Source organism: Pristiophorus japonicus, unplaced genomic scaffold, assembly GCF_044704955.1.
Source record: "Pristiophorus japonicus isolate sPriJap1 unplaced genomic scaffold, sPriJap1.hap1 HAP1_SCAFFOLD_372, whole genome shotgun sequence".
Lineage (NCBI taxonomy): Eukaryota > Metazoa > Chordata > Chondrichthyes > Pristiophoridae > Pristiophorus > Pristiophorus japonicus.
The window spans coordinates 167,265-239,353 of NW_027253566.1; positions in this window are offsets into that span (position 1 = coordinate 167,265).

Genomic DNA, 72,089 nt, shown 5'->3' on the forward strand with positions numbered 1-72,089 from the left:
ACTGTCACACTCTAATATACACCACATCCCTCACTGTAACAGTGATATTCCAAACACCCCTCACTGTAACATTGATATACTCCACACCCCCCACTGTAACACTGATATACCCCACACTCCTCAATGTCACACTCTGATACACACCACACCCCTCACTGTAACACTGATATTCCAAACACCCCTCACTGTAACACTGATATAACCCACATCCATCACTGTGACACTGATATACTCCATACCCATCATTGTAACGCTGATACAACCCACACCTCTCACTGTAACACTGATATACCCCACACCCCTCAGTGTAACACTGATATACTCCATAACCCTCACTGTAACACTGATATACCCCACACCTCTCACTGTAACACTGAAATACCCCACACCTCTCATTGTAACACTGATATACATCATACCCCTCACTGTAACGCTGATATACCCCACACCCCTCACTGTAACACTGATATAACCCAAACCCCTCACTGTAACAGTGATATACCCCACACCTCTCACTGTAACACTGAAATACCCCACACCTCTCACTGTAACACTGAGATAACCCACACCCCTCATTGTAACACTGATATATGTCATACCCCTCACTGTAACGCTGATATACCCCACACCCCTCACTGTAACACTGATATAACCCAAACCCCTCACTGTAACAGTGATATACCCTACACCCCTCACTGTAACACTGATATACCGCAAACCCCTCACTGTGACACTGATACACTCCATACCCATCATTGTAACACTGATACAACCCACACCTCTCACTGTAACACTGATATACCCCACACCCCTCAGTGTAACACTGATATACTCCATACCCCTCACTGTAACACTGATATACCCCACACCTCTCACTGTAACACTGAAATACCCCACACCTCTCACTGTAACACTGAGATAACCCACACCCCTCATTGTAACACTGATATACGTCATATCCGTCACTGTAACGCTGATATACCCCACACCACTCACTGTAACACTGATATAACCCAAACCCCTCACTGTAACATTGATATATCCCACACCCCTTACTGTAAGACTGATATGCTCCATACCCCTCACTGTAACACTGATATACCCCATATCCTTCACTGTAACACTGATATACCACACACCCTTTAATGTTACACTGATATACCCCACACCTCTCACTGTAAAACTGATATAATCCGCACCCTCACTGTAACACTGATATACCTCACAGGCCTCACTATAACACTGATATATCCCACACCCCTCACTGTAACACTGGTATACTCCACACCCCTCACTGTAACACTGATTTACCCCACACCCCTCACTGTAAAACTGATATACCCCACACCCGTCACTGTAACACTGATATACCCCACACCCCTCACTGTAACACTGATATACCCCACAACCCTCATTGTAATACTGATATACCACACACCCCTCAGTGTAACACTGATATACCGCACACCCCTCACTGTTACACTGATATACCGCACAACCTCACTGTAACACTGATATACCCCACACCCCTCATTGTAACACTGATATACGTCATACCCCTCACTGTAACGCTGATATACCCCACACCCCTCACTGTAACACTGATATAACCCAAACCCCTCACTGTAACAGTGATATACCCTACACCCCTCACTGTAACACTGATATACCGCAAACCCCTCACAGTTACACTGATATACCGCACACCCTCACTGTAACACTGATGTACCACACACCCCTAACTGTAACATTGATATATCCCACACCCCTTAATGTAAGACTGATATACTCCACACCCGTCACTGTAACACTGATATACCCCTCACCATTCACTCGAACAGTCATATACCCCACACCCCTCAATGTAACACTGATATACCCCACACCCCTCACTGTAACACTGATATACCCCACAACCCTCATTGTAATACTGATATACCACACACCCCTCAGTGTAACACTGATATACCGCACACCCCTCACTGTTACACTGATATACCGCACAACCTCACTGTAACACTGATATACCCCACACCCCTCATTGTAACACTGATATACGTCATACCCCTCACTGTAACGCTGATATACCCCACACCCCTCACTGTAACACTGATATAACCCAAACCCCTCACTGTAACAGTGATATACCCTACACCCCTCACTGTAACACTGATATACCGTAAACCCGTCACAGTTACACTGATATACCGCACACCCTCACTGTAACACTGATGTACCACACACCCCTAACTGTAACATTGATATATCCCACACCCCTTAATGTAAGACTGATATACTAAACACCCGTCACTGTAACACTGATATACCCCTCACCATTCACTCGAACAGTCATATACCCCACACCCCTCAATGTAACACTGATATTCCCCACACCCCACACTGTAAGACTGATATACCCCACATCCCTCACTGTTACACTGATCTATCCCACACCTCTCACTGTAACACTGATATACCCCACATCACTCACTGTATCACTGATATAACCCACACCCCTCACTGTAACACTGATATACTCCGCACCCCTCACTGTGAAACTGATATAATCCACGCCACTTATTGTAATACTGATATACCTTACACCCCCTCACGGTAACACTGATATACTCCACATTCCTCACTGCAACACTGGTATACCCCACATCCCTCACTGTAGCACTGATGTACCCCACACCCATCACTGTAACACTGATAGACCTCACACCCCTCACTGCAACACTGATATATGCCACACCCCGAACTGTGACATTTATATATCACACACCCCTTACTGTAATAATGATATACTCCGCACCCCTCACTGTAACACTGATATATCCCACACCCCTCACTGTAACACTGATATACCCCACAGCCCTCATTGTAACACTGATATATCCCACAACTCTAACTGCAACACTGATATACCCCACACCCCTCACTGTAACACTGATATAACCCACACCCGTCAGTGTAACACTGATATACTCCACACACCTCACTGTAACACTGATATACCCCACACCTGTCAGTGTAACACTGATATACTCCACACCCCTCACTGTAACACTGATATACCCCACACCCTTCACTGCAGCACTGATATACCCCACAGTCCTCACTGCCACACTCTGATATACACCACACCCCTCACTGTAACACTGAGATACCCTACACCTCTCACTGTAATACTGATATAGCCCACATCTCTCACTGTATCACTGATATACCCCACACCCCTTGCTGTCACACTGATACACCTCACATCCCTCACTGTAACAATTATATACCCCACACCCATCACACTGACACTGATATACTCCACATTCCTGACTGTAACACTGTTATACCCCACATCCCTGACTGTAACACTGGTATACCCCACACCACTCACAGTAACACTGATATACTCCACACCCCTCACTCTGACATTGATCTACCCCACACCTCTCACTGTAACACAGATATACACCCACACCTCACTGTAACACTGATATACCCCACACCCCTCATTGTAACACTGATATGCCTCATACCCGTCACTGTAACGCTGATATACCCCACACCCCTCACTTAACACTGATATAACCCAAACACCTCACTGTAACTGTGATATACCACACACCCTCACTGTAACACTGATGCACCACACGCCCCTAACTGTAACATTGATATATCCCACACCCCTTAATGTAAGACTGATATACTCCACACCCCTCATTGCAACACTGATATACCCCGCACCCCTTAATGTAACAATGATATACCCCACATCCATCACTGTAACATTGATATACCCCACACCCATCATTGTAACACTGAAATACCCCACATCTCTCACTGTAACACTGAGATAACCCACACTTCACTGTAACATTGATATATCCCACACCCCTTACTGTAAGACTGATATACTCCATACCCCTCACTGTAACACTGATATACCCCACACCCTTCACTGTAACACTGATATACCCCACACCCTTGAATGTAACACTGATATAACCCACACCTCTCACTGTAACACTGATATACTCTGCACCCTCACTGTAACACTGATATACCTCACACCACTCACTGTAACACTGGTATACTCCACACCCCTCACTGTAACACTGATTTACTGCACACCCCTCACTGTAAAACTGATATACCCCACACCCGTCACTGTAACACTGATATACCCCACACCCCTCACTGTAACACTGATATACCCCACACCCCTCACTGTAACACTGATATAACCCAAACCCCTCACTGTAACAGTGATATACCCCTCACCCCTCACTGTAACACTGATATACCGCAAACACGTCACTGTTACACTGATATACCGTGCAACCTCCTTGTAACACTGTTGTACCACACACCCCTAACTGTAACATTGATATATCCCACACCCCTTAATGTAAGACTGATATACTCCACACCCGTCACTGTAACACTGATATACCCCTCACCCTTCACTCTAACAGTGATATACCCCACACCCCTCAATGTAACACTAATATTCCCCACACCCCACACTGTAAGACTGATATACCCCACACCACTCACTGTAACACTGATATACGTCACACCCTTCACTGTAACACTGATATAATCCACGCCACTTATTGTAATACTGATATACCTTACACCCCCTCACTGTAACACTGATATACTCCACATTCCTCACTGCAAAACTGGTATACCCCACATCCCTCACTGTAGCACTGATGTACCCCACACCCCTCGCTTTAACACTGATATACTCCGCACCCCTCACTCTAACACTGATTTACCGCACACCCCTCACTGTAATACTGATATACCCACAGCCGTCACTGTAACACTGATATACCCCACACCCCTCACTGTAACACCGATATTCCAAACACCCCTCACTGTAACACTGATAGACCTCACACCCCTGACTGCAACACTGACATACGCCACACCCCTAACTGTGACATTTATATATCACACACCCCTTACTGTAACACTGATATATCCCACAACTCTAACTGTAACACTGATATACCCCACACCCCTCACTGTAGCACTGATGTACCACACACCCCTCACTGTAACACTGTTATACCCCACACACCTCAATGTAACACTGATATACCCCACACCCCTCCCTGTAACACTGATATATCCCACACTCCTCAGTGTAACACTGATATACTCCACATCCCTCACTGTATCACTGATATACCCCACACCCCTCACTGTAACAATGATATACCCCACACCCCTCACATTGACACTGATCTACCCCACACCTCTCACTGTAACACTGAAATACCCCACACCCCTTACTGTAACACTGAGATAATCCACACCCCTCAGTGCAACACTGATATAGTCCATACCCCTCACTGTAACAGTGATATACCCCACACCTACTAACACTGATATATGCCACACCCCTAACTGTAACATTGATATATCCCACACCCCTTTCCTGTAAGACTGATATACTCCACACCCCTCACTGTAACAGTGATATTCCAAACACCCCCCACTGTAACACTGATATACCCCACACTCCTCAATGTCACACTCTGATATACACCACACCCCTCACCTTAACACTGATATTCCAAACACCCCTCACTGTAACACTGATATAACCCACACCCCTCACTGTGACACTGATATACTCCATACCCATCATTGTAACACTGATACAACCCACACCTCTCACAGTAACACTGATATACTCCACACCCCTCACTCTGACATTGATCTACCCCACACCTCTCACTGTAACACTGAAATACCCCACACCCCTCACTGTCACACTGAGATAAGTCATACTCGTCGCTGTAACACTGATATACCCAACACCCCTCACTGTAACACTGATATACCCCACACCACTCACAGTAACAGTGATATACACCACACCCCTCACTGTAACACTGATATATGCCGCACCCCTCACTGTAACACTGATATACCCCACACCCCTCACTGTGACACTGATATACCTTCAACCCTCACTGCAATACTGATATACTCCACACGCATCACTGATACACCCCACACCCCTCACTGTAACACTGATATACTCCACACTCCTCACTGCAAAACTGGTATACCCCACATCCCTCACTGTAACACTGATATACCCCACACCCCTCACTGTAACACTGATACACTCCACACATCTCACTCTGACACCGATTTACCCCACACCCCTCACTTTAACACTGATATTCCCCACAAACCTCATTGCAACACTGATGTACCCTAAACCTCTCTCTGTAACACTGATATACTCCGCACCCCTCACTCTAACACTGATCGATCCCACACCCCTCACTGTAACACTGATATACCCCACATCCCTCACTGTAACACACTGATATACCCCACGCCCCTCACTGTAACACTGATATACCCCACACCCCTCACTGTAACACTGATATACCCCACACCATTTCATGAAACACTGACACACCGCACACTCCTCACAGTAACACTGATATACACCACAGCCCTGAATGTAACAATAATATACCAGACACACGTCACTGTCACACTGATATACCCATGCACCTCACTGAAACAATGATATTCCCCACACCCCTCAGTGTAACACTGATATACTCCACACCCCTCACTGTAACACTGATATACCCCACACCCTTCACTGCAGCACTGATATACCCCACATCTCTCACGGTATCACTGATATACCCCACGCCCCTCACTGTAACACTGATATACCTCACATCCTTCACCTTAATAATGATATAGCCCGCACCCCTCAGTGTAATACTGATATACCAAACACCCCTCACTGTAACACTGATATACCCCACACCACTCACAGTAACACTAAAATACTCCACACCCATCCCTGTAACACGGATATACTCCACACTCCTCGCTGTAACACTGATATACCCCACACCACTCACTGTAACACTGATATACCCCACACCACTCACTGTAACACTGATATACCTCACACCCTTCACTGTAACACTGATATAATCCACGCCACTTGTTGTAATACTGATATACCTTACATCCCCTCACTGTAACACTGATATACTCCACACTCCTCACTGCAAAGCTGGTATACCCCACATCCCTCACTGCAGCACTGATGTACCCCACACCCCTCACTGTAACACTAATATACTCCGCACCTCTCACTGTAACACACTGATATACCCCACGCCCCTCACTGTAACACTGATATACCCCACACCCCTCACTGTAACACTGAAATACCGCACACCCCTCATAGTAACATTGATATACCCCACACCCCTGAGTGTAACAATAATATACCCCACACCCGTTACTGTAACACTGATATACCCTTACGCCTCACTGTAACACTGATATACCCCACACCCCTCAGTGTAACACTGATATACTCCACACCCTTCACTGTAACACTCATATACCCCACACCCTTCACTGCAGCACTGATATACCCCGCACTCCTCACTGCCACACTCTGATATACACCACACCCCGCACTGTAACACTGATATACCCTACACCTCTCACTGTAACACTGATATACCCCACATCTCTCACTGTATCACTGATATACGCCACACCCCTCACTGTAACACTGATATACCTCACATCCCTCACTGTAACAATGATATACCCCACACCTCTCACACTGACACTGATATACTCTACATTCCTGACTGAAACACTGTTATACCCCACATCCCTGAGTGTAACACTGATATACCCCACACCACTCACAGTAACACTGATATACTCCACACCCCTCACTCTAACACTGATCTACCACACACCTCTCACTGTAACACTGAAATACCCCACACCCCTCACTGTCACACTGAGATAAGTCATACTCGTCGCTGTAACACTGATATACCCAACACCCCTCACTGTAACACTGATATACCCCACACCACTCACAGTAACAGTGATATACACCACACCCCTCACTGTAACACTGATATATGCCTCACCCCTCACTGTAACACTGATATACCCCACACCCCTCACTGTGACACTGATATACCTTCAACCCTCACTGCAATACTGATATACTCCACACGCATCACTGATACACCCCACACCCCTCACTGTAACACTGATATACTCCACACTCCTCACTGCAAAACTGGTATACCCCACATCCCTCACTGTAACACTGATATACCCCACACCCCTCACTGTAACACTGATACACTCCACACATCTCACTCTGACACCGATTTACCCCACACCCCTCACTTTAACACTGATATTCCCCACAAACCTCATTGCAACACTGATGTACCCTAAACCTCTCTCTGTAACACTGATATACACCACACACCTCACTGTAACACTGATATAACCCACACCCCTCACTGTAACACTGTTATACTCCACACCCCTCACTGTAACACTGATATAACCCACACCCCTCCATGTAACATTTATGTACCACAGACTCCTCACTGTCACATTCTGACATACCCCACACCCCTCACTGTAACACTGAAATACCGCACACCCCTCACAGTAACACTGATATACCCCACACCCTGAATGTAACAATAATATACCCCACACCCGTTACTGTAACACTGATATACCCTTACACCTCACTGTAACAATGATAAAACCCACACCCCTCAGTGTAACACTGATATACTCCACACCCCTCACTGTAACACTCAAATACCCGACACCCTTCACTGCAGCACTGATATATCCCGCACTCCTCACTGCCACACTCTGATATATACCACATCCCTCACTGTAACACTGATATACCCTACACCACTCACTGTAACACTGATATAACCCACACCCCTCACTGTAACACTGATATACCCCACACTCCTCAATGTCACACTCTGATATACACCATACCCCTCACTGTAACACTGAAATACCTCACACCCCTCACTGTAACACTGCTATACCCCACAGCCCTCATTGTAACACTGATATACCCAACACCTAACTGCAACACTGATATACCCGACACCCCTCACTGTAAGACTGATATAACCCACACCCCTCACTGTAACACTGATATACACCACACTCCTCAATATCACACTCTGATATACACCACACCCCTCACTGTAACACTGAAATACCTCACACCCCTCACTGTAACACTGATATACCTCACACCCTTCACTGTAACACTGATATACTCCACACTCCTCATGCAAAACTGGATTACCCCACATCCCTCACTGTAGCACTGATGTACCCCACACCCCCCACTGTAACACTGATATACTCCGCACCCCTCACTGTAACACTGATATACCTCACACCCCTCACTCTAACACTGATATATCCCACAACCCTCACTGTAACACTGGTATACTCCACACCCCTCAATGCAACACTGATTTACCGCACACCCCTCACTGGACAACTGATATACCCCACACCCCTCACTGTAACACTGGTACACTCCACACCCCTCACTCTGACACCGATCCACCCCACACCTCTCACTGTAACACTGATATACCCCACACCCCTCACTTTAACACTGATATACACCACACGCCTCACTGTAACACTGATATACCCCACACTCCTCAATGTCACACTCTGATATACACCACACCCCTCACTTCAACACTGATATTCCAAACACCCCTCACTGTAACACTGATATACCTCACACCCCTCACTGTAACACTGATATACCCCACAGCCCTCATTGTAACACTGATATAGCCCACACCCCTCACTATAATGCTGATATAACCCACACCCCTCACTGTGACACTGATATACTCCATACCCCTCACTATAATGCTGATATACCCCACACCCCTCACTGTTAGACTGATATACCCCACACCCCTCATTGTAACACTGATATAATCCACGCCACTTATTGTAATACTGATATACCTTACACCCCCTCACTGCAACACTGATAAACTCCGCACCCCTCACTGTAACACTGATATACCTCACACCCCTCACTGTAACACTGATGTACCTCCAACCCTCACTGCAATACTAATATACTCCACACGCATCACTGATACACCCCACACCCCTCACTGTAACACTGATATACTCCATACTCCTCACTGCAAAACTGGTATACCCCACATCCCTCACTGTAACACTGATATACCCCACACCCCTCATTGTAACACTGATATACCGCACACCCCTCACTGTAACACTGATACACTCCACACCCCTCACTCTGACACCGATCTACCGCACACCTCTCACTGTAACACTGATATACCCCACACCCCTCACTTTAACACTGATATAACCCACAACCCTCATTGTAACACTGATGCACCCTAAACCTCTCTCTGTAACACTGATATACCCCACAACCCTCATTGTAACACTGATGTACCCTAAACCTCTCTCTGTAACACTGATATACCACACACCCCTCACTGTAACACTGATATAACCCACACCCCTCACTGTAACACTGTTATACCCCACACCCCTCACTGTAACACTGATATAACCCACACCCCTCCATGTAACACTTATGTACCACAGACTCCTCACTGTCACATCCTGATATACCCCACAACCCTCACTGCAATACTGAGATACCCCAGACCCCACACTGTAACATTAATATACTCCACACCCCTCACTGTAACACTGAAATACTCCACAGTTCTCACTGTAACACTGATATACCCAACACGGTTCAGTGTAACACTGATATACCCCACACCCCTCACTGTAACACTGATATAACCCACACTCCTCAATGTCACACTCTGATATACACCACACCCCTCACTGTAACACTGATATACCCTACACCTCTCACTGTAACACTGACATACCCCACATCTCTCACTGTATCACTGATTTCACCCACACCCCTCAGTGTAACACTGATATACCTCACATCCCTCACTGTAACACTGATATACCAAACCCCTCACTGTAAAACTGATATACCCCACACGCCTCACTGTAACACTGTTATAACCCACACCCCTCACTGTAACACTGATATACCCCACACTCCTCAATGTCACACTCTGATATACACCACACCCCTCACTCTAACACTGAAATACAACACACCCCTCACTGTAACACTGATATACCCTACACCTCTCGCTGTAACACTGATATACCCCACATCTCTCACCGTATCACTGATATAACCCACACCCCTCACTGTAACACTGATATACCTCACATCCCTCACTGTAATACTGATATACCTGACATCCCTCACTGTAACACTGATATACCTCACATCCCTCACTGTAACACTGATATACCTCACACTCCTCAATGTCACACTCTGATATACACCACACCCCTCACTGCAACACTGATATTCCAAACACCCCTCACTGTAACACTGATATACCCCACAGCCCTCATTGTAACACTGATATACCCCACACCCCTCACTGTAGCACTGATATACCCCACAACTCTCACTGTAACATTGATATAGCCCACACCCCTCACTATAATGCTGATATAACCCACACCCCTCACTGTGACAATGATATACTTGATACCCCTCACTGTAACACTGATATACCCCACAACCCTCACTGTTAGACTGATATAACCCACACCTCTCAGTGTAACACTGATATACCCCACAACCCTCACTGTTAGACTGATATACCCAACACCCCTCATTGTAACACTGATATTCCCCACACCTCTCACTGTAACACTGACATACCCCACATCTCTCACTGTATCACTGATATATCACACTCTGATATACACCACAACCCTCACTGTAACACTGAAATACCTCACACCCCTCACTGTAACACTGATATACCCCACAGCCCTCATTGTAACACTGATATAACCCACACCCCTCATTGTAACACTGATACACCCCACACCTCTCACTATAACATGATGTACCCCACACCACTCCCTCTAACACTGATATACCTCACACCCTTCACTGTAACACTGATATACTCCACACTCCTCACTGCAAAACTGGATTACCTCACATCCCTCACTGTAGCACTGATGTACCCCACACCCCCGACTGTAACACTGATATACTCCGCACCCCTCACTGTAACACTGATATATCCCACACCCCTCACCGTAACACTGATATACCCCACAGCCCTCATTGTAACACTGATATATCCCACAACTCTAACTGTAACACTGATATACCCCACACCCCTCACTGTAACACTGATATAACCCACACCCCTCAGTGTAACACTGATATACTCCATACCGGTAACTGTATCACTGATATACCCCACACCTCTCACTGTAGCACTGATGTACCACACACACCTCACTGTAACACTGTTATACCCCACACACCTCAATGTAACACTGATATACCCCACACCCTCCCTGTAACACTGATATACCTCACACCCCTCCCTGTAACACTGATATACCCCACACCCCTCACTGTAACACTGATATATCCCACACCCCTCAGTGTAACACTGATATACTCCACATCCCTCACTGTATCACTGATATACCCCACACCCCTCACTGTAACAATGATATACCCCACACCCCTCACACTGACACTGATCTACCTCACACCTCTCACTGTAACACTGAAATACCCCACACCCCTTACTGTAACACTGAGATAATCCACACCCCTCAGTGTAACACTGATATAGTCCATACCCCTCACTGTAACAGTGATATACCCCACACCTACTGTAACACTGATATACGCCACACCCCTAACTGCAACATTGATATATCCCACACCCCTTTCCTGTAAGACTGATATACTCCACACCCCTCACTGTAACAGTGATATTCCAAACACCCCTCACTGTAACACTGATATACTCCACACCCTCCACTGTAACACTGATATACCCCACACTCCTCAATGTCACACTCTGATATACACCACACCCCTCACCTTAACACTGATATTCCAAACACCCCTCACTGTAACATTGATATAACCCACACCCCTCACTGTGACACTGATATACTCCATACCCATTATTGTAACACTGATACAACCCACACCTCTCACTGTAACACTGATATACCCCACACCCCTCACTGTAACACTGATATAACCCACACCCCTCAGTGTAACACTGATATACTCCATACCTCTCACTGTAACACTGATATACCCCACACCTCTCACTGTAACACTGAAATACCCCACACCTCTCACTGTAACACTGAGATAACCCACACTTCACTGTAACATTGATATATCCCACACCCCTTACTGTAAGACTGATATACTCCATACCCCTCACTGTAACACTAATATACCCCACACCCTTCACTGTAACACTGATATACCACACACCCTTTAATGTAACACTGATATACCCCACACCTCTCACTGTAACACTGATATACTCCGCACCCTCACTGTAACACTGATATACCTCACACCCGTCACTATAACACTGATATATCCCACACCCCTCACTGTAACACTAGTATACTCCACACCCCTCACTGTAACACTGATTTACCGCACACCCCTCACTGTAAAACTGATATACCCCACACCCGTCACTGTAACACTGATATACCCCACACCCTTCACTGTAACACTGATATACCCCACACCCCTCATTGTAATACTGATATACCACACACCCCTCAGTGTAATACTGATATACCGCACACCCCTCACTGTTACACTGATATACCGCACAACCTCACTGTAACACTGATATACCCCACACCCCTCTTTGTAACACTGATATACGTCATACCCCTCACTGTAACGCTGATATACCCCACATCCTTCACTGTAACACTGATATAACCCAAACCCCTCACTGTAACAGTGATATACCCCACACCCCTCACTGTAACACTGATATACCGCAAACCCCTCACTGTTACACTGATATACCGCACACCCTCACTGTAACACTGATGTACCACACACCCCGAACTGTAACATTGATATATCCCACACCCCTTAATGTAAGACTGATATACTCCACACCTGTCACTGTAACACTGATATACCCCTCACCCTTCACTCTAACAGTGATATATCCCACACCCCTCAATGTAACACTGATATTCCCCACACCCCTCACTCTAACACTGATCGATCCCGCACCCCTCACTGTAACACTGATATACCCCACATCCCTCACTGTAACGCACTGATATACCCCATGCCCCTCACTGTAACACTGATATACACCACACCCCTCACTCTAACACTGATCGATCCCGCACCCCTCACTATAACACTGATATACCCCACATCCCTCACTGTAACGCACTGATATACCCCACGCCCCTCACTGTAACACTGATATACCCCACACCCCTCACTCTAACACTGATATACCCCACACCCTTTAATGAAACACTGACTTACCGCACACCCCTCACAGTAACACTGATATACCCCACACCCTTCACAGTAACACTGATATACTCCACACCCCTCACTGTAACACTGATATATCCCACACCCTTCACAGTAACACTGATATACCCCACACCCCTGAGTGTAACAATAATATACCCCATACCCGTTACTGTAACACTGATATACCCTTACGCCTCACTGTAACACTGATATACCCCACACCCCTCAGTGTAACACTGATATACTCCACACCCTTCACTGTAACACTCATATACCCCACACCCTTCACTGCAGCACTGATATACCCCGCACTCCTCACTGCCACACTCTGATATACACCACACCCCTCACTGTAACACTGATATACCCTACACGTCTCACTGTAACACTGATATACCCCACATCTCTCACTGTATCACTGATATACGCCACACTCCTCAATGTCACACTCTGATATACACCACACCCCTCACCTTAACACTGATATTCCAAACACCCCTCACTGTAACATTGATATAACCCACACCCCTCACTGTGACACTGATATACTCCATACCCATTATTGTAACACTGATACAACCCACACCTCTCACTGTAACACTGATATACCCCACACCCCTCACTGTAACACTGATATAACCCACACCCCTCAGTGTAACACTGATATACTCCATACCTCTCACTGTAACACTGATATACCCCACACCTCTCACTGTAACACTGAAATACCCCACACCTCTCACTGTAACACTGAGATAACCCACACTTCACTGTAACATTGATATATCCCACACCCCTTACTGTAAGACTGATATACTCCATACCCCTCACTGTAACACTAATATACCCCACACCCTTCACTGTAACACTGATATACCACACACCCTTTAATGTAACACTGATATACCCCACACCTCTCACTGTAACACTGATATACTCCGCACCCTCACTGTAACACTGATATACCTCACACCCGTCACTATAACACTGATATATCCCACACCCCTCACTGTAACACTAGTATACTCCACACCCCTCACTGTAACACTGATTTACCGCACACCCCTCACTGTAAAACTGATATACCCCACACCCGTCACTGTAACACTGATATACCCCACACCCTTCACTGTAACACTGATATACCCCACACCCCTCATTGTAATACTGATATACCACACACCCCTCAGTGTAATACTGATATACCGCACACCCCTCACTGTTACACTGATATACCGCACAACCTCACTGTAACACTGATATACCCCACACCCCTCTTTGTAACACTGATATACGTCATACCCCTCACTGTAACGCTGATATACCCCACATCCTTCACTGTAACACTGATATAACCCAAACCCCTCACTGTAACAGTGATATACCCCACACCCCTCACTGTAACACTGATATACCGCAAACCCCTCACTGTTACACTGATATACCGCACACCCTCACTGTAACACTGATGTACCACACACCCCGAACTGTAACATTGATATATCCCACACCCCTTAATGTAAGACTGATATACTCCACACCTGTCACTGTAACACTGATATACCCCTCACCCTTCACTCTAACAGTGATATATCCCACACCCCTCAATGTAACACTGATATTCCCCACACCCCTCACTCTAACACTGATCGATCCCGCACCCCTCACTGTAACACTGATATACCCCACATCCCTCACTGTAACGCACTGATATACCCCATGCCCCTCACTGTAACACTGATATACACCACACCCCTCACTCTAACACTGATCGATCCCGCACCCCTCACTATAACACTGATATACCCCACATCCCTCACTGTAACGCACTGATATACCCCACGCCCCTCACTGTAACACTGATATACCCCACACCCCTCACTCTAACACTGATATACCCCACACCCTTTAATGAAACACTGACTTACCGCACACCCCTCACAGTAACACTGATATACCCCACACCCGTCAGTGTAACACTGATATACTCCACACCCCTCACTGTAACACTGATATATCCCACACCCTTCACAGTAACACTGATATACCCCACACCCCTGAGTGTAACAATAATATACCCCATACCCGTTACTGTAACACTGATATACCCTTACGCCTCACTGTAACACTGATATACCCCACACCCCTCAGTGTAACACTGATATACTCCACACCCTTCACTGTAACACTCATATACCCCACACCCTTCACTGCAGCACTGATATACCCCGCACTCCTCACTGCCACACTCTGATATACACCACACCCCTCACTGTAACACTGATATACCCTACACGTCTCACTGTAACACTGATATACCCCACATCTCTCACTGTATCACTGATATACGCCACACCCCTCACTGTAACACTGATACACTCGACACTCCTCACTGCAAAACTGGTATACCCCACATCCCTCACTGTAACACTGATATACCCCACACCCCTCACTGTAACACTGATATACCCCACACCCCTCACTGTAACACTGATACACTCCACACACCTCACTCTGACACCGATTTACCCCACACTCCTCACTTTAACACTGATATTCCCCACAAACCTCATTGTAACACTGATGTACCCTAAACCTCTCTCTGTAACACTGATACACCCCACACACCTCACTGTAACACTGATATAACCCACACCCCTCACTGTAACACTGTTATACTCCACACCCCTCACTGTAACACTGATATAACCCACACCCCTCCATGTAACATTTATGTACCACAGACTCCTCACTGTCACATTCTGATATACCCCACACCCCTCACTGTAACACTGAAATACCGCACACCCCTCACAGTCACACTGATATACCCCACACCCCTGAATGTAACAATAATATACCCCACACCCGTTACTGTAACACTGATATACCCTTACACCTCACTGTAACACTGATAAAACCCACACCCCTCAGTGTAACACTGATATACTCCACACCCCTCACTGTAACACCCAAATACCCGACACCCTTCACTGCAGCACTGATATATCCCGCACTCCTCACTGCCACACTCTGATATACACCACACCCCTCACTGTAACACTGATATACCCCACACCACTCACTGTAACACTGATATAACCCACACCCCTCACTGTAACACTGATATACCCCACACTCCTCAATGTCACACTCTGATATACACCATACCCCTCACTGTAACACTGAAATACCTCACACCCCTCACTGTAACACTGATATACCCCACAGCCCTCATTGTAACACTGATATACCCAACACCCGTCACTGTAACACTGATATACCCCACACGCCTCACTGTTAGACTGATAAACCACACACCCCTCATTGTAACACTGAAATACAACACACGCCTCACTGTAACACTGATATACCCCACACCCCTCACTGTAACACTGATATAACCCACACCACTCACAGTAACACTGATATACTCCACACCCGTCCTTGTAACACTGATATATCCCACACCTCTCACTGTAACAGTGATATACACCACACCCCTCACTGTAACACTGATATATGCCGCACCCCTCACTGTAACTCTGATATACCCCACACCCCTCACTGTGACACTGATATACCTTCAACCCTCACTGCAATACTGATATACTCCACACGCATCACTGATACACCCCACACCCCTCACTGTAACACTGATATACTCCACACTCCTCACTGCAAAACTGGTATACCCCACATCCCTCACTGTAACACTGATACACCCCACACCCCTCACTGTAACACTGATATACTCGACACTCCTCACTGCAAAACTGGTATACCTCACATCCCTCACTGTAACACTGATATACCCCACACCCCTCACTGTAACACTGATATACCCCACACCCCTCACTGTAACACTGATACACTCCACACACCTCACTCTGACACCGATTTACCCCACACCCCTCACTTTAACACTGATATTCCCCACAAACCTCATTGTAACACTGATGTACCCTAAACCTCTCTCTGTAACACTGATATACCCGACACACCTCACTGTAACACTGATATAACCCACACCCCTCACTGTAACACTGTTATACTCCACATCCCTCACTGTAACACTGATATAACCCACATCCCTCAATGTAACATTTATGTACCACAGACCCCTCACTGTCACATTCTGATATACCCCACACCCCTCACTGTAACACTGAAATACCGCACACCCCTCACAGTAACACTGATATACCCCACACCCCTGAATGTAACAATAATATACCGCACACCCGTTACTGTAACACTGATATATCCTTACACCTCACTGTATCACTGATATAACCCACACCCCTCAGTGTAACACTGATATACTCCACACCCCTGAATGTAACAATAATATACCCCACACCCGTTACTGTAACACTGATATACCCTTACACCTCACTGCCACACTCTGATATACACCACACCCCTCACTGTAACACTGATATACCCTACACCTTTCACTGTAACACTGATATAACCCACACCCCTCGGTGTAAAACTGATATACTCCATACCCCTCATTATAACACTGATATACCCCATAACCCTCAGTGTAATACTGATATACCCCACACACCTCACTGTAACACTGATATACCCCACACCCCTCACTGTAACACTGATATACCTCACATCCCTCACTGTAACACTGATATACCAAACCCCTCACTGTAACACTGATATACCCCACACCACTCACTGTAACACTGATATAACCCACACCCCTCACTGTAACACTGATATACATCACACTCCTCAATGTCACACTCTGATATACACCATACCCCTCACTGTAACACTGAAATACCTCACACCCCTCACTGTATCACTGATATACCCCACAGCCCTCATTGTAACACTGATGTACCCAACACCCGTCACTGTAACACTGATATACCCCACACACCTCACTGTTAGACTGATAAACCACACACCCCTCATTGTAACACTGAAATACAACACACCCCTCACTGTAACACTGATATACCCCATACCCCTCACTGTAACACTGATATAACCCACACCCCTCACTGTAACACTGATATACCCCACACTCCTCAATGTCACACTCTGATATACACCACACCCCTCACTGGAACACTTATATACCCCACATTCCTCACTGTAACACTGATATACCTCACATCGCTCACTGTAACACTGATATTCCAAACACCCCTCACTGTAACACTGATATACCTCACATCCCTCACTGTAACACTGATATACCCCACACCCCTCACTGTAACACTGATATACCCCACAGCCCTCATTGTAACACTGATATACCCCACACCCCTCACTGTAACACTGATATACCCCACAACTCTCACTGTAACACTGATATAGCCCACACCGCTCACATTTACACTGATATAACAAACACCCCTCCATGTAACACTGATGTACCCTAGACTCCTCACTGAAACACTGATATAGTCCAAACCCCTTACTGTAACACGGATATACTCCACACCCCTCACTGTAACATTGATATGCCACACACCCCTCACTGTAACACAGATATACTGCACACACCTCATTGTAACACTGATATACCCCACACCTCTCACTGTAACACTGATACATCCCACACCATCACTGTAACACGAATATACCCCACACCCCTCAGTGTAACACTGCTGTACTCCACACCGCTCACATTTACACTGATATAACAAACACCCCTCCATGTAACACTGATGTACCCTAGACTCCTCACTGAAACACTGATATAGTCCAAACCCCTCACTGTAACACTGATATACCGCACACCCCGCACCGTAACACTGGTATATCCCACACCCCTCACTCTGACACTGACATACTCCACATTCCTAACTGTAACATTGATATACCTCACACCCCTCACTGTAACACTGATCTCCCCACACCCCTCACTGTAACACTGATATACCCCACACCCCTCAATGTAACACTGATATTCCCCACACCCCACACTGTAAGAATGATATACCCCACATCCCTCACTGTTACACTGATCTATCCCACACCCCTTACTGTAACACTGATATACTCCACACCTCTCACTGTAACACTGATATACCCCACACCTCTCACTGTAACACTGATATACCCCACACCACTCACTGTAACACTGATATAATCCACGCCACTTATTGTAATACTCATATCCCTTACACCCCTTCACTGTAACACTGATACACTCCACACTCCTCACTGCAAAACTGGTATACCCCACATCCCTCACTATAGCACTGATGTACCCCACACCCCTCACTGTAACACTGATATACTCCGCAGCCCTCACTCTAACACTGATCGATCCTACACCCCTCACTGTAACACTGATATACCCCACATCCCTCACTGTAACACACTGATATACCCCACGCCCCTCACTGTAACACTGATATACCCCACACCCCTCACTGTAACACTGATATACCCCACACCCTTTCATTAAACACTGACACACCGCACACTCCTCACAGTAACACTGATATACACCACAGCCCTGAATGTAACAATAATATACCAGACACACGTCACTGTCACACTGATATACCCATACACCTCACTGAAACAATGATATTCCCCACACCCCTCAGTGTAACACTGATATATTCCACACCCCTCACTGTAACACTGATATACCCCACAACCTTCACTGCAGCACTGATATGCCCCGCACTCCTCACTGCCACACTCTGATATACACCTGCCCCTCACTGTAACACTGATATACCCGACACCTCTCACTGTAACACTGATATACCTCACATCCTTCACTATAATACTGATATAGCCCACACCCCTCACTCTAACAGTGATATACCCCACACACCTCAATGTAACACTGATATTCCCCACACCCCACAATGTAAGACTGATATACCCCACATCCCTCACTGTAACACTGATATACCCCACACCCCTCACTGTAACACTGACACACTCCACACCCCTCACTCTGACACCGATCTACCCCACACCTCTCACTGTAACACTGATATACCCCACACCCCTCACTTTAACACTGATATACCCCACAACTCTCATTGTAACACTGATGTACCCTAAACCTCTCCATGTAACACTGATATATCCCACACCCGTCACTGTAACACTGATATACCCCACACGCCTCACTGTTAGACTGATATACCCCACATCTCTCACCGTATCACTGATATAACCCACACGCCTCACTGTAACACTGATATACCTCACATCCCTCACTGTATAACTGATATACCCCACATTCCTCACTGTAACACTGATATACCTCACATCCCTCACTGTAACACTGATATACCCCACACCCCTCACTGTAACACTGATATAATCCACACCCCTCACTGTAACACTGATATACCCCACACTCCTCAATGTCACACTCTGATATACACCACATCCCTCACTGTAATACTGATATACCCCACATCCCTCACTGTAATACTGATATACCCCACATCCCTCACTGTAACACTGATATACCTCACATCCTTCACTGTAACACTGATATAACCCACACCCCTCATTGTAACACTGATATACCCCACACTCCTCAATGTCACACTCTGATATACACCACACCCCTCACTGCAACACTGATATTCCAAACACCCCTCACTGTAACACTGATATACCTCACACCCCTCACTGTAACACTGATATACCCCACAGCCCTCATTGTAACACTGATATACCCCACACCCCTCACTGTAACACTGATATACCCCACAACTCTCACTGTAACACTGATATAGCCCACACCCCTCACTATAATGCTGATATAACCCACACCCCTCACTGTGACACTGATATACTCCATATTCCTCATTGTAACACTGATACAACCCACACCTCTCACTGTAACACTGATATACCCCACACCCCTCACTGTTAGACTTATATACCCCACACCCCTCATTGTAACACTGAAATTATCCACGCCACTTATTGTAATACTGATATACCTTACACCCACTCACTGCAACACTGATAAACTCCGCACCCCTCACTGTAACACTGATATACCTCACACCCCTAACTGTAACATTGATATATCCCACACCCCTTACTGTAAGACTGATATACCCCACACCCCTCAATGTAACACTCTGATATACACCACATCCCTCACTGTAACGCAGATATACCCCACATCCCTCACTGTAACACTGATACAATGCACACCCCTCATTGTAACACTTATATACCCCGCACCACTCATTGTAACACTGATATACCCCACACCTTTCACTGTAACGCAGATATACCCCACACCCCTTACTGTAACACTGATATACCCCGCACCACTCATTGTAACACTGATATACCCCACACCTTTCACCGTAACGCAGATATACCCCACATCCCTCACTGTAACACTGATACAATGCACACCCCTCATTGTAACACTTATATACCCCGCACCACTCATTGTAACACTGATATACCCCACACCTTTCAATGTAACGCAGATATACCCCACACCCCTCATTGTAACACTTATATACCCCGCACCACTCATTGTAACACTGATATACTCCACATCCCTCAATGAAACACCGATGTACCCCACACTCCTCAATGTCACACTGATATACACCACACACCCCACTGTAATACTGATACACTCTCCACCCCTCACTGTAACACTGATATACCCCACACCTTTCACTGTAACGCAGATATGCCCCACATCCCTCACTGTAACACTGATACAATGCACACTCCTCATTGTAACACTGATATACCCCGCACCACTCATTGTAACACTGATATACTCCACATCCCTCAATGTAACACCGATGTACCCCACACTCCTCAATGTCACACTGATATACACCACACCCCTCACTGTAATACTGATATACCCCACACCCCCCGCTGTAACATTGATATACCCCACACTCCTCACTGTCACACCGATATACTCCACACCCCTCACTGTAGCAGTGTTACATTCCACACCCCTCACTGCAACAATGATATACCCCACACCCCTCCATTGTAACACTGATATACCCCACACCGTTCAGTGTAATACTGATATACCCCACACTCCTCACTGTAACACTGAAATACTCCATATCCCTCACTGTAACACTAATATACCGCACACCGTTCAGTGTAACACTGATAAACCCCACACTCCTCACTGTAACCATGATATACTCCGCACCCGTCACTGTAAGACTGATCTACCCCACACCATTCAGTGTAACACTGATATACCCCACATTCCTCACTGTAACACTGATATACCCCACACCCCTCAGTGTAAGACTGATATAACCCACACCCCTCACTGCAACACCTATATACCCCACACCCCTCACTGTAACACTAATATTTCCCTCACACGTCTCATTGTAAAACTGATATACTCCACACCCCTCACTGTAACAATGATATAGCCCATCACCCTCACTGTAATGCTAATATACCCCAAACCCCTCAGTGTAACAGTAATGTACCCGACACCCCTCACTGTAAAACTGATATAACCCACACCACTCACTGTAAGACTTATACACCCCACACTGTGGCCCCAAGTTTCGTCCCGCGGCGAAAACGGCGCACCTCCGAGCTGGGCGCCTGTTTTTCGCGCCGAAAACTGCGCCTAAAAAAAAGTCCGATATTCTCGAGCTCCTTGGAGCTCGATGTCTGCTTGCCGCTGCGCGCTCTTCGCAGCAGGGGGCGGAGCCTAACTCTCGCGCCGATTTTCTAAGTAGCAGGGGGCGGGTACAATTTAAATTAGCCTTCGTGGTGCCGGCAACCCTACGCGTGCGCGTTGGAGCGTGCGCGCACGCGCAGTCTCACACAAACATTGGCACTCGGCCATTTTTAAAAATACTGCAGAAAAAGTGAAGATTTGTTTCTTGGACCCCTGCAAAGGCTTGTAATTTAATTTTTTTTGATATTTCTGTGTGTGAGGGAGTGCTTTTAGCAGCACTGCTGAATAAATCACCTGCTGAAATCAGTGAGTTCAGCTTTTCACTGCTAAACTTGCAGAACCGGTGCTGCATTGGTGCATGCAAATTAAGGACTGTGTGTTTGGAAAAATAAGAGTGCCAATTCAACTTTGCAATAATACGTGATGTTGACAATGCAGCACCCATTCTGCAAATTTAAATATAAAACTGTCGATGTGGCTGCCTCTCCCTGTCCAAATGGCCTCAGTCCCCCTCGCAGCTCGAAGGCTGCTGCTGTATCTTCGGCTGCCGGCCAGCCACTGACGCCGCTGATATCCTATGGCCGAATGGCCTCACGTCCGTCCGCTGCTGATTCTTTGGCTGCCGGCCAGCCACTGACGCCGCCCCTAAAGCGTGGCCGGATGGCCTCAAGAACCTTAATGAGCTGCGTGTGTCCTGCGTTGATTCTTCGACTGCCGGCCAGCCACTGACGCCGCTGATATCTCATGGCCGAATGGCCTCGGGTCCGTCCGGTGCTGCTTCTTTGCGGCCAGCCACGAAGAGAATGAAGGCCTGCCTCAAGCACTGCAGCTCAGCTCGAAGCTTGCTGCCGCTGCCGTCGAGACACTGACGCCACACCGCTGCCTATCTCCAACATGAAAGGTCTGCCTGAAGCACTTTCACACAGGTAGGAACATGGTTTATTTAATCTTTTCTTTGCTTATAAATTTTTATTCAGGTTAGATTTATTTGTATAATATTTGTATAAGTATAACTAAGGATTGATTGTAGAATTTAATGACTTCCCTTCCCCCCCCTCCCCTCCCACCTCGTTCCCTACGCCTAATTTGTAACCTACGCCTGATTTTCTAAAGTGTAGACAAGGTTTTTTCGAGCATACAAAAATCTTCACTTACTCCATTCTAAGTTAGTTTGGAGTAAGTTTTCACTCACGAAACTTTGAAAGCAGGCGTAAGTGGCCGGACGCGCCCCCTTTTGAAAAAAAAATTCTGTTCCAAAGTGAAACTGTTCTAACTGACTAGAACTGGAGCAAACTAAATGTCGAGAGTTCCGATTTCTGATATACTCCGTTCTACACCAGTTGCTCCTAAAAATCAGGAGCAAATCATGTGGAAACTTGGGGCCTGTAACACTGATATACCCCACACCTCTCACTGTAATGCAGATATACCCCACATCCCTCATTGTAACACTGATATAACGAACACCCCTCACTGTAACACTAAAATACCTGACACCCCTCACTGTAACACAGATACACCCCACACCCCTCACTGTAACAATGTTATACTCCACACCCCTTACTGTAATACTGATATACATCATACCCCTCACTGTAACACTGATATAACCCACACCGTTCAGTGTAACACTGATATACCCCACATTCCTCACTGTAACACTGATATACCCCACACCCCTCACTGTAACACTGATATACACCACACCCCTCACTGTAAGACTGATATACACCACACCTCTCACTGTAACACTGATATACCTCACACCCCTCACTGTAGCACTGAAAAACCCCACACCCCTCACTGTAACACTGATATACCGCACACCCCTCACTGTCACCCTCTGATGTACACCACACCCCTCACTGTAACACTGATACACCCCACAGCTTTCATGGTAACACTGATATACCGCAGTCTCCTCACTTTCACCCTCTGATAGACACCACACCCCTCACTGTAAACTGATATAACCCACACCCCTCACTGTAACACTGATATACCCCACACCCCTCACTGTATCACTGATATACTGCACACCCCTCAGTGTAACACTGATATACACCACACCCCTCAGTGTAGGACAAATTACCCACACCCCTCTCACCGTAACATTGATATACCCCACACCCCTCACTGTATGACTGATATACCCCACACCGTTCAGTGTAACACTGATATACCCTACACTCCTCACTGTAACAATAATATACCTCATCCCCTCACTGCAACACTGATATACCCCACACCCCTCACTGTAAACGTGATATACCCCAAACCCCTCACTGTAACACTGATACACTCTCCACCCCTCACTGTAACACTGATATACCCCACACCTTTCACTGTAACGCACATATACCCACATCCCTCACTGTATCACTGATACAATGCACACCCCTCATTGTAACACTGATATACCCCGCACCACTCATTGTAACACTGATATACTCCACATCCCTTAATGTAACACTGATGTACCCCACACTCCTCAATGTCACACTGATATACACCACACCCCTCACTGTAATACTGATATACCCCACACTCCCCGCTGTAACATTGATATAACCCACACTCCTCACTGTCACACTGATATACTCCACACCCCTCACTGTAGCAGTGTTATATTCCACACCCCTCACTGCAACAATGATATAACCCACACCCCTCCATGTAACACTGATATACCCCACACCGTTCAGTGTAATACTGATATACCCCACACTCCTCATTGTAACACTGAAATACAGAATATCCCTCACTGTAACACTAATATACCCCACACTGTAACACTAATATACCCCACACCGTTCAGTGTAACACTGATAAACCCCACACTCCTCACTGTAACCATGATATACCCCACACCCGTCACTGTAAGACTGATCTACCCCACACCATTCAGTGTAACACTGATATACCCCACATTCCTCACTGTAACACTGATATACCCCACACCCCTCAGTGTAAGACTGATATAACCCACACCCCTCACTGCAACACCTATATACCCCACACCCCTCACTGTAACACTGATATTTCCCTCACACCCCTCATTGTAAAACTGATATACTCCACACCCCTCACTGTAATAAGGATATAACCCATCACCCTCACTGTAATTCTGATATACACCAACCCCTCACTGTAATGCTAATATACCCCAAACCCCTCAGTGTAACAGTAATGTACCCGACACCCCTCACTGTAAAACTGATATAACCCACACCACTCACTGTAAGACTTATACACCCCACACCCCACACTGTGACCCCAAGTTTCGTCCCGCGGCGAAAACGGCGCACCTCCGAGCTGGGCGCCTGTTTTTCGCGCCGAAAACGGCGCCTAAAAAAAAGTCCGATATTCTCGAGCTCCTTGGAGCTCGATGTCTGCTTGCCGCTGCGCGCTCTTCGCAGCAGGGGGCGGAGCCTAACACTCGCGCCGATTTTCTAAGTAGCAGGGGGCAGGTACAATTTAAATTAGCCTTCGTGGTGCCGGCAACCCTACGCGTGCGTGTTGGAGCGTGCGCGCACGCGCAGTCTCACACAAACATTGGCACTCGCCCATTTTTAAAAATACTGCAGAAAAAGTGAAGATTTGTTTCTTGGACCCCTGCAAAGGCTTGTAATTTAATTTTTTTTGATATTTCTGTGTGTGAGGGAGTGCTTTTAGCAGCACTGCTGAATAAATCACCTGCTGAAATCAGTGAGTTCAGCTTTTCACTGCTAAACTTGCAGAACCGGTGCTGCATTGGTGCATGCAAATTAAGGACTGTGTGTTTGGAAAAATAAGAGTGCCAATTCAACTTTGCAATAATACGTGATGTTGACAATGCAGCACCCATTCTGCAAATTTAAATATAAAACTGTCGATGTGGCTGCCTCTCCCTGTCCAAATGGCCTCAGTCCCCCTCGCAGCTCGAAGGCTGCTGCTGTATCTTCGGCTGCCGGCCAGCCACTGACGCCGCTGATATCCTATGGCCGAATGACCTCACGTCTGTCCGCTGCTGATTCTTTGGCTGCCGGCCAGCCACTGACGCCGCCCCTAAAGCGTGGCCGGATGGCCTCAAGAACCTTAATGAGCTGCGTGTGTCCTGCGTTGATTCTTCGGCTGCCGGCCAGCCACTGACGCCGCTGATATCTCATGGCCAAATGGCCTCGGGTCCGTCCGGTGCTGCTTCTTTGCGGCCAGCCACGAAGAGAATGAAGGCCTGCCTCAAGCACTGCAGCTCAGCTCGAAGCTTGCTGCCGCTGCCGTCGAGACACTGACGCCACACCGCTGCCTATCTCCAACATGAAAGGCCTGCCTGAAGCACTTTCACACAGGTAGGAACATGGTTTATTTAATCTTTTCTTTGCTTATAAATTTTTATTCAGGTTAGATTTATTTGTAATAATATTTGTATAAGTATAACTAAGGATTGATTGTAGAATTTAATAACTTCCCTTCCCCCCCCTCCCCTCCCACCTCGTTCCCTACGCCTAATTTGTAACCTACGCCTGATTTTCTAAAGTGTAGACAAGGTTTTTTCGAGCGTACAAAAATCTTCACTTACTCCATTCTAAATTAGTTTGGAGTAAGTTTTCACTCACGAAACTTTGAAAGCAGGCGTAAGTGGCCGGACGCGCCCCCTTTTGAAAAAAAAATTCTGTTCCAAAGTGAAACTGTTCTAACTGACTAGAACTGAAGCAAACTAAATGTCGAGAGTTCCGATTTCTGATATACTCCGTTCTACACCAGTTGCTCCTAAAAATCAGGAGCAAATCATGTGGAAACTTGGGGCCTGTAACACTGATATACCCCACACCTCTCACTGTAATGCAGATATACCCCACATCCCTCATTGTAACACTGATATAACGAACACCCCTCACTGTAACACTAAAATACCTGACACCCCTCACTGTAACACAGATACACCCCACACCCCTCACTGTAACATCCTTATACTCCATACCCCTGACTGTAACACTGATATACCCCACACCCCTCATTGTAGCACTGATATACTGCATAACCCTCACTGTAACAATGATTTACTCCACGCCCTTCACTGTGACACTGATATACCCCACACTCCTCACTATAACATTGATATACCCCACACCCTTTGTAACACTGATATATCTCACACCCCTCACTGTAACACTGATATACCCCACACTCCTCACTGTAACATTGATATATCCCACACCCTTCACTGTAACACTGATAAAACCCAGACGCCTCACTGTAACACTGATATAACCCACACCCCTCACTGCAACACTGTTATACCCCACACCCCTCACTGTAACACTGATACACCCCACACCTCTCACTGTAACACTGATATGCCCAACACCCCTCACTGTCACACTCTGATATACACCACACCCCTCACTCTAACACTGATATACCTCACTCCCCTCACTGTAACGCTGATATACCCCACACCCCTCACTGTAACATTGATATACCCCACATCCTTAAGTGTAACACTCATGTGCCCCACACTCCTCACTGTCACACTCAGATATACACCTCATGAAACACTGATATACCCCACACCTCTCACCATAACACTGATATACCAAACATCCCTCACTGTAACACTGATAAAAACCACACCCCCAAATGTAACACTGATATAACCCACACCTCCCACTGTAACACTGATATACCCCACACTCCTCACTGTAACATTGATATTCCCCACACCCTCAAGTGTAACACTCATGTGCCCCACATTCCTCACTGTCACACTGAAATACCCCACATCCCTAAATGTAACACTGATATACTTCACATCCCTCACTGTCATACTGATATACCCCAGTCTCGTCACTTTCACCCTCTGATATACACCCCACACACCTCACTATAACCCTGATATACCCAATATCCCTCACTGTAACACTGATATACACCACACCCTCACTGCAACACTGATATACCCCACACCCCTCCCTGTAACACTGATATACCCCACACCCCTCACTGTCACACTCTGATATACACCACACCCCTCACTGTAACAAGGATATAACCCATCACCCTCACTGTAATTCTGATATACCCCAACCCCTCACTGTAATGCTAATATACCCCAAACCCCTCAGTGTAACAGTAATGTACCCGACACCCCTCACTGTAAAACTGATATAACCCACACCACTCACTGTAAGACTTATACACCCCACACCCCACACTGTGACCCCAAGTTTCGTCCCGCGGCGAAAACGGCGCACCTCTGAACTGGGCGCCTGTTTTTCGCGCCGAAAACGGCGCCTAAAAAAAAGTCCGATATTCTCGAGCTCCTTGGAGCTCGATGTCTGCTTGCCGCTGCGCGCTCTTCGCAGCAGGGGGCGGAGCCTAACACTCGCGCCGATTTTCTAAGTAGCAGGGGGCAGGTACAATTTAAATTAGCCTTCGTGGTGCCGGCAACCTTACGCGTGCGTGTTGGAGCGTGCGCGCACGCGCAGTCTCACACAAACATTGGCACTCGGCCATTTTTAAAAATACTGCAGAAAAAGTGAAGATTTGTTTCTTGGACCCCTGCAAAGGCTTGTAATTTAATTTTTTTTGATATTTCTATGTGTGAGGGAGTGCTTTTAGCAGCACTGCTGAATAAATCACCTGCTGAAATCAGTGAGTTCAGCTTTTCACTGCTAAACTTGCAGAACCGGTGCTGCATTGGTGCATGCAAATTAAGGACTGTGTGTTTGGAAAAATAAGAGTGCCAATTCAACTTTGCAATAATACGTGATGTTGACAATGCAGCACCCATTCTGCAAATTTAAATATAAAACTGTCGATGTGGCTGCCTCTCCCTGTCCAAATGGCCTCAGTCCCCCTCGCAGCTCGAAGGCTGCTGCTGTATCTTCGGCTGCCGGCCAGCCACTGACGCCGCTGATATCCTATGGCCGAATGACCTCACGTCTGTCCGCTGCTGATTCTTTGGCTGCCGGCCAGCCACTGACGCCGCCCCTAAAGCGTGGCCGGATGGCCTCAAGAACCTTAATGAGCTGCGTGTGTCCTGCGTTGATTCTTCGGCTGCCGGCCAGCCACTGACGCCGCTGATATCTCATGGCCAAATGGCCTCGGGTCCGTCCGGTGCTGCTTCTTTGCGGCCAGCCACGAAGAGAATGAAGGCCTGCCTCAAGCACTGCAGCTCAGCTCGAAGCTTGCTGCCGCTGCCGTCGAGACACTGACGCCACACCGCTGCCTATCTCCAACATGAAAGGCCTGCCTGAAGCACTTTCACACAGGTAGGAACATGGTTTATTTAATCTTTTCTTTGCTTATAAATTTTTATTCAGGTTAGATTTATTTGTAATAATATTTGTATAAGTATAACTAAGGATTGATTGTAGAATTTAATAACTTCCCTTCCCCCCACTCCCCTCCCACCTCGTTCCCTACGCCTAATTTGTAACCTACGCCTGATTTTCTAAAGTGTAGACAAGGTTTTTTCGAGCGTACAAAAATCTTCACTTACTCCATTCTAAATTAGTTTGGAGTAAGTTTTCACTCACGAAACTTTGAAATCAGGCGTAAGTGGCCGGACGCGCCCCCTTTTGAAAAAAAAATTCTGTTCCAAAGTGAAACTGTTCTAACTGACTAGAACTGAAGCAAACTAAATGTCGAGAGTTCCGATTTCTGATATACTCCGTTCTACACCAGTTGCTCCTAAAAATCAGGAGCAAATCATGTGGAAACTTGGGGCCTGTAACACTGATATACCCCACACCTCTCACTGTAATGCAGATATACCCCACATCCCTCATTGTAACACTGATATAACGAACACCCCTCACTGTAACACTAAAATACCTGACACCCCTCACTGTAACACAGATACACCCCACACCCCTCACTGTAACATCCTTATACTCCATACCCCTGACTGTAACACTGATATACCCCACACCCCTCATTGTAGCACTGATATACTGCATAACCCTCACTGTAACAATGATTTACTCCACGCCCTTCACTGTGACACTGATATACCCCACACTCCTCACTATAACATTGATATACCCCACACCCTTTGTAACACTGATATATCTCACACCCCTCACTGTAACACTGATATACCCCACACTCCTCACTGTAACATTGATATATCCCACACCCTTCACTGTAACACTGATAAAACCCAGACGCCTCACTGTAACACTGATATAACCCACACCCCTCACTGCAACACTGTTATACCCCACACCCCTCACTGTAACACTGATACACCCCACACCTCTCACTGTAACACTGATATGCCCAACACCCCTCACTGTCACACTCTGATATACACCACACCCCTCACTCTAACACTGATATACCTCACTCCCCTCACTGTAACACTGATATACCCCACACCCCTCACTGTAACATTGATATACCCCACATCCTTAAGTGTAACACTCATGTGCCCCACACTCCTCACTGTCACACTCAGATATACACCTCATGAAACACTGATATACCCCACACCTCTCACCATAACACTGATATACCAAACATCCCTCACTGTAACACTGATAAAAACCACACCCCCAAATGTAACACTGATATAACCCACACCTCCCACTGTAACACTGATATACCCCACACTCCTCACTGTAACATTGATATTCCCCACACCCTCAAGTGTAACACTCATGTGCCCCACATTCCTCACTGTCGCACTGAAATACCCCACATCCCTAAATGTAACACTGATATACTTCACATCCCTCACTGTCATACTGATATACCCCAGTCTCGTCACTTTCACCCTCTGATATACACCCCACACACCTCACTATAACCCTGATATACCCAATACCCCTCACTGTAACACTGATATACACCACACCCTCACTGCAACACTGATATACCCCACACCCCTCCCTGTAACACTGATATACCCCACACCCCTCACCGTCACACTCTGATATACACCACACCCCTCACTCTAACACTGATATACCTCACTCCCCTCACTGTAACACTGATCTACCCCACACCCCTCACTCTAACACTTATATAACCCACACCCCTCATTGTAACACTGTTATACCCAACACCCCTCACTGTAACACTGCTATACCGCACACCCCTCACTGTTACCCTGATATACCCCACACCCCTCACTGTAAACGTGATATACACCAAACCCCTCACTGTAACACTGATACACTCTCCACCCCTCACTGTAACACTGATATACCCGACACCTTTCACTGTAACGCAGATATACCCCACATCCCTCACTATAACACTGATAGAATGCACACCCCTCATTGTAACACTGATATACCCCGCACCACTCATTGTAACACTGATATACTCCACATCCCTCAATGTAACACCGATGTACCCCACACTCCTCAATGTCACACTGATATACACCACACCCCTCACTGTAATACTGATACACTCTCCACCCCTCACTGTAACACTGATATACCCCACACCTTTCACTGTAACGCAGATATACCCCACATCCCTCACTGTAACACTGATACAATGCACACCCCTCATTGTAACACTGATATACCCCGCACCACTCATTGTAACACTGAAATACTCCACATCCCTCAATGTAACAGCGATGTACCCCACACTCCTCACTGTCACACTGATATACTCCACACCCCTCACTGTAGCAGTGTTATATTCCACACCCCTCACTGCAACAATGATATAATCCACACCCCTCCATGTAACACTGATATACCCCACACCGTTCAGTGTAATACTGATATACCCCACACTCCTCACTGTAACACTGAAATACTCCATATCCCTCACTGTAACACTAATATACCCCACACCGTTCAGTGTAACACTGATAAACCCCACACTCCTCACTGTAACCATGATACACCCCACACCCGTCACTGTAAGACTGATCTACCCCACACCATTCAGTGTAACACTGATATACCCCACATTCCTCACTGTAACACTGATATACCCCACACCCCTCAGTGTAAGACTGATATAACCCACACACCTCACTGCAACACCTGTATACCCCACACCCCTCACTGCAACACTGATATACCCCACACTCCTCACTGTAAACGTGATATACCCCAATCCCCTCACTGTCACACTGATACACTCTCCACCCCTCACTGCAACACTGATATACCCCACACCCCTCACTGTAAACGTGATATACCCCAAACCCCTCACTGTAACACTGATACACTCTCCACCCCTCACTGTAACACTGATATACCCCGCACCACTCATTGTAACACTGATATACCCCACACCTTTCACTGTAACGCAGATATACCCCACATCCCTCACTGTAACACTGATACAATGCACACCCCTCATTGTAACACTTATATACCCCGCACCACTCATTGTAACACTGATATACTCCACATCCCTCAATGTAACACCGATGTACCCCACACTCCTCAATGTCACACTGATATACACCACACCCCCCACTGTAATACTGATACACTCTCCACCCCTCACTGTAACACTGATATACCCCACACCTTTCACTGTAACGCAGATATACCCCACATCCCTCACTGTAACACTGATACAATGCACACTCCTCATTGTAACACTGATATACCCCGCACCACTCATTGTAACACTGATATACTCCACATCCCTCAATGTAACACCGATGTACCCCACACTCCTCAATGTCACACTGATATACACCACGCCCCTCACTGTAATACTGATATACCCGACACCCCCCGCTGTAACATTGATATACCCCACACTCCTCACTGTCACACCGATATACTCCACACCCCTCACTGTAGCAGTGTTATATTCCACACCCCTCACTGCAACAATGATATAACCCACACCCCTCCATGTAACACTGATATACCCCACACCGTTCAGTGTAATACTGATATACCCCACACTCCTCACTGTAACACTGAAATACTCCATATCCCTCACTGTAACACTAATATACCCCACACCGTTCAGTGTAACACTGATAAACCCCACACTCCTCACTGTAACCATGATATACCCCACACCCGTCACTGTAAGACTGATCTACCCCACACCATTCAGTGTAACACTGATATACCCCACATTCCTCACTGTAACACTGATATACCCCACACCCCTCAGTGTAAGACTGATATAACCCACACCCCTCACTGCAACACCTATATACCCCACACCCCTCACTGTAACACTGATATTTCCCTCACACCCCTCATTGTAAAACTGATATACTCCACACCCCTCACTGTAACAATGATATAGCCCATCACCCTCACTGTAACTCTGATATACCCCAACCCCTCACTGTAATGCTAATATACCCCAAACCCCTCAGTGTAACAGTAATGTACCCGACACCCCTCACTGTAAAACTGATATAACCCACACCACTCACTGTAAGACTTATACACCCCACACCCCACACTGTGGCCCCAAGTTTCGTCCCGCGGCGAAAACGGCGCACCTCCGAGCTGGGCGCCTGTTTTTCGCGCCGAAAACTGCGCCTAAAAAAAAGTCCGATATTCTCGAGCTCCTTGGAGCTCGATGTCTGCTTGCCGCGGCGCGCTATTCGCAGCAGGGGGCGGAGCCTAACACTCGCGCCGATTTTCTAAGTAGCAGGGGGCGGGTACAATTTAAATTAGCCTTCGTGGTGCCGGCAACGCTACGCGTGCGCGTTGGAGCGTGCGCGCACGCGCAGTCTCACACAAACATTGGCACTCGGCCATTTTTAAAAATACTGCAGAAAAAGTGAAGATTTGTTTCTTGGACCCCTGCAAAGGCTTGTAATTTAATTTTTTTTGATATTTCTGTGTGTGAGGGAGTGCTTTTAGCAGCACTGCTGAATAAATCACCTGCTGAAATCAGTGAGTTCAGCTTTTCACTGCTAAACTTGCAGAACTGGTGCTGCATTGGTGCATGCAAATTAAGGACTGTGTGTTTGGAAAAATAAGAGTGCCAATTCAACTTTGCAATAATACGTGATGTTGACAATGCAGCACCCATTCTGCAAATTTAAATATAAAACTGTCGATGTGGCTGCCTCTCCCTGTCCAAATGGCCTCAGTCCCCCTCGCAGCTCGAAGGCTGCTGCTGTATCTTCGGCTGCCGGCCAGCCACTGACGCCGCTGATATCCTATGGCCGAATGGCCTCACGTCCGTCCGCTGCTGATTCTTTGGCTGCCGGCCAGCCACTGACGCCGCCCCTAAAGCGTGGCCGGATGGCCTCAAGAACCTTAATGAGCTGTGTGTGTCCTGCGTTGATTCTTCGGCTGCCGGCCAGCCACTGACGCCGCTGATATCTCATGGCCGAATGGCCTCGGGTCCGTCCGGTGCTGCTTCTTTGTGGCCAGCCACGAAGAGAATGAAGGCCTGCCTCAAGCACTGCAGCTCAGCTCGAAGCTTGCTGCCGCTGCCGTCGAGACACTGACGCCACACCGCTGCCTATCTCCAACATGAAAGGCCTGCCTGAAGCACTTTCACACAGGTAGGAACATGGTTTATTTAATCTTTTCTTTGCTTATAAATTTTTATTCAGGTTAGATTTATTTGTATAATATTTGTATAAGTATAACTAAGGATTGATTGTAGAATTTAATAACTTCTCTTCCCCCCACTCCCCTCCCACCTCGTTCCCTACGCCTAATTTGTAACCTACGCCTGATTTTCTAAAGTGTAGACAAGGTTTTTTCGAGCGTACAAAAATCTTCATTTACTCCATTCTAAGTTAGTTTGGAGTAAGTTTTCACTCACGAAACTTTGAAAGCAGGCGTAAGTGGCCGGACGCGCCCCCTTTTGAAAAAAAAATTCTGTTCCAAAGTGAAACTGTTCTAACTGACTAGAACTGGAGCAAACTAAATGTCGAGAGTTCCGATTTCTAAGATACTCCGTTCTACACCAGTTGCTCCTAAAAATCAGGAGCAAATCATGTGGAAACTTGGGGCCTGTAACACTGATATACCCCACACCTCTCACTGTAATGCAGATATACCCCACATCCCTCATTGTAACACTGATATAACAAACACCCCTCACTGTAACACTGATATACTGCACACCCCTCAGTGTAACACAGATACACCCCACACCCCTCAATAACAATGTTATATTCCACACCCCTTACTGTAATACTGATATACATCATACCCCTCACTGTAACACTGATATAACCCACATCCCTCACTGTAACACTGATATACCCCACACCGTTCACTGTAACACTAATATACCCCACATTCCTCACTGTAATACTGATATACCCCACACCCCTCACTGTAACACTGATATACTGCACACCCCTCAGTGTAACACAGATACACCCAACACCCCTCAATAACAATGTTATACTCCACACCCCTTACTGTAACACTGATATACTCCACACCGTTCAGTGTAACACTGATATACCCCACATTCCTCACTGTAACACTGAGATACCCCACACCCCTCACTGTAACACTGATATACACCACACCCCTCACTGTAAGACTGATATACATCACACCTCTCACTGTAACACTGATATACCTCACACCCCTCACTGTAACACTGAAAAACCCCACACCCTTCACTGTAACACTGATATACCGCACACCCCTCACTGTTACATTGATATACCGCACACCCCTCACTGTAACACTGATATACCACACTCTCCTCACTGTCACCCTCTGATGTACACCACACCCCTCACTGTAACACTAATACACCCCACAGCTTTCATGGTAACACTGATATACTGCAGTCTCGTCACTTTCACCCTCTGATATACATTTCACCCCTCACGTAAACTGATATACCCCACACCCCTCACTGTAACACTGATATACCCCACACCCCTCACTGTAACACTGATATACTGCACACCCCTCAGTGTAAGACAAATTACCCACACCCCTCTCACCGTAACATTGATATACCCCACACCCCTCATTGTATGACTGATATACCCCACACCGTTCAGTGTAACACTGATATACATTACACCTCTCACTGTAACACTGATATACCCCACACCCCTCGCTGTAACACTGATATACCCCACACCTCTCACTGTAACACTGAAAAACCCCACACCCCTCGCTGAAACACTGATATGCCCAACACACCTCACTATAACACTGATATAACCCACAGCCTTCACTGTCACACTTATATACCCCACTCTCCTCACTGTCACCCTCTCATATACACCACACCTCTCTCTGTAACACTGATACACTCCTCACTGTAACACTGATATACCCCACACCTCTCACTGTAACACAGATATACCCCACATCCCTCACTGTAACACTGATATAATGCACACCCCTCACTGTAACACTAAAATACCTGACACCCCTCACTGTAACACTGATACACCCCACTCTCCTCACTGTAAAACTGAGATAATGCACACCCCTCACTGTAACACTGATATACCCCACACCACTCACTGTAACACTGATATACCCCACACCCCTCACTGTAACACTGATATACCACACACCCGTCACAGTAACACTGATATACCTCACACCCTTTAATGTAACAATGATATACCCCACACCCTCACTCTGACACTGATATACTCCACATTCCTGACTGTAACACTGATATACCCCACACCTCTCACTGTAACACTGATATACCCCACACCCCTCACTGTAACACGGAGATAGCCCACACCCCTCACTGTAACACTGATATACCCTATACACCTCACTGTAAATGTGATATACTTCACACCCCTCACTGCAACACTGACATAACCCACACCCTTCACTGTATCACTGATATATCCTACAATCCTCACTATCACACTCTGATATACACCACATCCCTCACTGTAACACTGATATACCCCACACCCCTCAATGTAATACTGATATAGCCCACACCCCCCCCACTGTAACACTGATATACCCCACACTCCTCACTGTCACACTCTGATATACACCACACTGTAACACTGATATACTGCACACCCCTCAGTGTAACATTGATATACACCACACCCCTCAGTGTAAGACAAATTACCCACACCCTTCACTGTAACACTGATATACCCCAGACGCCTCACTGTAACACTGATATAACCCACACCCCTCACTGCAACACTGATATACCCCACACCCCTCACTGTAACACTGATATACCCCACACCTCTCACTGTAACACTGATATACCCAACACCCCTCACTGTCACACTCTGATATACACCACACCCCTCACTCTAACACTGATATACCTCACTCCCCTCACTGTAACACTGATATACCCCACACCCCTCACTGTAACATTGATATACCCAACACCCTTAAGAGTAACACTCATGTGCCCCACACTCCTCACTGTCACACTCAGATATACACCTCATGAAACACTGATATACCCCACACCTCTCACCATAACACTGATATACCAAACATCCCTCACTGTAAGACTGATAAAAACCACACCCCCAATGTAACACTGATATAACGCACACCTCCCACTGTAACACTGATATACCCCACACTCCTCACTGTAACATTGATATACCCCACACCCTTAAGTGTAACACTCATGTGCCCCACATTCCTCACTGTCAGACTGAAATACCCCACATCCCTAAATGTAACACTGATATACTTCACACCCCTCACTGTCATACTGATATACCCCAGTCTCGTCACTTTCACCCTCTGATATACACCCCACACACCTCACTATAACCCTGATATACCCAATACCCCACACTGTAACACTGATATACACCACACCCCTCACTGCAACACTGATATACCCCACACCTCTCACTGTAACACTGATATACCCCACACCCCTCACTGTCACACTCTGATATACACCACACCCCTCACTCTAACACTGATATACCTCACTCCCCTCACTGTAACACTGATCTACACCACACCCCTCACTCTAACACTTATATAACCCACTCTCCTCACTGTCACCCTCTGATATACACCACACCCCTCATTGTAACACTGTTATACCCCACACTCCTCACTGTAACACTGATATACCTCATACCCCTCACTGCAACACTGATATACCCCACACCCCTCACTGTAAACGTGATATACCCCAAACCTCTCAATGTAACACTGATACACTCTCCACCCCTCATTGTAACACTGATATACCCCGCACCACTCATTGTAACACTGATATACTCCACATCCCTCAATGTAACACCGATGTACCCCACACTCCTCAATGTCACACTGATATACACCACACCCCTCACTGTAATACTGATACACTCTCCACCCCTCACTGTAACACTGATATACCCCACACCTTTCACTGTAACGCAGATATACCCCACATCCCTCACTGTAACACTGATACAATGCACACCCCTCATTGTAACACTGATATACCCCGCACCACTCATTGTAACACTGATATACTCCACATCCCTCAATGTAACACTGATATACCCCACACCCCCCGCTGTAACATTGATATACCCCACACTCCTCACTGTCACACTGATATACTCCACACCCCTCACTGTCGCAGTGTTATATTCCACACCCCTCACTGTAACTTGATATAACCCACACCCCTCCATGTAACACTGATATACCCCACACCTCTCACTGTAACACTGATATACCTCACTCCCCTCACTGTATCACTGATATACCCCACACCCCTCACTGTAACATTGATATACCCCACACCCTTAAGTGTAACACTCATGTGCCCCACACTCCTCACTGTCACACTCAGATATACACCTCATGAAACACTGATATACCCCACACCTCTCACTATAACACTGATATACCAAACACCCCTCACTGTAACACTGATATACCACACTCACCTCACTGTCACCCTCTGATGTACACCACACCCCTCACTGTAATACTGATATACCCCACACCCCCCGCTGTAACATTGATATACCCCACACTCCTCACTGTCACACTGATATACTCCACACCCCTCACTGTCGCAGTGTTATATTCCACACCCCTCACTGTAACTTGATATAACCCACACCCCTCCATGTAACACTAATATACCCCACACCTCTCACTGTAACACTGATATACCCTTCACCCCTCACTGTCACACTCTGATATACACCACACCCCTCACTCTAACACTGATATACCTCACTCCCCTCACTGTAACACTGATATACCCCACACCCCTCACTGTAACATTGATATACCCCACACCCTTAAGTGTAACACTCATGTGCCCCACACTCCTCACTGTCACACTCAGATATACACCTCATGAAACACTGATATACCCCACACCTCTCACTATAACACTGATATACCAAACACACCCCACTCTCCTCACTGTAAAACTGAGATAATGCACACCCCTCACTGTAACACTGATATACCCCACACCACTCACTGTATCACTGATATACCCCACACCCCTCACTGTAACACTGATATACCACACACCCGTCACAGTAACACTGATATACTCCACACCCCTCATTGTGACACTGATATACACCACACCCCACACTGTAAGACAGATATACCCCACACCCCTCACTGTAACACTGATATACCCCACACAACTCACTGTAACACTGATATACCCTATACACCTCACTGTAAATGTGATATACTCCACACCCCTCACTGTAACACTGACATAACCCACACCCTTCACTGTAACACTGATATATTCCACAATGTCACTATCACACTCTGATATACACCACACCCCTCACTGTAACACTGATACACCCCACACCCCTCAATGTAATACTGATATACCCCACACACCCCCACTGTAACACTGATATACACCACACCCCTCACTATAACACTGATATACCAAACACCCCTCACTGTAACACTGATATACCACACTCTCCTCACTGTCACCCTCTGATGTACACCACACCCCTCACTGTAACACTGATACACCCCACAGCTTTCATGGTAACACTGATATACCCCACACCCCTCACTGTAACACTGATATACTGCACACCCCTCAGTGGAACACTGATATACACCACACCCCTCAGTGTAAGACAAATTACCCACACCCCTCTCACCGTAACATTGATGTACCCCACACCCCTCACTGTATGACTGATATACCCCACACCGTTCAGTGTAACACTGATATACCCTACACTCCTCACTGTAACAATAATATACCCCACACCCCTCACTGTAACACTGATATACATTACACCTCTCACTGTAACACTGATATACCCCACACCCATCGCTGTAACACTGATATACCCCACACCACTCACTGTAACACTGATAAACCCCACACCCCTCGCTGAAACACTGATATGCCCAACACACCTCACTATAACACTGATATAACCCACAGCCTTCACTGTCACACTTATATACCCCACTCTCCTCACTGTCACCCTCTCATATACACCACACCCCTCACTGTAACACTGATATAACCCACACCTCTCTCTGTAACACTGATACACTCCTCACTGTAACACTGATATACCCCACACCTCTCACTGTAACGCAGATATACCCCACATCCCTCACTGTAACACTGATATAATGCACACCCCACATGTAACACAAAAATACCTGACACCCCTCACTGTAACACTGATACACCCCACTCTCCTCACTGTAAAACTGAGATAATGCACACCCCTCACTGCAACACTGATATACCCCACACCACTCACTGTAACACTGATATACCCCACACCCCTCACTGTAACACTGATATAACCCACACCCCTCACTGCAACACTGATATACCCCACACCCCTCACTGTAACACTGATATACCCCACACCTCTCACTGTAACACTGATATACCCAACACCCCTCACTGTCACACTCTGATATACACCACACCCCTCACTCTAACACTGATATACCTCACTCCCCTCACTGTAACACTGATATACCCCACACCCCTCACTGTAACATTGATATACCCCACACCCTTAAGAGTAACACTCATGTGCCACACACTCCTCACTGTCACACTCAGATATACACCTCATGAAACACTGATATACCCCACACCTCTCACCATAACACTGATATACCAAACATCCCTCACTGTAAGACTGATAAAACCCACACCCCCCAATGTAACACTGATATAACGCACACCTCCCACTGTAACACTGATATACCCCACACTCCTCAGTGTAACATTGATATACCCCACACCCTTAAGTGTAACACTCATGTGCCCCACATTCCTCACTGTCAGACTGAAATACCCCACATCCCTAAATGTAACACTGATATACTTCACACCCCTCACTGTCATACTGATATACCCCAGTCTCGTCACTTTCACCCTCTGATATACACCCCACACACCTCACTATAACCCTGATATACCCAATACCCCACACTGTAACACTGATATACACCACACCCCTCACTGCAACACTGATATACCCCACACCTCTCACTGTAACACTGATATACCCCACACCCCTCACTGTCACACTCTGATATACACCACACCCCACACTCTAACACTGATATACCTCACTCCCCTCACTGTAACACTGATCTACACCACACCCCTCACTCTAACACTTATATAACCCACTCTCCTCACTGTCACCCTCTGATATACACCACACCCCTCATTGTAACACTCTTATACCCCACACTCCTCACTGTAACACTGATATACCTCATACCCCTCACTGCAACACTGATATACCCCACACCCCTCACTGTAAACGTGATATACGCCAAACCTCTCAATGTAACACTGATACACTCTCCACCCCTCACTGTAACACTGATATACCCCACACCCCTCATTGTAACACTGTTATACCCAACACCCCTCACTGTAACACTGCTATACCGCACACCCCTCACTGTTACACTGATATACCCCACACCCCTCACTGTTACACTGATATACCTCATACCACTCATTGTAACACTGATATACTCCACATCCCTCAATGTAACACCGATGTACCCCACACTCCTCACTGTAACACTGATACACTCTCCACCCCTCACTGTAACACTGATATACCCGACACATTTCACTGTAACGCAGATATACCCCACATCCCTCACTGTAACACTGATACAATGCACACCCCTCATTGTAACACTGATATACCCCGCACCACTCATTGTAACACTGATATACTCCACATCCTTCAATGTAACACCGATGTACCCCACACTCCTCAATGTCACACTGATATACACCACACCCCTCACTGTAATACTGATACACTCTCCACCCCTCACTGTAACTTGATATACCCCACACCTTTCACTGTAACGCAGATATACCCCACATCCCTCACTGTAACACTGATACAATGCACACCCCTCATTGTAACACTGATATACCCCGCACCACTCATTGTAACACTGATATACTCCACAACCCTCAATGTAACAGCGATGTACCCCACACTCCTCACTGTCACACTGATATACTCCACACCCCTCACTGTAGCAGTGTTATATTCCACACCCCTCACTGCAACAATGATATAACCCACACCCCTCCATGTAACACTGATATACCCCACACCGTTCAGTGTAATACTGATATACCCCACACTCCTCACTGTAACACTGAAATACTCCATATCCCTCACTGTAACACTAATATACCCCACACCGTTCAGTGTAACACTGATAAACCCCACACTCCTCACTGTAACCATGATATACCCCACACCCGTCACTGTAAGACTGATCTACCCCACACCATTCAGTGTAACACTGATATACCCCACATTCCTCACTGTAACACTGATATACCCCACACCCCTCAGTGTAAGACTGATATAACCCACACACCTCACTGCAACACCTATATACCCCACACCCCTCACTGCAACACTGATATACCCCACACCCCTCACTGTAAACGTGATATACCCCAATCCCCTCACTGTCACACTGATACACTCTCCACCCCTCACTGCAACACTGATATACCCCACACCCCTCACTGTAAACGTGATATACCCCAAACCTCTCACTGTAACACTGATACACTCTCCACCCCTCACTGCAACACTGATATACCCCACACCCCTCACTTTAAACGTGATATACCCCAAACCTCTCACTGTAACACTGATACACTCTCCACCCCTCATTGTAACACTTATATACCCCGCACCACTCATTGTAACACTGATATACTCCACATCCCTCAATGTAACACCGATGTACCCCACACTCCTCAATGTCACACTGATATACACCACACCCCCCACTGTAATACTGATACACTCTCCACCCCTCACTGTAACACTGATATACCCCACACCTTTCACTGTAACGCAGATATACCCCACATCCCTCACTGTAACACTGATACAATGCACACTCCTCATTGTAACACTGATATACCCCGCACCACTCATTGTAACACTGATATACTCCACATCCCTCAATGTAACACCGATGTACCCCACACTCCTCAATGTCACACTGATATACACCACACCCCTCACTGTAATACTGATATACCCCACACCCCCCGCTGTAACATTGATATACCCCACACTCCTCACTGTCACACCGATATACTCCACACCCCTCACTGTAGCAGTGTTATATTCCACACCCCTCACTGCAACAATGATATAACCCACACCCCTCCATGTAACACTGATATACCCCACACCGTTCAGTGTAATACTGATATACCCCACACTCCTCACTGTAACACTGAAATACTCCATATCCCTCACTGTAACACTAATATACCCCACACTGTTCAGTGTAACACTGATAAACCCCACACTCCCCACTGTAACCATGATATACCCCACACCTGTCACTGTAAGACTGATCTACCCCACACCATTCAGTGTAACACTGATATACCCCACATTCCTCACTGTAACACTGATATACCCCACACCCCTCAGTGTAAGACTGATATAACCCACACCCCTCACTGCAACACCTATATACCCCACACCCCTCACTGTAACACTGATATTTCCCTCACACCCCTCATTGTAAAACTGATATACTCCACACCCCTCACTGTAACAATGATATAGCCCATCACCCTCACTGTAATTCTGATATACCACAACCCCTCACTGTAATGCTAATATACCCCAAACCCCTCAGTGTAACAGTAATGTACCCGACATCCCTCACTGTAAAACTGATATAACCCACACCACTCACTGTAAGACTTATACACCCCACACCCCACACTGTGGCCCCAAGTTTCGTCCCGCGGTGAAAACGGCGCACCTCCGAGCTGGGCGCCTGTTTTTCGCGCCGAAAACTGCGCCTAAAAAAAAGTCCGATATTCTGTCTGCTTGCCGCGGCGCGCACTTCGCAGCAGGGGGCGGAGCCTAACACTCGCGCCGATTTTCTAAGTAGCAGGGGGCGGGTACAATTTAAATTAGCCTTCGTGGTGCCGGCAACGCTACGCGTGCGCGTTGGAGCGTGCGCGCACGCGCAGTCTCACACAAACATTGGCACTCGGCCATTTTTAAAAATACTGCAGAAAAAGTGAAGATTTGTTTCTTGGACCCCTGCAAAGGCTTGTAATTTAATTTTTTTTGATATTTCTGTGTGTGAGGGAGTGCTTTTAGCAGCACTGCTGAATAAATCACCTGCTGAAATCAGTGAGTTCAGCTTTTCACTGCTAAACTTGCAGAACCGGTGCTGCATTGGTGCATGCAAATTAAGGACTGTGTGTTTGGAAAAATAAGAGTGCCAATTCAACTTTGCAATAATACGTGATGTTGACAATGCAGCACCCATTCTGCAAATTTAAATATAAAACTGTCGATGTGGCTGCCTCTCCCTGTCCAAATGGCCTCAGTCCCCCTCGCAGCTCGAAGGCTGCTGCTGTATCTTCGGCTGCCGGCCAGCCACTGACGCCGCTGATATCTCATGGCCGAATGGCCTCGGGTCCGTCCGGTGCTGCTTCTTTGCGGCCAGCCACGAAGAGATTGAAGGCCTGCCTCAAGCACTGCAGCTCAGCTCGAAGCTTGCTGCCGCTGCCGTCGAGACACTGACGCCACACCGCTGCCTATCTCCAACATGAAAGGCCTGCCTGAAGCACTTTCACACAGGTAGGAACATGGTTTATTTAATCTTTTCTTTGCTTATAAATTTTTATTCAGGTTAGATTTATTTGTATAATATTTGTATAAGTATAACTAAGGATTGATTGTAGAATTTAATTACTTCCCTTCCCCCCCCTCCCCTCCCACCTCGTTCCCTACGCCTAATTTGTAACCTACGCCTGAGTTTCTAAAGTGTAGACAAGGTTTTTTCGAACGTACAAAAATCTTCACTTACTGCATTCTAAGTTAGTTTGGAGTAAGTTTTCACTCACAAAACTTTGAAAGCAGGCGTAAGTGGCCGGACGCGCCCCCTTTTGAAAAAAAAATTTTGTTCCAAAGTGAAACTGTTCTAACTGACTAGAACTGGAGCAAACTAAATGTCGTGAGTTCCGATTTCTAAGATACTCCATTCTACACCAGTTGCTCCTAAAAATCAGGATCAAATCATGTGGAAACTTGGGGCCTGTAACACTGATATACCCCACACAACTCACTGTAACACTGATATACCTCACACCCTTTAATGAAACAATGATACACCCCACACCCTCACTCTGGCACTGATATACTCCACATTCCATACTGTAACACTGATATACCCCACACCCCTTACTGTAACACTGATACACCCCACACCCCTCACTGTAACACGGAGATAGCCCACACCCCTCACTGTATCACTGATATGCCCTATACACCTCACTGTAAATGTGATATACTCCACACCCCTCACTGTAACACTGACATAACCCACACCCCTCAATGTAATACTGATATACCCCACACCCCCCCACTGTAACACTGATATACCCCACACTCCTCGCTGTCACACTGATATACTCCAACACCCCTCACTGGAAAACTGATATACCTCACACTCCTCACTGGAACACTGGTATACTCCACATCCCTCAATGTAACACAGATATACCCCACACCTCTCACTGTAACACTGATATACCCCACACTCCTCACTGTCACACTCTGATATACACCACACTGTAACACTGATATACTGCACACCCCTCAGTGTAACACTGATACACTCCTCACTGTAACACTGATATACCCCACACCTCTCACTGTAACACAGATATACCCCACATCCCTCACTGTAACACTGATATAATGCACACCCCTCACTGTAACACTAAAATACCTGACACCTCTCACTGTAACACTGATACACCCCACTCTCCTCACTGTAACACTGATATACCACACACCTGTCACAGTAACACTGATATACTCCACACCCCTCATCGTGACACTGATATACACCACACCCCACACTGTAAGACAGATATACCCCACACCCATCACTGTAACACTGATATTACCCCACACAACTCACTGTAACACTGATATACCTCACACCCTTTAATGTAAAAATGATATACCCCACACCCTCACTCTGACACTGATATACTCCACATTCCTGACTGTAACACTGATATACCCCACACCTCTCACTGTAACACTGATATACCCCACACCCCTCACTGTAACACGGAGATAGCCCACAACCCTCACTGTAACACTGATATACCCTATACACCTCACTGTAAATGTGATATACTCCACACCCCTCACTGTAACACTGACATAACCCACACCCTTCACTGTATCACTGATATATCCCACAATCCTCACTATCACACTCTGATATACACTACATCCCTCACTGTAACACTGATATACCCCACACCCCTCAATGTAATACTGATATACCCCCCACCCCCCCACTGTAACACTGATATACCCCACACTCCTCGCTGTCACACTGATATACTCCAACACCCCTCACTGGAAAACTGATATACCTCACACTCCTCACTGGAACACTGGTATACTCCACATCCCTCAATGTAACACAGATATACACCACACCTCTCACTGTAATACTGATATACCCCACACTCCTCACTGTCACACTCTGATATACACCACACTGTAACACTGATATACTGCACACCCCTCAGTGTAAGACAAATTACCCACACCCTTCACTGTAACACTGATATACCCCAGACGCCTCACTGTAACACTGATATAACCCACACCCCTCACTGCAACACTGATATACCCCACACCCCTCACTGTAACACTGATATACCCCACACCTCTCACTGTAACACTGATATACCCAACACCCCTCACTGTCACACTCTGATATACACCACACCCCTCACTCTAACACTGATATACCTCACTCCCCTCACTGTAACGCTGATATACCCCACACCCCTCACTGTAACATTGATATACCCCACACCCTTAAGAGTAACACTCATGTGCCCCACACTCCTCACTGTCACACTAAGATATACACCTCATGAAACACTGATATACCCCACACCTCTCACCATAACACTGATATACCAAACATCCCTCACTGTAAGACTGATAAAACCCACACCCCCCAATGTAACACTGATATAATGCACACCTCCCACTGTAACACTGATATACCCCACACTCCTCACTGTAACATTGATATACCCCACACCCTTAAGTGTAACACTCATGTGCCCCACATTCCTCACTGTCAGACTGAAATACCCCACATCCCTAAATGTAACACTGATATACTTCACACCCCTCACTGTCATACTGATATACCCCAGTCCCGTCACTTTCACCCTCTGATATACACCCCACACACCTCACTATAACCCTGATATACCCAATACCCCTCACTGTAACACTGATATACACCACACCCCTCACTGCAACACTGATATACCCCACACCTCTCACTGTAACACTGATATACCCCACACCCCTCACTGTCACACTCTGATATACACCACACCCCTCACTCTAACACTGATATACCTCACTCCCCTCACTGTAACACTGATCTACACCACACCCCTCACTCTAACACTTATATAACCCACTCTCCTCACTGTCACCCTCTGATATACACCACACCCCTCATTGTAACACTGTTATACCCCACACTCCTCACTGTAACACTGATATACCTCATACCCCTCACTGCAACACTGATATACCCCACACCCCTCACTGTAAACGTGATATACCCCAAACCTCTCAATGTAACACTGATACACTCTCCACCCCTCACTGTAACACTGATATACCCCGCACCACTCATTGTAACACTGATATACCCCACACCTTTCACTGTAACGTAGATATACCCCACATCCCTCACTGTAACACTGATACAATGCACACCCCTCATTGTAACACTGATATACCCCGCACCACTCATTGTAACACTGATATACTCCACACCCCTCACTGTAATACTGATATACCCAACACCCCCCGCTGTAACATTGATATACCCCACACTCCTCACTGTCACACTGATATACTCCACACCCCTCACTGTCGCAGTGTTATATTCCACACCCCTCACTGTTACTTGATATAACCCACACCCCTCCATGTAACACTGATATACCCCACACCTCTCACTGTAACACTGATATACCCAACACCCCTCCTGTCACACTCTGATATACACCACACCCCTCACTCTAACACTGATATACCTCACTCCCCTCACTGTAACACTGATCTACCCCACACCCCTCACTCTAACACTTATATAACTCACACCCCTCATTGTAATACTGTTATACCCCACACCCCTCCCTGTAACACTGATATACCCCAATCTCCTCACTGTCACCCTCTGATATACACCACACCCCTCAATGTAACACTGTTATACCCCACACTCCTCACTGTAACATTGATATACCCCACATTCCTCACTGTAACACTGATATACCTCATACCCCTCACTGCAACACTGATAAACCCCACACCCCTCACTGTAAACGTGATATACCCCAAACACCTCACTGTAACACTGATACACTCTCCACCCCTCACTGCAACACTGATATACCTCACACCCCTCACTGTAAACGTGATATACCCCAAACCCCTCACTGTAACACTGATACACTCTCCACCCCTCACTGTAACACTGATATACCCCGCACCACTCATTGTAACACTGATATACTCCACATCCCTCAATGTAACACCGATGTACCACACACTCCTCAATGTCACACTGATATACACCACACCCCTCACTGTAATACTGATACACTCTCCACCCCTCACTGTAACACTGATATACCCCGCACCACTCATTGTAACACTGATATACCCCACACCTTTCACTGTAACACAGATATACCCCACATCCCTCAATGTAACACTGATACAATGCACACCCCTCATTGTAACACTGATATACCCCACAGCCTCCGCTGTAACATTGATATACCCCACACTCCTCACTGTCACACTGATATACTCCACACCCCTCACTGTAGCAGTGTTATATTCCACACCCTTCACTGCAGCAATGATATAACCCACACCCCTCCATGTAACACTGATATACCCCACACCGTTCAGTGTAATACTGATATACCCCACACTCCTCACTGTAACACTGAAATACTCCATATCCCTCACTGTAACACTAATATACCCCACACCGTTCAGTGTAACACTGATAAACCCCACACTCCTCACTGTAACCATGATATATCCCACACCCGTCACTGTAAGACTGATCTACCCCACACCATTCAGTGTAACACTGATATACCCCACATTCCTCACTGTAACACTGATATATCCCACACCCCTCAGTGTAAGACTGATATAACCCACACCCCTCACTGCAACACCTATATTCCCCACACCCCTCACTGTAACACTGATATTTCCCTCACACCCCTCATTGTAAAACTGATATACTCCACACCCCTCACTGTAAAAATGATATAGCCCATCACCCTCACTGTAACTCTGATATACCCCAACCCCTCACTGTAATGCTAATATACCCCAAACCCCTCAGTGTAACAGTAATGTACCCGACACCCCTCACTGTAAAACTGATATAACCCACACCACTCACTGTAAGACTTATACACCCCACACCCCACACTGTGGCCCCAAGTTTCGTCCCGCGGTGAAAACGGCGCACCTCCGAGCTGGGCGCCTGTTTTTCACGCCGAAAACTGCGCCTAAAAAAAAGTCCGATATTCTCGAGCTCCTTGGAGCTCGATGTCTGCTTGCCGCGGCGCGCTCTTCGCAGCAGGGGGCGGAGCCTAACACTCGCGCCGATTTTCTAAGTAGCAGGGGGCGGGTACAATTTAAATTAGCCTTCATGGTGCCGGCAACCCTACGCGTGCGCGTTGGAGCGTGCGCGCACGCGCAGTCTCACACAAACATTGGCACTCGGCCATTTTTAAAAATACTGCAGAAAAAGTGAAGATTTGTTTCTTGGACCCCTGCAAAGGCTTGTAATTTAATTTTTTTTGATATTTCTGTGTGTGAGGGAGTGCTTTTAGCAGCACTGCTGAATAAATCACCTGCTGAAATCAGTGAGTTCAGCTTTTCACTGCTAAACTTGCAGAACTGGTGCTGCATTGGTGCATGCAAATTAAGGACTGTGTGTTTGGAAAAATAAGAGTGCCAATTCAACTTTGCAATAATACGTGATGTTGACAATGCAGCACCCATTCTGCAAATTTAAATATAAAACTGTCGATGTGGCTGCCTCTCCCTGTCCAAATGGCCTCAGTCCCCCTCGCAGCTCGAAGGCTGCTGCTGTATCTTCGGCTGCCGGCCAGCCACTGACGCCGCTGATATCCTATGGCCGAATGGCCTCACGTCCGTCCGCTGCTGATTCTTTGGCTGCCGGCCAGCCACTGACGCCGCCCCTAAAGCGTGGCCGGATGGCCTCAAGAACCTTAATGAGCTGCGTGTGTCCTGCGTTGATTCTTCGGCTGCCGGCCAGCCACTGACGCCGCTGATATCTCATGGCCGAATGGCCTCGGGTCCGTCCGGTGCTGCTTCTTTGCGGCCAGCCACGAAGAGAATGAAGGCCTGCCTCAAGCACTGCAGCTCAGCTCGAAGCTTGCTGCCGCTGCCGTCGAGACACTGACGCCACACCGCTGCCTATCTTCAACATGAAAGGCCTGCCTGAAGCACTTTCACACAGGTAGGAACATGGTTTATTTAATCTTTTCTTTGCTTATAAATTTTTATTCAGGTTAGATTTATTTGTATAATATTTGTATAAGTATAACTAAGGATTGATTGTAGAATTTAATAACTTCCCTTCCCCCCCCTCCCCTCCCACCTCGTTCCCTACGCCTAATTTGTAACCTACGCCTGATTTTCTAAAGTGTAGACAAGGTTTTTTCGAGCGTACAAAAATCTTCATTTACTGCATTCTAAGTTAGTTTGGAGTAAGTTTTCACTCACGAAACTTTGAAATCAGGCGTAAGTGGTCGGACGCGCCCCGTTTTGAAAAAAAAATTCTGTTCCAAAGTGAAACTGTTCTAACTGACTAGAACTGGAGCAAACTAAATGTCGAGAGTTCCGATTTCTAAGATACTCCGTTCTACACCAGTTGCTCCTAAAAATCAGGAGCAAATCATGTGGAAACTTGGGGCCTGTAACACTGATATACCGCACACCTCTCACTGTAATGCAGATATACCCCACATTCCTCATTGTAACACTGATAGAATGAACACCCCTCACTGTAACACTAAAATACCTGACACCCCTCACTGTAACACTGATACACCCCACTCTCCTCACTGTCACCCTCTGATATAAATCGCATCCCTCACTGTAACACAGATACAACCCACACCCCTCACTAACAATGTTATATTCCACACCCCTTACTGTAATACTGATATACATCATACCCCTCACTGTAACACTGATATAACCCACATCCCTCACTGTAACACTGATATACCCTACACCGTTCACTGTAACACTAATATACCCCACATTCCTCACTGTAATACTGATATACCCCACACCCCTCACTGTAACACTGATATACTGCACACCCCTCAGTGTAACACAGATACACCCCACACCCATCACTAAGAATGTTATACTCCACACCCCTTACTGTAACACTGATATACTCCACACCGTTCAGTGTAACACTGATATACCCCACATTCCTCACTGTAAGACTGATATACACCACACCTCTCACTGTAACACTGATATACCTCACACCCCTCACTGTAACACTGAAAAACCCCACACCCTTCACTGTAACACTGATATACCGCACACCCCTCACTGTTACATTGATATACCGCACACCCCTCACTGTAACACTGATATACCACACTCTCCTCACTGTCACCCTCTGATGTACACCACACCCTTCACTGTAACACTAATACACCCCACAGCTTTCATGGTAACACTGATATACTGCAGTCTCATCACTTTCACCCTCTGATAGACACTTCACCCCTCACGTAAACTGATATACACCACACCCCTCACTGTAACACTGATATACCCCACACCCCTCACTGTAACACTGATATACTGCACACCCCTCAGTGTAAGACAAATTACCCACACCCCTCTCACCGTAACATTGATATACCCCACACCCCTCACTGTATGACTGATATACCCCACACCGTTCAGTGTAACACTGATATACCCTACACTCCTCACTGTAACAATGATATACCCCACACCCCTCACTGTAACACTGATATACATTACACCTCTCACTGTAACACTGATATACCCCACACCCCTCGCTGTAACACTGATATACCCCACACCACTCACTGTAACACTGAAAAACCCCACACCCCTCGCTGAAACACTGATATGCCCAACACACCTCACTATAACACTGATATAACCCACAGCCTTCACTGTCACACTTATATACCCCACTCTCCTCACTGTCACCCTCTCATATACACCACACCTCTCTCTGTAACACTGATACACTCCTCAGTGTAACACTGATATACCCCACACCTCTCACTGTAACACAGATATACCCCAAATCCCTCACTGTAACACTGATATAATGCACACCCCTCACTGTAACACTAAAATACCTGACACCACTCACTGTAACACTGATACACCCCACTCTCCTCACTGTAAAACTGAGATAATGCACACCCCTCACTGTAACACTGATATACCCCACACCACTCACTGTAACACTGATATACCCCACACCCCTCAATGTAACACTGATATACCACACACCTGTCACAGTAACACTGATATACTCCACACCCCTCATCGTGACACTGATATACACCACACCCCACACTGTAAGACAGATATACCCCACACCCATCACTGTAACACTGATATACCCCACACAACTCACTGTAACACTGATATACCTCACACCCTTTAATGTAAAAATGATATACCCCACACCCTCACTCTGACACTGATATACTCCACATTCCTGACTGTAACACTGATATACCCCACACCTCTCACTGTAACACTGATATACCCCACACCCCTCACTGTAACACGGAGATAGCCCACACCCCTCACTGTAACACTGATATACCCTATACACCTCACTGTAAATGTGATATACTCCACACCCCTCACTGTAACACTGACATAACCCACACCCTTCACTGTATCACTGATATATCCCACAATCCTCACTATCACACTCTGATATACACCACATCCCTCACTGTAACACTGATATACCCCACACCCCTCAATGTAATACTGATATACCCCACACCCCCCCACTGTAACACTGATATACCCCACACTCCTCGCTGTCACACTGATATACTCCAACACCCCTCACTGGAAAACTGATATACCTCACACTCCTCACTGGAACACTGGTATACTCCACATCCCTCAATGTAACACAGATATACCCCACACCTCTCACTGTAATACTGATATACCCCACACTCCTCACTGTCACACACTGATATACACCACACTGTAACACTGATATACTGCACACCCCTCAGTGTAACACTGATATACACCACACCCCTCAGTGTAAGACAAATTACCCACACCCTTCACTGTAACACTGATATACCCCAGACGCCTCACTGTAACACTGATATAACCCACACCCCTCACTGCAACACTGATATACCCCACACCCCTCACTGTAACATTGATATACCCCACACCCTTAAGAGTAACACTCATGTGCCCCACACTCCTCACTGTCACACTAAGATATACACCTCATGAAACACTGATATACCCCACACCTCTCACCAGAACACTGATAGACCAAACATCCCTCACTGTAAGACTGATAAAACCCACACCCCCCAATGTAACACTGATATAATGCACACCTCCCACTGTAACACTGATATACCCCACACTCCTCACTGTAACATTGATATACCCCACACCCTTAAGTGTAACACTCATGTGCCCCACATTCCTCACTGTCAGACTGAAATACCCCACATCCCTAAATGTAACACTGATATACCTCACTCCCCTCACTGTAACACTGATCTACACCACACCCCTCACTCTAACACTTATATAACCCACTCTCCTCACTGTCACCCTCTGATATACACCACACCCCTCATTGTAACACTCTTATACCCCACACTCCTCACTGTAACACTGATATACCTCATACCCCTCACTGCAACACTGATATACCCCACACCCCTCACTGTAAACGTGATATACCCCAAACCTCTCAATGTAACACTGATACACTCTCCACCCCTCACTGTAACACTGATATACCCCGCACCACTCATTGTAACACTGATATACCCCACACCTTTCACTGTAACGCAGATATACCCCACATCCCTCACTGTAACACTGATACAATGCACACCCCTCATTGTAACACTGATATACCCCGCACCACTCATTGTAACACTGATATACTCCACATCCCTCAATGTAACACCGATGTACCCCACACTCCTCAATGTAACACTGATATACACCACACCCCTCACTGTAATACTGATACACTCTCCACACCTCACTGTAACACTGATATACCCCACACTCCTCACTGTCACACTGATATACTCCACACCCCTCACTGTAACACTGATACAATGCACACCCCTCATTGTAACACTGATATACCCCGCACCACTCATTGTAAAACTGATATACTCCACATCCCTCAATGTAACACCGATGTACCCCACACTCCTCAATGTCACACTGATATACACCACACCCCTCACTGTAATACTGATATACCCCACACCCCCCGCTGTAACATTGATATACCCCACACTCCTCACTGTCACACTGATATACTCCACACCCCTCACTGTCGCAGTGTTATATTCCACACCCCTCACTGTAACTTGATATAACCCACACCCCTCCATGTAACACTGATATACCCCACACCTCTCACTGTAACACTGATATACCCAACACCCCTCACTGTCACACTCTGATATACACCACACCCCTCACTCTAACACTGATATACCTCACTCCCCTCACTGTAACACTGATATACCCCACACCCCTCACTGTAACATTGATATACCCCACACTCTTAAGTGTAACACTCATGTGCCCCACACTCCTCACTGTCACACTCAGATATACACCTCATGAAACACTGATATACCCCACACCTCTCACTATAACACTGATATACCAAACACCCCTCACTGTAACACTGATATACCACACTCTCCTCACTGTCACCCTCTGATATACCCCACATCTCTCAATGTATCACTGATATAACCCACACCCCTCACTGTAACACTGATATACCCCACACCCCTCACTGTAACACTGATATACTGCACACCCCTCAGTGTAACACTGATATACACCACACCCCTCAGTGTAAGACAAATTACCCACACCCCTCTCACCGTAACATTGATATACCCCACACCCCTCACTGTATGACTGATATACCCCACACCGTTCAGTGTAACACTGATATACCCTACACTCCTCACTGTAACAATAATATACCCCACACCCCTCACTGTAACACTGATATACATTACACCTCTCACTGTAACACTGATATACCCCACACCCCTCGCTGTAACACTGATATACCCCACACCACTCACTGTAACACTGATAAACCCCACACCCCTCGCTGAAACACTGATATGCCCAACACACCTCACTATAACACTGATATAACCCACAGCCTTCACTGTCACACTTATATACCCCACTCTCCTCACTGTCACCCTCTCATATACACCACACCCCTCACTGTAACACTGATATAACCCACACCTCTCTCTGTAACACTGATACACTCCTCACTGTAACACTGATATACCCCACACCTCTCACTGTAACGCAGATATACCCCACATCCCTCACTGTAACACTGATATAATGCACACCCCTCATGTAACACTAAAATACCTGACACCCCTCACTGTAATACTGATACACCCCACTCTCCTCACTGTAAAACTGAGATAATGCACACCCCTCACTGTAACACTGATATACCCCACACCACTCACTGTAACACTGATATACCACACACCCGTCACAGTAACACTGATATACTCCACACCCCTCATTGTGACACTGATATACACCACACCCCACACTGTAAGACAGATATACCCCACACCCCTCACTGTAACACTGATATTACCCCACACAACTCACTGTAACACTGATATACCTCACACCCTTTAATGCAACAATGATATACCCCACACCCTCACTCTGACACTGATATACTCCACAACCCTCACTGTAACACGGAGATAGCCCACACCCCTCACTGTAACACTGATATACCCTATACACCTCACTGTAAATGTGATATACTCCACACCCCTCACTGTAACACTGACATAACCCACACCCTTCACTGTAACACTGATATATTCCACAATCCTCACTATCACACTCTGATATACACCACATCCCTCACTGTAACACTGATACACCCCACACCCCTCAATGTAATACTGATATACCCCACACCCCCCCCACTGTAACACTGATATACCCCACACTCCTCGCTGTCACACTGATATACTCCAACACCCCTCACTGGAAAACTGATATACCTCACACTCCTCACTGGAACACTGGTATACTCCACATCCCTCAATGTAACACAGATATACCCCACACCTCTCACTGTAACACTGATATACCCCACACTCCTCACTGTCACACTTTGATATACACCACACTGTAACACTGATATACTGCACACACCTCAGTGTAACACTGATATACACCACACCCCTCAGTGTAAGACAAATTACCCACACCCCTCTCACCGTAACACTGATATACCCCACACCCTTCACTGTAACAATGATATGCCCCACACCCCTCACTGTATGACTGATATACCCCACACCGTTCAGTGTAACACTGATATACCCTACACTCCTCACTGTAACAATGATATACCCCACACCCCTCACTGTAACACTGATATACATTACACCTCTCACTGTAACACTGATATACCCCACACCCCTTGCTGTAACACTGATAAACCCCACACCCCTCGCTGAAACACTGATATACCCAACACACCTCACTATAACACTGATATAACCCACAGCCTTCACTGTCACACTTATATACCCCACTCTCCTCACTGTCACCCTCTGATATAAATTGCACCCCTCACTGTAACATCCTTATACTCCATACCCCTGACTGTAACACTGATATACCCCACACCCCTCATTGTAGCACTGATATACTGCATAACCCTCACTGTAACAATGATTTACTCCACGCCCTTCACTGTGACACTGATATACCCCACACTCCTCACTATAACATTGATATACCCCACACCCTTCACTGTAACACTGATAAAACCCAGACGCCTCACTGTAACACTGATATAACCCACACTCCTCACTGCAACACTGTTATACCCCACACCCCTCACTGTAACACTGATATACCCCACACCTCTCACTGTAACACTGATATACCCAACACCCCTTACTGTCACACTCTGATATACACCACACCCCTCACTCTAACACTGATATACCTCACTCCCCTCACTGTAACACTGATATACCCCACACCCCTCACTGTAACATTGATATACCCCACATCCTTAAGTGTAACACTCATGTGCCCCACACTCCTCACTGTCACACTCAGATATACACCTCATGAAACACTGATATACCCCACACCTCTCACCATAACACTGATATAGCAAACATCTCTCACTGTAACACTGATAAAAACCACACCCCCAAATGTAACACTGATATAACCCACACCTCCCACTGTAACACTGATATACCCCACACTCCTCACTGTAACATTGATATACCCAACACCCTTAAGTGTAACACTCATGTGCCCCACATTCCTCACTGTCACACTGAAATACCCCACATCCCTAAATGTAACACTGATATACTTCACATCCCTCACTGTCATACTGATATACCCCAGTCTCGTCACTTTCACCCTCTGATATACACCCCACACACCTCACTATAACCCTGATATACCCAATACCCCTCAAAGTAAAACTGATATACACCACACCCTCACTGCAACGCTGATATACCCCATACCCCTCCCTGTAACACTGATATACCCCACACCCCTCACTGTCACACTCTGATATACACCACACCCCTCACTCTAACACTGATATACCTCACTCCCCTCACTGTAACACTGATCTACCCCACACCCCTCACTCTAACACTTATATAACCCACACCCCTCATTGTAACACTGTTATACCGAACACCCCTCACTGTAACACTGCTATACCGCACACCCCTCACTGTTACCCTGATATACCCCACACCCCTCACTGTTACACTGATATAACTCATACCCCTCACTGCAACACTGATATACCCCACACCCCTCACTGTAAACGTGATATACCCCAAACCCCTCACTGTAACACTGATACACTCTCCACCCCTCACTGTAACACTGATATACCCGACACCTTTCACTGTAACGCAGATATACCCCACATCCCTCACTGTAACACTGATATACCCCGCACCACTCATTGTAACACTGATATACTCCACATCCCTCAATGTAACACCGATGTACCCCACACTCCTCAATGTCACACTGATATACACCACACCCCTCACTGTAATACTGATACACTCTCCACCCCTCACTGTAACACTGATATACCCCACACCTTTCACTGTAACGCAGATATACCCCACACCGTTCAGTGTAATACTGATATACCCCACACTCCTCACTGTAACACTGAAATACTCCATATCCCTCACTGTAACACTAATATACCCCACACCGTTCAGTGTAACACTGATAAACCCCACACTCCTCACTGTAACCATGATATACCCCACACCCGTCACTGTAAGACTGATCTACCCTACACCATTCAGTGTAACACTGATATACCCCACATTCCTCACTGTAACACTGATATACCCCACACCCCTCAGTGTAAGACTGATATAACCCACACCCCTCACTGCAACACCTATATACCCCACACCCGTCACTGCAACACTGATATACCCCACACCCCTCACTGTAAACGTGATATACCCCAAACCCCTCACTGTAACATTGATACACTCTCCACCCCTCACTGTAACACTGATATAGCCCGCACCACTCACTGTAACACTGATATACACCACACCTTTCACTGTAACGCAGATATACCCCACATCCCTCACTGTAACACTGATACAATGCACACCCCTCATTGTAACACTGATATACCACGCACCACTCATTGTAACACTGATATACTCCACATCCCTCAATGTAATACCGATGTACCCCACACTCCTCAATGTCACACTGATATACACCACACCCCTCACTGTAATACTGATACACTCTCCACCCCTCACTGTAACACTGATATACCCCACACCTTTCACTGTAACGCAGATATACCCCACATCCCTCACTGTAACACTGATACAATGCACACCCCTCATTGTAACACTGATCTACCCCGCACCACTCATTGTAACACTGATATACTCCACATTCCTCAATGTAACACCGATGTACCCCACACTCCTCAATGTCACACTGATATACACCACACCCCTCACTGTAATACTGATATACCCCACACCCCCCGCTGTAACATTGATATACCCCACACTCCTCACTGTCACACTGATAGACTCCACACCCCTCACTGTAGCAGTGTTGTATTCCACACCCCTCACTGCAACAATGATATAACCCACACCCCTCCATGTAACACTGATATACCCCACACCGTTCAGTGTAATACTGATATACCCCACACTCCTCTCTGTAACACTGAAATACTCCATATCCCTCACTGTAACACTAATATACCCCACACCGTTCAGTGTAACACTGATAAACCCCACACTCCTCAATGTAACCATGAAAGACCCCACACCCGTCACTGTAAGACTGATCTACCCCACACCATTCAGTGTAACACTGATATACCCGACATTCCTCACTGTAACACTGATATACCCCACACCCCTCAGTGTAAGACTGATATAACCCACACCCCTCACTGCAACACCTATATACCCCACACCCCTCACTGCAACAATGATATAACCCACACCCCTCCATGTAACACTGATATACCCCACACCGTTCAGTGTAATACTGATATACCCCACACCCCTCACTGTAACACTGAAATACTCCATATCCCTCACTGTAACACTAATATACCCCACACCGTTCAGTGTAACACTGATAAACCCCACACTCCTCACTGTAACCATGATATACCCCACACCCGTCACTGTAAGACTGATCTACCCCACACCATTCAGTGTAACACTGATATACCCCACATTCCTCACTGTAACACTGATATATCCCACACCCCTCAGTGTAAGACTGATATAACCCACACCCCTCACTGCAACACCTATATACCCCACACCCGTCACTGCAACACTGATATACCTCACACCCCTCACTGTAAACGTGATATACCCCAAACCCCTCACTGTAACACTGATACACTCTCCACCCCTCACTGCAACACTGATATACCCCACACCCCTCACTGTAAACGTGATATACCCCAAACCCCTCACTGTAACACTGATACACTCTCCACCCCTCACTGTAACACTGATATACCCCGCACCACTCATTGTAACACTGATATACACCACACCTTTCACTGTAACGCAGATATACCCCACATCCCTCACTGTAACACTGATACAATGCACACCCCTCATTGTAACACTGATATACCACGCACCACTCATTGTAACACTGATATACTCCACATCCCTCAATGTAACACCGATGTACCCCACACTCCTCAATGTCACACTGATATACACCACACCCCTCACTGTAATACTGATACACTCTCCACCCCTCACTGTAACACTGATATACCCCACACCTTTCACTGTAACGCAGATATACCCCACATTCCTCACTGTAACACTGATACAATGCACACCCCTCATTGTAACACTGATCTACCCCGCACCACTCATTGTAACACTGATATACTCCACATTCCTCAATGTAACACCGATGTACCCCACACTCCTCAATGTCACACTGATATACACCACACCCCTCACTGTAATACTGATATACCCCACACCCCCCGCTGTAACATTGATATACCCCACACTCCTCACTGTCACACTGATAGACTCCACACCCCTCACTGTAGCAGTGTTATATTCCACACCCCTCACTGCAACAATGATATAACCCACACCCCTCCATGTAACACTGATATACCCCACACCGTTCAGTGTAACACTGATATACCCCACACTCCTCTCTGTAACACTGAAATACTCCATATCCCTCACTGTAACACTAATATACCCCACACCGTTCAGTGTAACACTGATAAACCCCACACTCCTCACTGTAACCATGATATACCCCACACCCGTCACTGTAAGACTGATCTACACCACACCATTCACTGTAACACTGATATACCCCACATTCCTCACTGTAACACTGATATACCCCACACCCCTCAGTGTAAGACTGATATAACCCACACCCCTCACTGCAACACCTATATACCCCACACCCCTCACTGTAACACTGATATTTCCCTCACACCCCTCATTGTAAAACTGATATACTCCACACCCCTCACTGTAACAATGATATAGCCCATCACCCTCACTGTAACTCTGATATACCCCAACCCCTCACTGTACTGCTAATATACCCCAAACCCCTCAGTGTAACAGTAATGTACCCGACACCCCTCACTGTAAAACTGATATAACCCACACCACTCACTGTAAGACTTTTACACCCCACACCCCACACTGTGGCCCCAAGTTTCGTCCCGCGGCGAAAACGGCGCACCTCTGAGCTGGGCGCCTGTTTTTCGCGCCGAAAACTGCGCCTAAAAAAAAGTCCGATATTCTCGAGCTCCTTGGAGCTCGATGTCTGCTTGCCGCGGCGCGCTCTTCGCAGCAGGGGGCGGAGCCTAACACTCTCGCCGATTTTCTAAGTAGCAGGGGGCGGGTACAGTTAAAATTAGCCTTCGTGGTGCCGGCAACCCTACGCGTGCGCATTGGAGCGTGCGCGCACGCGCAGTCTCACACAAACATTGGCACTCGGCCATTTTTAAAAATACTGCAGAAAAAGTGAAGATTTGTTTCTTGGACCCCTGCAAAGGCTTGTAATTTAATTTTTTTTGATATTTCTGTGTGTGAGGGAGTGCTTTTAGCAACACTGCTGAATAAATCACCTGCTGAAATCAGTGAGTTCAGCTTTTCACTGCTAAACTTGCAGAACCGGTGCTGCATTGGTGCATGCAAATTAAGGACTGTGTGTTTGGAAAAATAAGAGTGCCAATCCAACTTTGCAATAATACGTGATGTTGACAATGCAGCACCCATTCTGCAAATTTAAATATAAAACTGTCGATGTGGCTGCCTCTCCCTGTCCAAATGGCCTCAGTCCCCCTCGCAGCTCGAAGGCTGCTGCTGTATCTTCGGCTGCCGGCCAGCCACTGACGCCGCTGATATCCTATGGCCGAATGGCCTCACGTCCGCCCGCTGCTGATTCTTTGGCTGTCGGCCAGCCACTGACGCCGCCCCTAAAGCGTGGCCGGATGGCCTCAAGAACCTTAATGAGCTGCGTGTGTCCTGCGTTGATTCTTCGGCTGCCGGACAGCCACTGACGCCGCTGATATCTCATGGCCGAATGGCCTCGGGTCCGTCCGGTGCTGCTTCTTTGCGGCCAGCCACGAAGAGAATGAAGGCCTGCCTCAAGCACTGCAGCTCAGCTCGAAGCTTGCTGCCGCTGCCGTCGAGGCACTGACGCCACACCGCTGCCTATCTCCAACATGAAAGGCCTGCCTGAAGCACTTTCACACAGGTAGGAACATGGTTTATTTAATCTTTTCTTTGCTTATAAATTTTTATTCAGGTTAGACTTATTTGTATAATATTTGTATAAGTATAACTGAGGATTGATTGTAGAATTTAATGACTTCCCTTCCCCCCCCTCCCCTCCCACCTCGTTCCCTATGCCTAATTTGTAACCTACGCCTGATTTTCTAAAGTGTAGACAAGGTTTTTTCGAGCGTACAAAAATTTTCACTTACTCCATTCTAAGTTAGTTTGGAGTAAGTTTTCACTCACGAAACTTTGAAATCAAGCGTAAGTGGCCGGACGCGCCCCCTTTTGAAAAAAACATTCTGTTCCAAAGTGAGACTGTTCTAACTGACTAGAACTGGAGCAAACTAAATGTCGAGAGTTCCGATTTCTAAGATACTCCGTTCTACACCAGTTGCTCCTAAAAATCAGGAGCAAATCATGTGGAAACTTGGGGCCTGTAACACTGATATACCCCACACCTCTCACTGTAATGCAGATATACCCCACATTCCTCATTGTAACACTGATATAACGAACACCCCTCACTGTAACACTAAAATACCTGACACCCCTCACTGTAACACTGATACACCCCACTCTCCTCACTGTCACCCTCTGATATAAATCGCATCCCTCACTGTAACACAGATACATCCCACACCCCTCACTGCAACAATGTTATACTCCACACCCCTTACTGTAATACTGATGTACATCATACCCTTCACTGTAACACTGATATAACCCACATCCCTCACTGTAACACTGATATACCCCACACCCCTCACTGTAACACGGATATACACCACACCCCTCACTGTAAGACTGATATACACCACACCTCTCACTGTAGCACTGATATACCCCACACCCCTCACTGTAACACTGAAAAACCCCACACCCCTCACTGTAACACTGATATACCGCACACCCCTCACTGTAACACTGATATACACCACACCCCTCACTGTAAGACTGATATACACCACACCTCTCACTGTAACACTGATATACCTCACTCTCCTCACTGTCACCCTCTGATATACACCACACCCCTCACTGTAAACTGATATACCCCACACCGCTCACTGTAATACTGATATACCCCACACCCCTCACTGTTACATTGATATATCGCACACCCCTCACTGTAACACTGATATACCACACTCTCCTCACTGTCACCCTCTGATGTACACCACACCCCTCACTGTAACACTGATACACCCCACAGCTTTCATGGTAACACTGATATACCGCAGTCTCGTCACTTTCACCCTCTGATATACACCACACCCCTCACGTAAACTGATATAACCCACACCCCTCACTGTAACACTGATATACCCCACACCCCTCACTGTAACACTGATATACTGCACACCCCTCAGTGTAACACTGATATACACCACACCCCTCAGTGTAAGACAAATTACCCACACTCCTCTCACCGTAACATTGATATACCCCACACCCCTCACTGTATGACTGATATACCCCACACCGTTCAGTGTAACACTGATATACCCTACACTCCTCACTGTAACAATAATATACCCCACACCCCTCACTGTAACACTGATATACATTACACCTCTCACTGTAACACTGATATACCCCACACCCTTCACTGTAACAATGATATGCCCCACACCCCTCACTGTATGACTGATATACCCCACACCGTTCAGTGTAACACTGATATACCCTACACTCCTCACTGTAATAATGATATACCCCACACCCCTCACTGTAACACTGATACAATGCACACCTCTCACTGTAACACTGATATACCCCACACCCTTCACTGTAACAATGATATGCCCCACACCCCTCACTGTATGACTGATATACCCCACACCGTTCAGTGTAACACTGATAAACCCCACACTCCTCACTGTAACCATGATATACCCCACACCCGTCACTGTAAGACTGATCTACCCCACACCATTCACTGTAACACTGATATACCCCACACAACTCATGGTAACACTGATATACCTCACACCCTTTAATGAAACAATGATATACCCCACACCCTCACTCTGACACTGATATACTCCACACCCCTCACTGTAACACGGAGATAGCCCACACCCTTCACTGTAACACTGATATACCCTATACACCTCACTGTAAATGTGATATACTCCACACCCCTCACTGTAAAACTGACATAACCCACACCCTTCACTGTAACACTGATATATTCCACAATCCTCACTATCACACTCTGATATACACCACACCCCTCACTGTAACACTGATATACACCACACCCCTCAATGTAATACTGATATACCCCACACCCCCCCACTGTAACACTGATATACTCCACACTCCTCGCTGTCACACTGATATACTCCAGCACCCCTCACTGGAAAACTGATATACCTCACACTCCTCACTGGAACACTGGTATACTCCACATCCCTCAATGTAACACAGATATACCCCACACCTCTCACTGTAACACTGATATACCCCACACTCCTCACTGTCACACTCTGATATACACCACACTGTAACACTGATATACTGCACACCCCTCAGTGTAATACTGATATACACCACACCCCTCAGTGTAAGACAAATTACCCACACCCCTCTCACCGTAACACTGATATACCCCACACCCTTCACTGTAACAATGATATGCCCCACACCCCTCACTGTATGACTGATATACCCCACACCGTTCAGTGTAACACTGATATACCCTACACTCCTCACTGTAACAATGATATACCCCACACCCCTTGCTGTAACACTGATATACCCCACACCACTCACTGTAACACTGATATACCCAACACACCTCACTATAACACTGATACAACCCACAGCCTTCACTGTCACACTTATATACCCCACTCTCCTCACTGTCACCCTCTGATATAAATTGCACCCCTCACTGTAACAGTGTTATACTCCATACCCCTGACTGTAACACTGATATACCCCACACCCCTCATTGTAACACTGATATACTGCATAACCCTCACTGTAACAATGATTTACTCCATGCCCTTCACTGTGACACTGATATACCCCACACTCCTCACTATAACATTGATATACCCCACACCCTTTGTAACACTGATATATCTCACACCCCTCACTGTAACACTGATATACCCCACACTCCTCACTGTAACATTGATATATCTCACACCCTTCACTGTAACACTGATATATCCCAGACGCCTCACTGTAACACTGATATAACCCACACCCCTCACTGCAACACTGTTATACCCCACACCCCTCACTGTAACACTGATATACCCCACATCTCTCTCTGTAACACTGATATGCCCAACAACCCTCACTGTCACACTCTGATATACACCACACTCCTCACTCTAACACTGATATACCCCACACCCCTCACTGTAACATTGATATACCGCACACCCTTAAGTGTAACACTCATGTGCCCCACACTCCTCACTGTCACACTCAGATATACACCTCATGAAACACTGATATACCCCACACCTCTCACTTAACACTGATATACCAAACACCCCTCACTGTAACACTGATATACCACACTCTCCTCACTGTCACCCTTTGATGTACACCACACCCCTCACTGTAACACTGATACAACCCACTGCTTTCATGGTAACACTGATATACCGCAGTCTCGTCACTTTCACCCTCTGATATACACCACACCCCTCACGTAAACTGATATAACCCACACCCCTCACTGTAACACTGATATACCCCACACCCCTCACTGTAACACTGATATACTGCACACCCCTCAGTGTAACACTGATATACACCACACCCCTCAGTGTAAGACAAATTACCCACACCCCTCTCACCGTAACATTGATATACCCCACACCCCTCACTGTATGACTGATATACCCCACACCGTTCAGTGTAACACTGATATACCCTACACTCCTCACTGTAACAATAATAAAGCCCACACCCCTCACTGTAACACTGATATACATTACACCCCTCGCTGTAACACTGATATACCCCACACCACTCACTGTAACACTGATAAACCCCACACCCCTCGCTGAAACACTGATATGCCCAACACACCTCACTATAACACTGATATAACCCACAGCCTTCACTGTCACACTTATATACCCCACTCTCCTCACTGTCACCCTCTCATATACACCACACCCCTCACTGTAACACTGATATAACCCACAGCTCTCACTGTAACACTGATATACCCCACATCCCTCACTGTAACACTAAAATATCTGACACCCCTCACTGTAACACTGATACACCCCATTCTCCTCACTGTAAAACTGAGATAATGCACCCCCTCACTGTAACACTGATATACCCCACACCACTCACTGTAACACTGATATACCCCACACCCCTCACTTTAACACTGATATACCACACACCCTTCACAGTAACACTGATATACTCCACACCCCTCATCGTGACACTGATATACACCACACCCCACACTGTAAGACAGATATACCCCACACCCCTCACTGTAACACTGATATACCCCACACAACTCACTCTAACACTGATATACCTCACACCCTTTAATGAAACAATGATATACCCCACACCCTCACTCTGACACTGATATACTCCACACCCCTCACTGTAACACGGAGATAGCCCACACCCCTCACTGTAACACTGATATACCCTATACACCTCACTGTAAATGTGATATACTCCACACCACTCACTGTAAAACTGACATAACCCACACCCTTCACTGTAACACTGATATATTCCACAATCCTCACTATCACACTCTGATATACACCACACCCCTCACTGTAACACTGATATACACCACACCCCTCACTGTAACACTGATATACCCCACACCCCCCACTGTAACACTGATATACCCCACACTCCTCGCTGTCACACTGATATACTCCAACACCCCTCACTGGAAAACTGATATACCTCACACTCCTCACTGGAACACTGGTATACTCCACATCCCTCAATGTAACACAGATATACCCCACACCTCTCACTGTAACACTGATATACCCCACACTCCTCACTGTCACACTCTGATATTCACCACACTGTAACACTGATATACTGCACACCCCTCAGTGTAATACTGATATACACCACACCCCTCAGTGTAAGACAAATTACCCACACCCCTCTCACCGTAACACTGATATACCCCACACCCTTCACTGTAACAATGATATGCCCCACACCCCTCACTGTATGACTGATATACCCCACACCGTTCAGTGTAACACTGATATACCCTACACTCCTCACTGTAACAATGATATACCCCACACCCCTCACTGTAACACTGATATACATTACACCTCTCACTGTAACACTGATATACCCCACACCCCTTGCTGTAACACTGATATACCCCACACCACTCACTGTAACACTGATAAACCCCACACCCCTCGCTGAAACATTGATATACCCAACACACCTCACTATAACACTGATATAACCCACAGCCTTCACTGTCACACTTATATACCCCACTCTCCTCACTGTCACCCTCTGATATAAATTGCACCCCTCACTGTAACAATGTTATACTCCATACACCTGACTGTAACACTGATATACCCCACACCCCTCATTGTAACACTGATATACCCCACACCCTTTGTAACACTGATATATCTCACACCCCTCACTGTAACACTGTTATACCCCACACCCCTCACTTTAACACTGATATACCCCACACCTCTCACTGTAACACTGATATACCCAACACCCCTCACTGTCACACTGATATACACCACACCCCTCACTCTAACACTGATATACCTCACTCCCCTCACTGTAACACTGATATACCCCACACCCCTCACTGTAACATTGATATACCCCACACCCTTAAGTGTAACACTCATGTGCCCCACATTCCTCACTGTCACACTGAAATACCCCACATCCTTAAATGTAACACTGATATACTTCACACCCCTCACTGTCATACTGATATACCCCAGTCTCGTCACTTTCACCCTCTGATATACACCCCACACACCTCACTATAACCCTGATATACCCAGTACCCCTCACTGTAACACTGATATACACCACACCCCTCCCTGTAACACTGATACACCCCACACCCCTCACTGTCACACTCTGATATACACCACACCCCTCACTCTAACACTGATATACCTCACTCCCCTCACTGTAACACTGATCTACCCCACACCCCTCACTCTAACACTTATATAACCCACACCCCTCATTGTAACACTGTTATACCCAACACCCCTCACTGCAACACTGCTATACCGCACACCCCTCACTGTTACACTGATATACCCCACACCCCTCACTGTTACACTGATATACCTCATACCCCTCACTGCAACACTGATATACCCCACACCCCTCACTGTAAACGTGATATACCCCAAACCCCTCACTGTAACACTGATACACTCTCCACCCCTCACTGTAACACTGATATACCCGACACCTTTCACTGTAACGCAGATATACCCCACATCCCTCACTGTAACACTGATACAATGCACACCCCTCATTGTAACACTGATCTACCCCGCACCACTCATTGTAACACTGATATACTCCACATCCCTCAATGTAACACCGATGTACCCCACACTCCTCAATGTCACACTGATATACACCACACCCCTCACTGTAATACTGATACACTCTCCACCCCTCACTGTAACACTGATATACACCACACCTTTCACTGTAACGCAGATATACCCCACATCCCTCACTGTAACACTGATACAATGCACACCCCTCATTGTAACACTGATATACCCCGCACCACTCATTGTAACACTGATATACTCCACATCCCTCAATGTAACACCGATGTACCCCACACTCCTCAATGTCACACTG